The sequence below is a fragment of the Pygocentrus nattereri genome, chromosome 26 (assembly GCF_015220715.1).
Source record: "Pygocentrus nattereri isolate fPygNat1 chromosome 26, fPygNat1.pri, whole genome shotgun sequence".
NCBI lineage: Eukaryota > Metazoa > Chordata > Actinopteri > Characiformes > Serrasalmidae > Pygocentrus > Pygocentrus nattereri.
The window spans coordinates 17645836-17716576 of record NC_051236.1 but is presented as its reverse complement, the minus strand read 5'-3'; the positions used below and the strand labels follow the sequence as shown (position 1 = coordinate 17716576).

Sequence of the window (70741 nt, the reverse complement as noted above, 5' to 3'; positions counted from 1 at the left end):
TTTTTCTTAAATCTATGTGTGCTGCAATTATTGGCACCATGAGAAATACTTAAAAGTGAAATTTAACTGAAATATTTAATGTTTTTGCTCTTAGGTTCACCTGAGCACATAGGAGTACTTAAATGGTAAGCTATAACTTCCTGATTTTTTAGGGAATATTTATATGAGATGAAACACAGATTCCCTCAGTCATCTATCGCTATGAGAAAGAACCAGGATTACAGCGATGATGTGTTACATAAGGTTGATGAGCTGCACAAATCAGGAAATGGCTACAAGAAAAACCTAAACAGTTGGAAATACTCACTTCCACATTCAGGGCAATAATTAAGAAGCTTTAAACAACTAAAGATGTTAAAAATCTGGCAGGAACAGGATATATGTCTAGACTAACCCCTAATGCATGGTGAGGAGGATGGTTCAAGTAGATCTCTCAAGAATCTCTCAAGATCACAGATGGAAAACTGCAGACAGGTCTTGGGGTCAGAAGTCCATTAAGTGGACTCTGTAATGAGATTCTGTATTTAGGAATGGTCTTAGATCCTTTACAATGTGTTCTTCAGTCTCATTAAGCATTATAGGAGAAGACTTAGAGCTGTTGTCTTTGAAAAGGGAACCTGCACAAAGTACTAAATGAAGGGGTGCCAATCTGTGGCACACACAGATTTGAGAAAAGTACTGGTAAGATTTGTTTTTTCCAATCACTGTACTTAAAAAAGTTAGATTTTAATATTTATAATGATATTTGTGGGCACTGTATGTTAATGCTAAACTAATCCCATTTCTTATTTTTACCCCTACCCCTTGTTTTCAAGTGTCACCTTGCCCCTTGCAACTGAGTTACAAGTTGCAGTGATTTCAGCGATCTCCTATGAAATGGCTCTCAAACTCTCAAATAAAGAAGAACATTACTTCATTAATAGGCTACTGGGAGGAGACCACAGGAGAGACCTCTTAGCTTTATCTACCTAGGTAACACATAAAGAGTTTAAATACACCATGCTGCATGATTCAATAAAACAAAAATAATAATAATAATGAACTAAAAAATACCAACATTATTTTTTCAGAAATCGTTAGTCTATCTTTAGGCCTTTTCTGATGCCAAGATGGCCTTGAGGATTCCTTACTGTTTATTACAGCAACTTATAGGTAAAATAATTATGAATTGATTTATTTATTTTCATTGAAAGAACAATTTATAAATGGGTGTCAAGTTACATTTTCTTCTTTTATGGTGTAACCAAACATTAAAAGCCACCTGTCTTATTATAGAAACTATAGAGCATTCTTGAGCACTGCTTTTCTTTTGTAACCCTCAAATAATTGATGTTAATCAATAATTCATTCACTGAACAAAGTGAGCCAAGTAAAAGTATTGTACAACAATGTCTCAGACCACAGCCAATGTATTTGTGGCCACTTCATGTAATTGCTTTCTGTGAGGAAGTTTTTAGATGCATTAAATTCTTCAGACGACTGCTTCCCATCACTGCCACTGCCAATTCAGACTTGCTAAGTTTCTTGAGAACAAAGATTTTCTTATTTCTTAATGTTTTCACATCTGGACCATTTGATTATTCAGAAATTTGAAGAAAAAAAATGGTGGACCGTATTGATCAGGTACTACCTTGGCCTGAAGGTTCAGAGACCAGTGCCAGAGGGCCAACTCGGTCAGCTCTGCCTCTCTTCTCTTGCTCTGTAGCTGTGGGGTATAAAATACATATACACGTACTCCAAATTGCTCTGTGTACATACTTTACAGACAGAAACTCACAAGGTTAGACAACACTACAGCCAAACAAAGCAAACAACAAATAAATGTGCTGTGCTGATCCATAACCCACCTGGGCTTTCCAGCAGATAAAAAACCGTTGGCACACTCGGAGTCTGTGCAGCTCACTGCTTCTGTTTTTTAGAACCTAATATGGAAATATTTAATACATTTGTATTGTAACAGTTTATATTCAAACACACAAAGACACATTGAGAAACATAACTAAAAATACAATCTACACTCTCAAAGTAAATTGGGACTGTTGGCCACCTGGTAGCGTTTGTGCTGGTAAGTACTAACGATCCAGGCCCGGAGGGTTTTTCTCAGCAGGACAGAGTTGTGATATCTACAGGCTTTCTCCTGAGACAGCCTCTCTTGTCTCACTTCAATGTGTTGCTGTCTCCACCTCCTCAGAACTGCCCACTTCCGCACTTCAACAAAACATATATACACACAGTTCTGACACTGTCCACCACTGTTTTAGATGTGTAGAGACCACATAGAAAAATGCTATCAAAACATTATTAACCCTTAGTAGTAGCAGTTATCACCCGCGATGACAAAAACTGTATAATTTGAAATTGGATAGCTCACTGAAACGAGCAGAAAAATTATGTCAAAAATCAGAATTCTCAGAATTCTCTAATTTTTTTTCACAACAGTAATAACTCTAAATAAATTGGGCATTGGTACTATGATGATAATTTATGTCATTTATATCTGCTACTTGTGTCAAACATATAACCTCAGCAGGAGCAGTATAGTACCTTTGTGTATGTGAAGCTTAGCTTCTCTCAATGCTTCCTCCTGCTGGTGACGGCGAGACACTACAAGTGCTGTTCGCTCATGCCATGCAAACAGCACCTTTGTATAAAACAAAATCATTGCTTTAAATATGGACCGAAACCTCAGTTTCATTGACACAAATGAATAAGGTTCACAAAGAAAGGATGGAAAAGGGTGTCCATATGCTAAGGTCATGAATTTTACTTAATGCTGAAATTTACACACTCTGTATGATTACATACAAAGAGTCAAGTGCACCTTTGACAGCAGGCAGTGCCGGTAATGACACTTGGCTCTCCTGTCTTTCTCTCTTTCCTCAACTGCTACACAGACATTCCTCCTCCACAAACACAGCATCCTTCTGCAGAACACAAATTTTCAGAATGGACATGAATAATTATACATATAAAATAATCTCAACAAAAGCCAAGTCAATCAACAACAGAACAGCATAAGGCTAATACCTGACAAGTTGCTGCTGATGTTGTTGGTAGCAGCTTTCTGCACTTTGGTTGATGTGCTGGGTCTGCATATAATGCTGCTGTATGTATACAAACACACATACATACATACATGCATACAGGCCTTCATAGTTTTCAGATTAAGTACAGCTTGTGTGTGCATAAATTCACAGTAAACAATTAGGTAAACAGTACAAGACATGATAATATATAACGGGCATATGTGAATACATTATTATTCTTAATCTTCTTCTTACTATTATTATTAACAGGGACATGAAATGCTACCAAAGACATATAAGCATCAGCAGATATTTGCTTTCAAAAATATCAGCTCTGGACAGGTGTTCAGATTTGACCAATATTTTAAACTGATATATGATGATGCATTTATTGTACTCCAAAAGAGGTGCTTAGGCAATGCTGGGCTACTGAGTAAAGATGCTTTTTTTTTTTTTTCAGATCTCTGCATTTGTAACACTACTAACGCTATTATTGTTATTACATATACTCACAATGCATTTGTGATCTGTCCTGGAGGTTCAGCAGCAATCATTTTAGGTAAAAGATCTGTCACAGACCATCCAAATATTTTCTATGTATTTATCTATATATGAATACTCTACCTTCCATGCCTGTAGCGTGTTTCTGAGTAATCTCCTTTCATAGTGCTCGTCAATATGCGTCAATCGCCTGGTCTTCTGTCTTCTGTGTTCTAGATACTAACAACACAAAAATCAAAATTCACATTCAAACATAAACCCTCTGCACCTCCAAAACAACTGCAGTGTTTCAGTAATTGTCACAATAGTATTCTGTAATGAAATGGCAGTTCTCTATCAATCATACCTCCCGCCAACCACTCAGAGCTCCTCTCATGCACCGCTGGCCATCGTGAACCTCTGCCTGCTTAAAACGCCTCTGACTGAGGGAGCACACACACATAAACACACAAAAAAAAAATAACTCAACCAACATAAACTTTGTTTATGAAGGCACACCGAGCATGATTTCAGTCTCTCTGCTGTACCTGTTATGTATTGCATTGATATTGTGTCTCCACTGGTGCAGAGTCTTGTGCAGAAGGGTGCGTGAGTAAAGTGTTTGAGCTTGTGTTTGCTTGAGTCTGTCCTCTCTATGCTGCATAAACCTGCAGAGCCATTTAGACCAGGCACGGGACACACACTCTCGCTCTGCATGCAACACAGCCTGAGGAAAATATCAGGGAATCAGTTATCAGTTAGATTTTACAGTAGCAACATATAAATATAATATAAAATAGCAACATATGAAGTATGACTAATATAAGTATGAATAATTTACTACTTGCATGATGTGAGGCGTGGCCAGGCTTTTCCTTCATTTACATGTACCAGTGGCTATTCACAGCAAACACATAATGTCTAAACTATTCTGACTATTGAAACTGCTGTTGAAGGATTACACAAGGAGGAAGGGGATGTGCATGAGCAGGATTTCACTGGCATGTATTTAAAATAGCCTCCATTTCCTGCATCCAATTGGATGTTTCACAAATCCCCCTCCATTTCAAAGGCTTATTTTTTGAGGTTTATAGGAATTATGAAAATGTCTTAGTTCTGATTCTACAACTGTTTGAGTACTCTATTACTCATACAAGTGATAGTGACCACTCCAGTATGTATTGACATTTACCATCATCTCTGCCAGTCTCTGATCTCTGTGATCTATGTACCGTCCCCACAAGGTATAAAAAGCCCTGCTGTAAATCTGCTGTCTGCACACATAATAACGATAACAAAACACATATACATATACTTACACACAGAGTTCTTTTAGCCAAAAAATTTAAATAATAACAGATGTTAGACCACAATAGCTCATTTAATATCATAAACAGTGGTAATTGTGTCCACTTCCTTAATATGAGGTAAAATAAACATTACATACTAAATTATTCAACATATACAGCAGGTGAAATAAGTATTGAACACATCACCAATTTTCTAAGTAAACATATTTCAAAAGGTGCTATTGACATGAAATTCTGACCAGATGTCAGTAACAACCCAGCCAATCTACACATGCAAAGAAATCAAACCATAGATGTCCATAAATTATGTGTAATAATGAGAAATGACACAGGGAAAAAGTATTAAAGTCGCTTACTGAAATTTATTTAATACTTCGTACAAAAGCCTTTGTTGATGATGATAGCTTCAAGATGCCTCCTGTATGAAGAAACTAGTCGCATGCATTGCTCAGGTGTGATTTTGGCCCATTCTTCCACACAAACACTCTTCAAATCCTCAAGGTTCCATGGGCTCCTTCTATGAACTCTGAGCTTTAGTTCCTTCCACAGATTTTCAACTGGATTCAGGTCAAGTGATTGGCTGGGCCATTCTAGCAGCTTTATTTTCTTTCTCTGAAACCAGTTGAGAGTTTCCTTGGCAGTGTGTTTGGGATCACTGTCTTACTGAAATGTCCACCCTTGTTTCATCTTCATCATCCTGGTAGATGACAGCAGACTTTTATCAAGAATGTCTCGGTACATTTGTCCATTCATCCTTTCTTCAATTATATGAAGCGTGCCAGTGCACCTTTAGAAATACATTTACTTAGAAAATTGGTGATGTGTTCAATACTTATTTCACCCGCCGTAACCAGAACATCAGCATGTAGCAGTTGTACCTCCAGACATGATGTGCTCTATAGAGCAGATCCTCAAACACAAAGCTATACTGTAGTTTCACAGACTCACTGGTGAAATAGTTCAGCTGTTTCTCTTCTCTTCCTGTGCTCTATGCTTTGCGCTGTGAACTCAATCCAGGATACCATACAGTGTGGTAGAATGAGTCTTGCAAAACAAGAGTCAGCTCGCATCTCTAGATCCTACATACACATACACACACACACACACACACACACACACACACACACACAGTGTTTGATGTGAAATGGTACATTACAGAAAAGCTTACCAACTATCAATTGACTAGCAGTAAACCTACATGAGTTTTTATGTGTCATGTAGTATACCTTCATGTGTTTATGCTCTCTGCAGCGCTGTCTCCACCTCTGCAGATAAGTTCTCAAAACTGAGACCCTAAAAATGAACATGAACATTTTAAATTTCTCATGAAGCAAAGAATATTTCTACTATGGACGGATGATGACTATCCAACAAAAAACATTTCACTTTATAATTAAAAGAAAAGTGAACCAGATTTGTTTAGATTCTAACATCCCACAACACATAGTGCCACAGTCATATTATAAACACATGATATACATATTTTATCATCACAAAACTTTTAAATGCTTAACTGAGATTTAAATGAAAGGTCTTAGAAAGTTACACAGTCAAAGCATTTAACTTTCGGATTTGATGCATCTCAGGCATTGCATGTCTGTATGCATGTCTGTTAATGTGAGAATCCTAAACCATGAACAGTAAACCACTCATTACCTTAAGCTGAAACCAAAAGATAAAAAGTATTAAACAAATTTGCTTGAACTGCCTTGAAGTTCAAGATGTGTTAAAAATTAAAGACTGAAATCTGATATGATTAGATGTTTATCAACCTGTGATAGTTCAGTGCTGTAGTCATCTGAGACTGAAAATTCCGCTCTTCAGTCTGCTCCAAGCACTGCTGCCAAAGCTTCCAGTACCTCAACATCATCTAAAAAAGGACACCAAAGTCCATGGTTTTTAAAACTTTTTATACCGTGGAATTCCATGACTTTGAATTCCATGTTGTAAAATTACATTTCCATGCCAAACATTCAGAATGACATTGAAACTGAAATCTGACCCATGTACAGATAACTGCACCAGGTTTAACACTCCAATTTCAGGAAATAGATCTGTCATTTTGCTCAATAAATCAATGTTTCATCATTTCAGAGCCTACTGATTGTGTTTTTAGCCCTTAGTCACCCCATATTCTCATGTGCAAACATGTCAGCAGTGGTGTGTTTTCACTCTTACATTTGGCTTGTTAATTTGTCTTCTTCAGTGCTTGGGGAAAAAAAACTTCCACAACACACACGTCCTGAATGTTACACCTTAGCTAGCTGAGATTCATATTAACAACATGTTAGTAAAGTTATTCCATGTGCAGATACATTAGTCTTGGGTCTCTGTGCTTTTTGCAGTCTAGACTCTTCAGTGTTTCAAATGTGACAACAAACCAAATGGGTTGATTTTTCCAATATGTGTTATTTTCCATAACTTTTCCACACCAGGAAAAGCAAATTTCTATATTCCAAGATGTTCCCAGGATTTTCATGACCATATAAACCCTGAAGGTCAGTTAAGGAATGTACCTATGGGGTGTTTGGTATGGCAAATGACTCAAAAGTTCTATTTGTGTTTTTCTTTCTGATCAATATTGTGCTTGTGATGTGAATTGTGTTTAGTTTCTATGAATTGAGTATGGCATGGCATGGGTGTTTGCTGACAACAGACTGATCTACCTCATTTACAGGTAGTTCACAAATACCTTTCTATAAGGTTATATTACCCTGCTTAAAACCTGTTAGGACAACATGGTTAATAACATAGGCTATAATAAAAAATGTAGCTCCAGTTCAAATTGCATTTTAAAATGATTAATCTATTATTTTTATATCAGCCTTAACAAAGCATACTGCCTACTGCTAATGAACCAAATGTGTATCAAAGTATAAAGGTAACACTGATGGTAGATACTAAGGTCAGTAAAACGGAACACATCATAATTTGTTTTGATTTATTTATATGTGAAGTATATGGTTTAAAGTGTAGGAACATTACTCTTACTGTGTGCCGATGATGCTGTACACTAATGTTCTTGTTGATTCTATGAGTTTGGCAGTGAGTGACATTCAGGGCCAAGCCTTCAAATCCCATACGCTGGAAGTGGACACAGAAAGAGAGAGGAAAAACAGAACCAGAAGATGTCTCAATCAAGGTTTTCATGTTCGTGTTTCCTAGCTGTCTAATTAAAGAGCCATAATTACTGACCACTAGCTGAAGCTGCTGATGTTGAATGGCTGTCTGTTCTTTCTTAGTCTTTTCCAAGCACATCTCGACATCTGCAAATCTGGTCAGGATAGTGTGGTGTACATAGAAATGCTTAAAACAGACATTCAAATTACATGGAAAACAATTTTCCAATTTTATTATTAAACAATGCATTTTCTCTTAAGTGGTAGTATAATCCTAGGCTCTATATTTTGAACATTTATTAGGGCCTGGTGCCATCATCAATCAACAGCAAATTTATAAAAACAAAACTGCTGTTACAAGTGTAGCATCTTTATAACTGAATGTATGTAAGGATACAGTCTCTCCAGCATGAAAAGGCCTGCCGCTGAGTTGCACGCTGTGCTAGACTGTCTGCAATCTGTCCTTTATCTCTTTCACTCTGCCTGCACTGCAAAGCTCTGCGCCACACACACCAGTGTCTCCTGACGACAGAGCGGTGCCACACTGTTCCAGCTATGGCTGCAACACAAGAGAGAATTTGTGTTTAACATGACAAGAGTTTCTAGCAGCAATGTACCTTATGGTTCATTCAGACAGTCCTCATCAACTCCTAAGTTTAGAAAACAGTCACATTAGATCATAACTATGAGTTTTAGCATTTGGTTGGCCATTCAGCAAGTAATAAATCTATCACATGAAGAACGTCTATATTGATTGCGATGAACCAATGCCAGCTTTGTCAACAGTGTTCATGTGGTTTTGAAGAATATAGAGCCTGCATCAAGTCATAAACTTGGGTATCAAGAAACTTACTCAGATTTACCAACTGTACTTAGAACTGACAGCTGTTCAAGTGTAACATCCTTCAACACCTCACTGCCCCAGAATATGTAAATGGTTGGTTAAGAGTCTTTTCCAAAGCATCCATCGCTTCATGATAAAGTGTTTAATATGCATACAAATTCTAGGAGAGCAAATATGGCAAAAAAAAAAAAAAAACAGTAAAATCTCTTATTTTCCATCTGCCTGGGAAATCACAGAGATGTGTTCCCATACAAGACTAAAATTATGAGACTACCAACTGGTTTCCTAATTTTCCTAGGGGAAGAGGGAGAAAATCACCCCACCTGTACCACCTATAAAAGAGAAAATAACCTCTTGACCCCATGTTAATACTGTCCAAATGGAGCTTATGTCTAAAACAAAAGGAAAAATCGTCTACCTTTCGGCAGGTTTTTAGCTCGTTTGTGCTGTATGTGTCTGATCCAGCCATGCAAACAACACCTCTGGAGGAGCCGGCAGTAAAAAAGGTGAGCTCTAGCTTCTTTCTCTCTCAGCCCACAGGCCTGCATGCATTTGCTTTTCCACTGCATCCATGCCTGTAAGGAACACACATACATGATACTCTTTAAAACCTTGAATACAATGTTGCTTTATGCATAGCACATCAGGAAGGCGAAGTGATAGCAAGTCCCAGAAGTGCTAAGTCTCTCTCACTAACATAACTTAATACATTTTTGCTCTACTTGTGAAATATGTATACATGCACAAACACACACATACTCTGTTCTGCACAGTAGTAGCCCAGAGCTGCAGGGCTAGATCTTCTTGATTATGCTGTGCATAACGGTGCTGTATTGCAGCCTGCCATACCGTCCACACCCACCTAGTACAAGAGACACACAAATGAAGACATGTACATTACTCATACTAATCTGGTTTTGGCATTTACATAAAATGTGGCACATATCCATCTTTCTGCCAACACAAAACTCCAATCTTTTCATATCAGAGCTGAGTCATGTCCTAGATCCAATACATATTCAACATGTAACCATGCAACCATATTCAGAACAACCAGACTGAAATGTGTTTTTTTAATATCATTCTGCACTGCTCATGAGCAGATCACTGACATCATGCAGCATCACATGTGAACATGTGAATTGGTATCTTTCCTGAGATACCCACATTAATAACAGTTATTGCTTACCTACAAACATGAATGTGAACAGTCAAGAGAGGGAGACCAGATCTGAGTAAAAGATCTGAGTACTAAACATTGTAGCCATTAGGGCAGATGTAACCTCACCTAGCAAGAGAAAGCCTCTGATGTTTTATAGCTGCCTCACTCATCCTGAACTTTAAGCGTCTCATCTCCACATACAGTTCCCATCTGTCCCAGAAAACACGCAACCTACGCCGCTCCTCTGCAACACAGCACAAAACTTTAGCTATTACTAGAAATTCTGTTTCAATCATGCACTGTGGAATCTTCATTCACCATATTGAACGCAATACCAAATGCTTCACTGTTACTTAAAGAAGAATTTCACAGATTTTTCAAAATTGTCCAAATAATTAAATCATTAACACATAAACTGAGTGGTTATATGTGAAATGTACCATTCTATAGAAACTTCAGTCAGTCAGAATTGTTCACTGTGGTGGTGAAATAAACTAGATATCCAACACTGCCTGATGATTGAGATATTATTTTTCAATAATTTTGGCCTACTTTTTACTAAAAGGTTTGGCCAATTTATTATATTTATTATAAGCAATCACAAACACATATGTACATGCAGTGTGTTGTAAAGTTAAGTAGTGTAGAGGGGAAATAATTTTTCAGATTTACCAGCATTTTAGCATTATAAATTACAATTCCCTGGTTGTTGTTGATAGTAAACAAAATAGCTATATTTGTGACCCCTGGCTACCATTAGTACCATTGTACATAAATCTGTAAGTTTCTCTAAAGTGAACCAATTCACATCAAAACACTTTTAATACTTTGTTGACATCTCAATGCCTGAATTTGCCTTTAGGTTTTACATATCCTAATATTTTAATTGCAAGATAAAATTAGAAAAATATCTATAATCAACTACTATGTTGAACATGACTGTGGTACATTTTAAAAATATGTATATTTTCCATACCAAAGTTAATGGCAAGCTGTAGCCTCCTTTTCTCTTCTTTGTGGACTGATACATATGCGCACCAAGCTTTATACACTTTACTGTACAGGACATATCTGCAAAGGGCACAGCAAAGGAGTACCAGATTTTGAAAGAAAACATTTAGCATGATCTCACAAGAATAGTCACCTATTCGATTTATTTAATTATTAATAATGGTAGAATGCATTTGTGAATAAAACATTCTTCATGTTTACACTCACTTATAGTGACAGTCTGCTCTAATCATCAGGGTCCATTCTCTTCTAGCATGCCACCACTCATCTCTCCAGGCCCTTAGAACCTTCTTCAAAATCACCTTGTTATAATAAGACCTGGAGCGGACAAATGCACATCTAAACTATTTGCAAAAATAATTCTGTTGTAATAAATTGCCAATATGGTATAGGTTCAAATGTCACAATGCCCCAGTACTGAACTTGGCTCGTGACAGAGTGACCCTCCCAAAGATCTTCTCAATCCATAGGTGAAGAAATTTCCGTGCAAGATGCCTATAGAGAGCCCAAAGGAGTATTAGTTTTGCATTGGCACCCACAAAATGACCACTGCTGCAAAACATGCTTTACTAGTGATCTCTGACCGTATCCTGAGCTCTTTAAGTCGTCCACCTCTGTTCCATGTGTATCCGACCCGATAAGTGATCTTGCAGTTTGGAGTGGGCTGCATTCTCTTCTTCCCAGACGAACCTGGTTTTCCACATTGTGGCCTTGTTGTGTGCATAATCTTTGACTTTTTGGTTCGTTAAAAGAAAAACAAGGAAACATTATGAATTTAACATGCATTATTAAGACTGGTTTATTATATACACGAGATAATGTGCATTACTTGAATAACATAACGTTACGGTGTTGCAAAGATAAGTCGGAACTGTCAAAAACACCTCAGACACCACACTTTTCGAATAACACTACATTCCGTGTGAACCAAAATAAAGCTCAACTGAGCTGAAGCGCTTCCAAATAAAGCCAATATGAGACACTCACTGGCGGCGCTTATTATAAACCGTTAATTATGTATTTTTTATTTATTCTAAGCTTGGAAGGACACCGTGCAATCAATACTTTCTTCACTATTTGTCACTTGTTCAGCAGAGACTGTTAGTTAACCTAACCTAGTTACGTTAACTTCAGCTAGCCACAGAGATAGCTAGTTAACTTTTGACAGGAATGCAGCAAAGTGTTCTCGTCGACCTCTGCTGCTGGTTTTACACTTCAGAATATATCGTAAATAGGAAATTAGGCGTTCCACTGTTAACTCTTACCAACGGTAAGGTGTTTGCTGAGCACCGTCAACTAACATGTAGAATAACAGACGTTCATTTCCGCGACTGCAGCGCAACACCAACAACAAACCGTAACTGCCGCGTGCGAACAACTTCCTCTGGGGGAATTTCACGATAAAAGCGCGGCTGTTAGCTGCTGAAAAAGACCATTTACTCATCTCAAGTAACTAAACGTGAATTACGAAAATGTCATTGGGAGAAAAGTGTGTTCTTCTCCTCACACATTTACATGACCATAAGCAAAAATTTTATCTTTAAAAAAATCTATTTTGAAAGTACAAATCCACACAAAGTGCAAAATAAAGTGATGTATTTAAATCATGTAATTATAAATATATTAACTTCATATAATATAAAGTTTCAAATAAAAATATGAAATATGCAATGACAAGTATAAATTTGAAAAACAAAGTGAAATTGGTAATAAGAGGGCACAATAGTTTATATTAACATTAAAAAAATATTCAGAGCAATCTGCTATTATTTAAAGACCTTTTCTGTTTGAGGATGTATCTCAGCAAAACGCATCTATTCACATCTGTTTACAAATATTTCTGAGTATTATTTGACATCCTGCTTAAGGCCACAAGCTGCTCAATACCCAGAAATCTAGAACAAAATAATACATACGTGAAATACGTCACACCATACGTCACCATACTCACTCTTACGTGTTTCTGCAGAACTCAGTCTTTCTATTGACCGATCATTCACTATATATTTTATCTTGTCCTAAACAAAAACAAACATGTCAGTTGACAAGATAGACACTCAACAGATCCAAAGCCAAATGTAACACTGTTTCTGAATTATCCTGCTTTTTCAGAAATGTTTTGCATGTATGTTCTTCTAGAAGGTCCCTCATGTGAAATAAAATAGTAGAGCAGTAGATCAGAATAGTACGTAAATGATTACTACAATTTAAAAATGTTCATGTCCAGTAAGCTGGACTTTTGGACAGTGTGATAAACAACGCTTTGATTGTATAATAGACTCCTGCGTTATGAAAAGCAATAATTCAAGATTTGAATTCATTTTAAGAGGCAGCTAAAAGTAGAATTTAATGTGTGTTTAGGATTGACTGTGGCACGAATTTTGGGATAATATTCCTTTTTAGTGATTTCAGTGGTTTTCACTGTGTAGTGAACTGGATATTGGAATTCAGCACATGAAATCTGCCAGTCTTTAAAATTTGAACATAATTATTATCACCACCAGAAATGTTATTTATGTAGAAAAATAGAAACGTTAAAGCTGTGCTTGGCACTGGGCTAGCATATAAAATATATGTAATATGTGAAACATTACACATAAACCTACGTAAAATGTAACACTATGTAATGTTTCCTAAATTACTTGCTTAAACAATTTGTTTTAGATATAGTGATATAAATTATGCCCTGCGATGGACTGGCGATCTGTTCAGGGTGTATCCTGCCTTCCGCCCGAAGACTGCTGGGATAGGCTCCAGCCCCCCCCCCCCCGCGACCCTGAAGGAGAATCGGCTTAGAAAATGGATGGATGGATGATATAAATTAATAATGTACATCACTGTTGTCAGAACAAAGCCTCATATTTTCGGTTTTTGACATAATTTGAAAATGCCTGTTGCCCTTTACATTGCGTATAAATGTCATGATGAATGGACCAAAATTGAAAAATTGTCTAGTTCTACTGACTTTTTAAAATTATTATAAAATTATAAAAAAAAATAATAACTATTAAAAAGTAAAGTGTGGTTTTTTTCTTCATCTGTAAAGTTGTCATTTTGGAGATACAAGGTTTTGTTCCGACAGCAGCGATATGCTTTGTGTTAAAAAGCTTTTTGTGTATTATTATTATTATAACACAAAATTATTATGGAAATTATTTATTCTTTAGGATCCATTCCTGCAAAACTCCAGACACTTCCAGGAGTTCAGAAAGTTTTCATCCAGCTGTGACACAGTAAACACATGAAAATGTCGACGATAATATATACGGTCATTTTTGGGGGGGAAACCCCAAGTATCTACTATAATCGACACTGAAATTTAAACGTTTCCCATTAAACAAAGTAATACACGTATTATATCGTTTAGTAGCAGAGAACACGTTTAATTGTTTGCTTTTAGTGTCTCTTTATCGAAGAGAAAACGGTAAACGGCATCGCTGCTGTCTCTACCGTCCATCAGCAGGAACGTCTAAACACCGGCACGGCTTGACAATAGGAGGCCAATCTGTTGCCTGACGACTATTGACCTGGTCTACAATCGCACTTACTAGTAATTTCGGGGAAAGTGTATTACATTTTAGGTATTTTATATATTAAATTACGGATCACAATATAAATGAAAAAATGTGTATATATTTCCATTGTAACGAAGGCGGCAGTGGTCGCTATATAATCCTTGATTGGGCCTTCACTCAGAGCCTGTGGTGAGCTGGAGAATTTCGCCGCTGAGCGTCTGGAGACCCGACAGAGAGATAGTGAGAGAGTGTGTTCATTACAAAAGTAGCCCAAGGTACAGTTTTAGTTTTACGTGTAGTCGTAGTCAGTCTGCACCGCGGCTCTCAACTCATTATCCTGCGGGAAATTCACAGAACTCATTGTCTCTCTCCAGTCCTTTAGGGCGCTTTCTGAGTGAATTATGATCTGTAGTGAGTAATAGTCATTTAGCTAGCTAAGCTAGCCTCGTAGGTTAGCCGGCTAGCTTTGAGTTGTTTTTTCAATAGCTTACAAGCAGAGGTACAAACACTGTAGAAATATTGTGGTTAACTTCCTTTTGTTTACTCTGAATGATTGGTGTAGTGCTTTTTGCGAGGAGGAGAGGTGAAGAGTGGAATTACTTTGCTAACTACCTTTGCCAAAAAACTATAGCTATCCAGCTAACCGACGGCGTCGGTTTGTTAGCGTTTAGCTAGCTTGGCTGAAAGATCCATAGCCGGCTAACGTTAATGCTGGTTCCTAACCATAGACCGGGACTGTTACATCTGTTTAGGCATCTGAAATTAGACTAAAACAACGTTGCAGTGATATTTACAAATAATACTAGCCAATAAACGGATGTTGAATAGTCTGGACGCACTTGAGTTGTGCTCGATATCTCGTGCAAAAGTTGAGTAACCTGCTAGGTGGCTAGCTAACTGTAGCATCAGCGGAGGAAGGGAGAAGCCTGAGGTGTATTTTTATCTAAAAACAGGTAAGTTTATTTACAGGAGTAGAGACCATAACTACTGTAGTGCTTTATTGCTAGCTAACTATTGTAGGTAGTAATGCAGTTAGGTATCTTATAGCTAATCGGGTACGTTACTGCGCGGCTGCTAACTAGCTAACATTAGTTATTACTAACTGCGGATGGCTGGAAATTGGCGCTTGGATCTGTCCACCAAACGCATATCGCAGAGGCTTTTAAAAGCTTAAAGTTAAAGCATCGAATTAAACTCCATTAAATCGTCAAGCAAACGAGTTAGTGTCTTGGACTGGCTTGCATCCAGTCCTATGGCAACTTAAGTGGTGGTGTTGCTAGTTAAGTTGAATTCATCACGTAACCCATTTGAGTCTGGCTTCAGTAAAGTGCTTAACGAATGTTCTGAGCTGTTTAAAGCTCACTGTCAGAAAGCAGTAATACGTAGTTGGGTATACAAGTATTTTTCTTCGTGCAACGATCGCGATGTAGTCATTTAGATGTTACTTTATCTACAAAAGTCACCGAATTCACTTTCACTTTTCCTGTTCCTTATTACTGTAATTTACAATACAGTAAATTTGGCAATGCTTTCTCATTTAAGTTGTCAGTTTGCTCACATTCCAAATAGCTGTTCCTGAAAGACATTGTTTTGTCCTTTGGTTGTCACAATTTGTTAATGCTCAGGTTCTTTTCCAGCAGTTGCTTGGAGTGTCTAAAGAAGCTCTACTTTTGCCTCAGTCATGGAGAAAGATGCCTGTATAGATGATCAGGAAAATGGCGATGGCACAGGGCACACAGTGAAAGATTCTGTAATCACCTCTGCCTACCGATACACCAAGGTCAGAATTGTTGCATGATTGGCAAGGGAAGCCTAACCATATTGTGTGCTATTAAATGTAGTCTTAATAGACATGGTTTAACTCATGTTTGGTTTCTTTTCACAGGAAGAGCTTTTGGAAATCAAAGAGTTACCAATCTCTAATGAGAGACCAGAGTGTTTGTCGGAGAAATATGACAGGTGATTGTTTATGTAACATTTGTTAAAGTGGTATAATGTAGAATATGGTTTCTTTATCAGCTAATACTTGCTGACAGGTTAAATTTATCAATTGACCTTTATTATATTGTTGCCTTTGGTCCACAATGTGCTGATGTCTATAATTATTAGCTGCTAAGGCTTTTGAAGAGAGTTTGCCTGTCAATTCTTTAGTGATGGCGTGTGGGATCCTGAAAAATGGCATGCTTCATTGTACCCCTCGGAGCGCAATTCCCCAGTTGATGGATACAAGCGAGACTATGCCGAGGATAGAGTTCCTTTGAAACGCAGAATTGCAGGTAAATTCTTAATGGAACTGCTGCAACATTTGTAGGGAATTATTGTTGTATGTGAACTGTGTGTAAGAATTGCTGTTTCTCTTTTCACATACCTTTTGCAAGGGGATACCTTTTATTTTTATTACACCAATCTTTCACCTGTTCTACAAATACATTGCCTTGTAGACCCAAGGGAACGTCTAAAGGAGGATGATTTGGAGGTGGTTCTTAGTCCACAGCGTCGTAGTTTTGGAGGAGGCTGCCAAGTGGCACCCACCACCCTTGCTCGGCGTCCTATCAGCCCCCTGGAGAACAAGGAGAACGAGTCACTTCGTTTGACCAGCTCCCGTCGTATTGGAAGTGGCCGCATTATGGCAACACGTGGATTTGAGCGGGATGCTCGGGTGGACAAGGAACGAGAGAGAGAACGTGACTTTAAGGACAAGAGATTCAGGGTATTGAGAGAACTGCTGAAAGCAATGCGTTTTTTTGTTGTTAACATGCATAAGGCATCTGATCTGCATATACCCAGCAGACTGGTTTTATTAATGTACCACAGATGTTCCACAAAACCAGGGTCATTGGAAAAAATTTTGCTATTACCAGGCTCTGCTCCAATCACTAATGATCACTAATCATGGCACTGTGTTGACAGTTTCTCATTTTTTTAATGTGTTGGCTGTTTAAAGTTGCACATTATGTGCCAGTATAATCAAAGATTAGGAGTTGAACCAGCTTAGAAAGTGTCCTACTGCGTCATTCCAAAAAAAATTAACCGATTATTGGCAGGTGATTGCACAAAATAGTGTAAACATTAATTGCACAAACAGAGTAAAACTCATCTGTGATTTAAGACCACTGATTAGATTGATTTGTGCTAGAATCTGGTCTATGTAGGGTTAAAACACTTTTTCTAAATAGTACCTCTTTGTGTTACAGAGAGACTTTGGTGACAAAAGAGTGTTTAGTGAGAGGAGAAGAAATGACTCTTATGTTGAAGAGGAGCCAGAATGGTTTTCCGGTGGACCCACCAGTCAGTCAGAGACAATTGAACTCATTGGCTTTGATGACAAGATTCTAGAGGATGACAAGCGAAAGCCTAAGCGCTCCAGGAAGAGAACGGAATCTCTGAAAGAAGGCATGTGGTGATGGTGTTCCCATTTTTCTCTAGCTTTAGTTTGCACAAACTTTCAAATAATCTCTGTCTCTCTGTGGGTGTGGGTGTGTGTGTGTGTGTGTGTGTGTGTGTGTGTGTGTGTGTGTGTGTGTGTGTAGTTGAGTGTAATGGTGGTCTTCCTGAGGAGCCACAGGTGGTCCAAGAGAGAGGAGCTGATCAGGAGGTTCCACATGCAGTTCTACCAGAACAAATGGCTGGAGAGTTTGACTTCAATGAGTTCTTCAATCTTGAGAAGACTATGCCTGGCCTGGCTTCGGTAAGATATGGGGAGCACTGCATGCTTACCAGGGTGATGGGGAGGGGTCTAGTTGATGGTTGACATCATAAGCAGAAATGCTCATGAAACCATGTATATATGAGGCCTCTCAGCTGGGGATTTCTCATTCACAGTTCACTTTATTCTGTGGGACACTGTCTGCTTATGCAGCTGCTGTGCTTTTTTTTTTTTTGTTTTTTTGTTTTTTTTGTTTTTTTTTCCCCCCCCTTTTGCTTCGTACGTCATGTTGAATTGCTTCTCTATGAAGGGGGTGTTTAGAGGTTTCTTTGACTTGTGTTCTAGAATGGTTTGCCTGTGTTGGAAGGATGGAAGGATGCCTTGGTAGATAACTAGTTTGTGATACAAATTTGTGCCCATCACTGGTCCAGTTTAGGTTGAGTTTGAACATGTGCCTTATATGAATCCTTATTGGTCAAGAAAATGTAAAGGTGTTTTTTGCTTTCTAAAGCCTGCAATAAAAAAAAGATAATTCAAGCGAGTTTTTGTTTGGGTGATGTAAACATTTGTGTATGTGGTTTTGAATTACCATGTCCCAAAAGTCCACTCTCTGCATTTGCCCTCATTGCTCTTAACAGCCTGCAAGCTCATCACGTAAGTGCCATCCTCACCTCCGCCACCCCCACCCTTTTTCTTTGTTTAAGCTTACTAAACCGCCCGCCTCTTGTGCTTCTTTCAGATGATTGAAGACGTGCTTGGTGAAGGCCCAGTTACAGCCAGCCGATTTAGCCAGTGGTTCTCCAGTAATCAGAGTCCTTCTGGTAGCCGCTCCAGCAGCCTGCGTTCCACCCCACATGAAGAGTTGGAGAGACTAGCAGGTAAGTGGAGAACTCTGATATGACATCTGTGCTGGCTTTTGCAATTTCAATCTTCTCTAAATTTCTCTTCTGTGTGGATTGTTAGGTGCTGACCCTCGCAGTAGCTCTCCTAGTCAAGGTCCTACACCCTACTTCACTCCCATTCCTTCAGCAGAGCATAAAGAGAAAGTGGACATCTTAGAGCTGCTCCATAAAGCCAAGATTGACCTTAAACCCCTTCTGTCCAGTTTGAATGCCAACAAAGCCCGTCTGAAAGAGAGCAGTGAGTTATGCCCATCCATACTTTTAGTGTGCTTTCATGCTTGAGCTTTTTTCTGAACCTAAGGCTGTTTGCCCCAAGTGTTTGTTACATTTTAGTATGAAGCTGAAGTAACATGACTAGTTCTCCCTGTTTCAAGTGTTATGACAAAAAAAAGCTTAGTTGTTTTGAGGACTTTCAGTAAATTTTGTAAAACTCTCACATCTTCATGGCTAAACATCTTATTTCTGGTTATCATTGTTTGTAGTCTACCATAAAATGTAGTAATACAGTTGTCAGAGTAAAACAAAAACACAAATGAGCCTAGTTTTGTTTTAGACAAAAAAAAAGTATGAAAACTGCATTTTTCAAAATCTGTGCATACAGTGGTAAGGTAGGTTTTCAATTGCTCCATGTTTCACAGGAAATTCTCTTGTAATAAGTTACCTGCAGTGCCACCCTCCCCCAAACTAGTCTAGAACCTGTCCTTGATGCAGGCTCAAGCGTTCAAGTGGGACAGTACTATTTCAGCGTTCATTTAGCAAAACTCTAAAGCTGTTTTGTCACTGTTGTAGCTAACACTGGGGTGGTGTTGTCTCTGGAGGAAGTGGAGGTTGGCTTGAAGGGACTGAATGTTCAGTCTGAGCAGCCTCAGCCACCTCCCCGACAGCCACAGAGTCAAGGAGGAGGCACACCCTTCATGGCTGAACACCTGGAACAGGCTCTTACAGGAGGTTCTAGGGTCATGACGCGTCCTCGTGATGCAGATATGTCTGCCTTCAATAAGCTGGTCAGCAGCATGAAGGCAAGTGGAACGCTGCCCCCCCATCCCAAGGCCAGCGGGAACAGTGTAAGTCTGCCGGTTTGCTTGACTGTACATGTGAAAGCACTATCCGCATCTCTCATTCAGGTAAAACTGTTTAAGCCAAAAAAAAAATCAATGGCTCTAGGTAAGTGTATTTGAGACAGCATCCTTCATGTGTTTTGCAAAAATGTAACTTGTGTTCCTTGTTGCAGGCTTAACACGTGTGCTGATGTGTCTTGTGAAAGCTTTTCATGGTAGTTTTAATCACCCCTAGTATCTTTATTACCTTTTAGGTTGGATTAATGATGGGCATAAATTTGTACTGCAGTTGTGGATGGGCTGAATTGCTTGCATTGGACCAATTCATGTGCTTGGACATTTGGCCAGAGTTTGAGTCTAAGAAGGTTACAGTGTGTGTGGGGTTGGGGTGTGTTTTTTTTTTTTTTTTTTTTTTTTTTTTTTTTTTTTTTTTTTTTTTTTTTTTGTTTTGTTTTGTTTTGTTTTGTTTTTGTTTTTTGTTTTGTGATGACCAGAGCATTTTGAGAGAAATGAGAGAGTTTTTGTTATTAGTTGTCAAAGTGAGATGAAACTCTCATTGTTTATTATGTTTGACTAAGACATAAGTACAAATTACTTAATACCAGACTAAATCAATTGGGCAAAACCTTGCACTGTCTGCTAAGTAGTGTGAGAGAGCGTGAGTTACGGTGTTTTCAGTGTGTGATATACTGACAATGTTACACTACACTATTGTTCATTAAAACAACCAGGGGAACTTGTAGGCCTGGGCAGTATATTGCTGCATCATGCCACTGTACAGCAAAAGATGATCTATGGGATGAGCCTCTTTCTTATTGGCTTACTGGATGTTATCAGCTGATTTGCAGTTTTACGCATTGGCATTTGTCTTTGGGGAGAAGTGTTCTGTATGTCCAAGATGGGGTTTTCGTTGCTTCAGTAACATGGTGAACTGAACTGATTATTGGGTTTTATCCAAGAGTAGCAGAGCTTTATCCCATTAGCTTGAGTGGAATGCAACCAATGTAGGTTTTTCACAGCAGCTTTTTCAAGGGTGGCTCAAAAGTGAAGGAAAAATATCAAAGTAAGCAGGAAGTAAAGTGACATCTGCCTTTGTTAGTAACTGTGACGAACATCTTGCACCTCGTTTCCATTTTCTCCTTGTCAACCGCTGCATAAGCTTACGATGCACAGTGTTGAGGCATGCTTGTTCCGTCAGCTCTGATTGAAATAAGGGAAAGCAAGTTGTGTGTATTTTGGTTTAAGCAATAGTCACATTTGTGCTGAAAAGATTTTGTTTTGAAGGTGCTTCTGTCAAATTTGCATTCCCACTAATGAGGGATGGTTATCAAGTTGTCTTTTTAGGGCAGTGGTATTTATTCTCACTCTTTGCACTGTTGGTTTGGGTTCTGACTTTATGCCATGGTGTACTGATCTGTTCTTTTTCCCGCACAAGTGATGTGTTTCTCCCCCAGAAAAAAACGCAAATGATGCAAATCTGAAGCTTTCAAGATCAAATGATCAATTAATACCTGGCTTAGTTGCAAATCTGCCCCTTCTTCCTTTGTGCACAGCTGCAGCAGTCAGCAGATGCTGTGATCCTGAGCCCCATATCTGAGGCTCAGGTACCTGCTACACACCAGAAAAACATATTCCAGGTGACTAATCAATCTGACATCTAAAGCATGTTTTCTCAGTTCAGTAAACAATATTTACTCATGTAAAAAAATTCTTCAGTTTTAGGAACAATTTTTTTGGGGAATTATGACATGCCTGCAGCATGATGGTGCTGTTTTGAAATGCAAAGAATGTTTGACTTGATCATTCTGTTTATCTTGTAGGAGTTGTTGAATGTTCAGGGTGCTCCACGGGCAGGCTCTCCGCTCCTGAGTGGTCTGCTAGGGAATCCTGATGCCCCACCTGCTCCTGCCCCTGGCCTAATGCGTCATCGTGGACCCTCACCCCCTCTTTTCCCTCAGAGAGCTCCAATTCATGACTTCTACGCAGGCTGCATGCAACCAGGAGCAGGTATAACTACTTGGATTTCATTACAGTAAAAAGTTTGAAAATATTCAGCTCTTTTGATTTTAGTGTGGATTATTGTAGTAGGCAAAAATGTTGACCCTCCTTACAGGTTGCTGTGCTGCATAAAGCACTTTGAAAAAGAACTCTGTTCATAGTAACAGTAGTTTGCTCTTCTCACATGTTGTAATGATTTGACTGAAGCAGCAGAAGTTGAAATCAACTTCTGTTTTGAGACATCAAATGTGATGTTTTTTAGAAAGTTTCCTTAGGGCTGTATGCTTTAAATTATGGAAGCAGCAGTTGTTTACTGTTGACATGAACCAGGACTTACTTCTGTGTTTGCTAAAAACCCAGCATTAGCTGACTAATATTTCAGTGCACCTTTTTGACTTTAAATCTGAAGTTTTAATAATGTGTATAATTTTTGTAATCTTACACCCAGGGTTCCCTGGTGCTTCGCAGCAGATACTGGGGGATCAGATTCCAGAGATGCACAGAGCCATAAGTCCTGGGCCCACTCCACAGCAGGTTAGATTTTTACAAATATTGCCGTAGTAGTCTGCTGTAATATTTACATATACATTTATACATATAATACACTTTTGATAATGTTTGAAATGTCTTTCAGTTGAGAGCATTGTCGATGGGAGTAGACCAGGCAGAATTGGATGCCTTAATGTTCCAGCAGGATCTGGCAGTACATGCTCGCCATCAGTACCAACAAGGCTACAATAAACAAAGTCAAGCCTACCGAAACAACAGGTACAGTGTCTGTCTAATTGGTATTCCCAAACTTTATTCCTGGAGACGTACTGTCCTGTACTTTTTCCCTGCTCCCAGCACACCTGTTCCAACTAATCAGCTCATTAACAAACTTTACTGGGTTGAATTGGATGTTATTAAAGCAAGCAAAACATTAAAATGCACAGGACAGTGTTCCTTTAGGACCATGGTTGGGGAAACACTGGCCTAGAAGGTAAATGTCAAATACTGTACGTGTGTGTGTATATAGGGGCTTTGTTTTGTGTGTTGTAGACAGCCAAGGATGACACGATCCCCTGGTCCCCATCCACCAGGCAGGAATTCTCCTGTTGCTGTCACTAGCATGGTGAGACTAACCTTTTTATGTAGAAACTGCTTATGTTGTAGGTTTGACAAATCTTTGAAATGTACTGACATTTTATTCCTTTCTGCAGCTGTCCCCATCCTTTACTCCCACTTCAGTAATAAGAAAGATGTACGAGTCAAAGGAAAAGAGTAAAGATGAGCCAACGAGCAGGCCAGGAAGCAAAGAAGACATGGTTAACTCGCAGGATGGTAAGGTTTCATCCTTTACTTTAAATCTGATGTTCTAGGGTGGATGTGCCATCCATCCGTCTCTACATATGGTAACGTTTTTGTACTTGCTTTTATAGAAACTTCTTCCCCTAGTTCTTTCCTTGAGGGTGTGGACACCAGTGGGCCTCAGACAGGTGGGGTAAAAGCCTGCTCTACACCTGTGTCTGTCCAGAATCGCCACTCTAAAGAGCCAGAACGACCCAGGCCCAGCTCCACTACTGGGCACCACACTCCTGCCATGCTTTCCCCAGGCTCCTCTTCCACCTTCCCTCGAGTGATTTACCCAGCACCCCTTTTGTCTCATGTCCCTTTAGTGAGGCCTCCACCACCACAGCTGCATCCCAGTGTGGTACAGAGGATGCTTGCCCAAGGCATACAACCTCAGCAGCTTGGACCTGCACTGTTACAAACAGGTTTGTGAATTGATGTTTAATTGCACAAACATTTTTGTGTTTGTAGATTCCTTGGTGATGATTTTGCGTACACTTTTTAGGGTGTGTGCAGTTTAATTAGTTAACTATGAATTATACTAATCTATTGGGCTTGAGTACTTAAGTTGAGGTGTGTCTGTGTGTCTCTTAACAGGAATGTTCCCCCAGACTGTTGATCTGTCCCAGCTACAAGGTCTGCCCCCTGCTCTTTTAGGTCAGCCTCTGTATCCTCTAGGCACTACAGGGCATCCCCTCATCCCTCCAAGAGCTGCTGGGACACACATGCAGTTAGCAGTCATGCAGCAACAGAGACAGAGTAAGTACCTTAAATTCAGACAGCTTCTCAGTTCTATAAGTAGATAATCAAACCAGGAAGGCAAGCTGTGGTTAGGAAATGCATAGGTAATTATATAACTGAGGGTCTTGTACACTTTCTCTGTAGGTCTTCATACAGGGCCCACTGGAGCCCCTCAGTCGCAAAGTCATGGCACACATCGGACAAACCATTCCCAACGGAGAGGGGGGAGCCCACCTCTAGGCCTGGCCAAGTGGTTTGGATCTGATGTACTGCAGCAGCCCCTCCCTTCCATGCCTTCAACTAAAGTAATCAGTGTTGATGAACTGGAATTCCGCCAGTGATATCATTCTGCAACTCTGCAGAGTAAAGCAAGACTTCCCTTCCCCACTGACCTGTTTAGTTTGTAAAAAAAAAAAATGTGAACTTTAATTTCTATGATAATGTACAGATGACAGAGCCCTGTGTGTTTTGCATACTCTGTTATAAACCTTGCAGTTAATGGTAGTTGTAAAAAGGCCTAAAAGTTAAGAGAAAAGGGAAAAGGGTGAGTTGTGGACATTTTCCCCACCAGTCACCATTGTCCGATCAAGTAAAGTAGGGTTTTTTGTTTTTTTTTTTGTTTGGTTTGTTGTTGTTTTTTTTTGTCTTTGTTTTTTTTGTTCCCTTCAGCTTATTTGCAGTAAAGTAAATAATGTATAGGCCGGAATTGTACAGACTATGCGAGTGGAATATTTTTTTTTTTTCCTTCCTTCCTTTCTTTCTTTCTTTCTTTCTTTCTTTCTTTTTCTTCCCTCCTGTCTTGCTGTGGGGAAGGCTTTCGAGGCAAAGAATGGGGGTGCTGAAGTGTTTTGTTTTTGTTTTTTGTTTTTTTTGTTTTTTTTCCTCCATTTGGTTGACCCAGTTTTCTCAGGGTGTGGGATTCTACATTTCCCCACACCTGAGTTTGGACTGAGTGGAGAGAGGCTACACTGTGGATTACTGGTTTGTTGGACTGAGGATGCCTACAGGTTTGGAACAGTGCTTTCCTGATCCATAAGCCCACCCTCTCGCTGGACAAGAGTAGATGGAACATGCTAGAGCTGAGCCCAAGGAGGGCTGCGGTGTGTGTATGTGCCTTTTTTTTTTTTTTTTTTTTTTTGGTCTCCCCCTCCCCCTTTTCTTTTCCCTCCAGCCCTCCACCTTCATAGTCACTGAAAGAGAAGCACTGCTCTGAATCACATTGTTTTACGGTGGCAGGGGTTCGAGTCAAAGAGATGTGCTATTTAAGAAGCACAAATAGGATAAAAATGTTCAATAAAAATGATTCACACGGTTTTTGTTTTTTGTTAATCTGTGGGGAGGGATGGTGGATTCAGACATGGCTATTATGAGTTGGGAGGACTCATAAGGACGTGGCAAAACTGCATTGGGTTACAAGATGATTAGAAAGATAAATTAGACGTCACATTTTTGTGAAAACAGTATTATTAAAGACTCTGCCTTTTGTGCTAGTGATTTGATTTGATGCTTTATTTGTAGAAGTGCTGAAAACTGCCTGTTGAATTTTATATTCAAGTCCAAGTACTGCACTTTGTTTTAGCTGTGCTGAGCTGTTATCCAGGAGCCAGCATGCATTTTGTTAAATTGTTTTTCCTTGCCTTTGGTTCCTGTTCCTGGGTTTTCAATGCTATGACATCCTCGTGGCAAAAAAAAAAAAATTCGGTTCATAGTAGTGTGGTTCAGAAGACATGAACTTCACCCACAGGATTTGCTGCAAGCAAGGAATATTATTTAACATATTTTGGAGATTATCTGAGGGAATTTGTGCCCATTTTGTCAAAAATGCATTTGTGAGGTCAGGCACAAATGATGTTACAAGTTATCCCAAGGGTGTTTACTGGGGTTGAGTAGGGGCTTTGTAGAGGCCTATTGATCCTCCACACCAAGCTTGTCAAATAATCTGTTTTATGGGGCTTGCTTTGGGCACAGTGGCCTTTCCCAGACCGCTGCTACAAACTGATATTTATATAGTCTAAAATGTATTTGTATACTGTAGCACTAATCGTACCCTTCACTGGGATTAAGGGGGGCTGAGCCCTTCTTCTTCTTCTTCTTCTGGCTGCTCCCTTTAGGGTGTACCACAGCGGATCATCTGCATCCATCTTGCCCTATCCATTGCCTCCTCTACTTTCACACCAACCATCTCCATGTCCACCTTCACTACATCCATAAACCTTCTCTGAGGTCTACCTCTTCTCCTTCTACCCGGCAGCTCCATCTCCAACATTCTTTGTCCAATATATCCACTATTCCTCCAACACATGTCCAAACCATCTCAACCTGGCCTCTCTGGCTTTATCTCCATACTGCTCCACCTTCACTGTCCCTCTGATCTGCTCATTTCTAATCTTGTCCATCCTTGTCACTCCCACAAAAATCTCAGCATCTTCATCTCCACCACCTCCAGCTCAGCCTCCTGTCTTTTAGACAGAGCCACAGTCTCCAAACCAAACATTATAGCAGGACGCACTACTGTCTTGTAAACCTTCCCTTTCACTCTTGCTGCTATCCTTCTGTCACATATCAGCCCTGACACCCGTCTCCACCTACTCCATCCCTCCTGCACCCTCTTCCTCACCTCTTTTTTGCACTGTCCATTGCTCTGGATGTTTGACCAAAGATATTTGAAGTCATCCACCTTTACGACCTCTACTCTTTGCATCTTCACCTTTTCCACCAGCCTCCCTACCTTCACCTTGAAACCATTTGTCACTCCAACTGCACACTTCACCACGGTCTCGCTATCCTCATACATGTCCTGCACCACCCTAACATACTTTTCAGCTACACAGAGTTCCTCTCTTGGCACCCTATCATATTCCTTCTCTAGATCCACAAAGACACAATGTAGCTCCTTCTGACCTTCTCTGTACTTCTCTACTAACTCAACGCAAAAATTGCATCTGTGGTACTCTTTCCGGGCATGAAACCAAACTGCTGCTCACTGATCCGAACCTCTTGCCTTAGCCTTGCTTCAACAACTCTTTCCCATACCTTCATGGTGTGGCTCAACTTTATACCTTATACTATTAGTTACTGCAGCTCTGAACATCACCCTTGTTCTTAAAAATGGGGACCAATACACTGCTTCTCCACTCATCAGGCATTCTCTCTCCGGGATTTTGTTAAACAACCTGGTTAAAAAGTCCACTGCCTTCTCTCCTAAACATCTCCATACCTCCACAGGTATGTCATCTGGACCAACTGCCTTTCCATTCTTCATCCTTTTTAAAGCTGCCCTCACTTCCACCTTACTAATTCTCTGCACTTCCTGATCCACTACCCCCCCCCCCCCCCCCCCCCCGTTGTCCTCCTCTCTCTCGTTTTCCTCATTCATTAGTTCTTCAAAGTACTCCTTCCATCTACTCAACACTCTCTGTTCACTCACTAGTACATTTCCCTCTTTATCCTTTATCAGCCTAACCTGCTGTACATCCTTTCCAGCTCTATCTCTCTGTTTAGCCAAACGAAACAAGTCCTTTACTCCTTCTTTACTCTCCAGCCTCTCATACAGCTCATCATAGGCCTGAGCCTTTGCCTTTGCCACCATTCTTTTTGCTATGCGACTAGCCTCACAGTACTCCTGCCTACTTCCTTCAGCTCTCTGGTTACCCCACTTTTTCTTAGCTGCATTCTTCTTCTGAATACTCTCCTGGACTTCCTTATTCCACATTCCACCACCAACTTTCCTTGTCTTCTTTCCTCTGACCAGACGAAACACCCAACACATTCTTGCCAGTTTCTCTCACCACCTTAGCTGTAGTTTCTGCCCCCAAGGGCCTGTTGCAATTTTTACAATCTCCTTTAGGTGGCATCTCCTGCTAAGGATATAATCCACCTGTGTGCACCTCCCTCCACTCTTTTTTTTTTTTTTTTTTTTTTTTTAACTTTATTTTTATTGGTACATCGTGGGAACAGGCAGGCACAAATTATAATTAAAGCAAAAATGGGGGAAAAGAAAGGGGAAAAAAAAATCAATAACAATAATAAAGGAGGGAAGGGGGGGTGGTGGTTCTACATCTGGTCAGGGATTAGTCCTTATGTTGAGTCTTTTGTTTTACTATTAAGAAAATTGTCCCATTTACTCAAGTTTAGAAGACCTTTCCTTCTGTAGCCTCAAAGATAGGGTTATGCGTTCCATGTGCTGAATTTCTTTGACTACGTCCATCCATTGCTCAAGAGTTGGGGGTGATGTTTGCAGCCATTTCCTTGTAATAGCTTTTTTGCTGGCTGCTGTAAGGATTCGGAATAAATACTTGTCCTTCTCCCTCCAGTCTCCAGGCATGAGCCCCAAGTACAAAGTGGTACAGTTATATGGTATGTCCAGCTCTAAGATTACAGATATTGTATCTCTTACTTTTTCCCAGTAAAAAAGTAGTACAGGACAAGACCAGAAGATATGAGTATGATCTGCAACCTTTTCACCACAATTTCTCCAACAGCAGCTGCTTTGTTTTAGATGCTTTACACGTTGTTTGGGGGAGACAAAGAAGCGACTAATTGACTTCCAGCAAAATTCCCTCCAAGATCTGGCTAATGTGGTTCTGGGTTGGGAGCTACAGATTCTATCCCATTCCTCATCTGTGATAGTGACTTCAAGTTCCTTTTCCCATCTATTTTTAATATAGCTGGTTGAGATCTTCATAGAAAATGAGAGAGATTCGTATAATTTAGAAACTGTTCTATTAACTATTCCTTTTTTTATAGGCATCTACAAAAATCTCTACTATTGGTGAAATATCCTCATTTAGAACTTCTGCTCTAAAGTAATTTCTAATCTGGAGATACCTCCCTCCACTCTTGTATGTCACCCTGTGTTCTTCCCTCTTCTGAAAATACGGGTTCACCACATTTCCATTCTCTTTGCAAAATCTACAACCATCTGACCTTGCGCATTTCTGTCGTTCACACCATACATACCCAGCACCTCTTCATCCCCTCGGTTTCCTTCACCAACATGTCCATTGAAGTCTGCACCAATCACTAACCTCTCCTCTCTAGGGACACCATCTACCACTTCATCCATCTTACTCCAAAATTCCTCTTTCTCCTCTGACAACCAACCTGTGGTGCATATGAACCGACCACACACAAAATCACACCATCAACCTCCAACTTCAGGCTCATGATCCTGTCTGACACTCTCTTTACATCCAGAACACTTTTCCCAAGCTGTTCCTTTAGGATTATCCATACTCCTTTTCTCTTCCTCTCTACACCATGATAGAACCGTTTGAATCCACCTCCAATGTTCCTGGCCTTGCTTCCTTTCCATCTGGTCTCCTGGACACACAGAATATCTACCTTCCTTCTCTCCATCATGTCTGCAAGGTCTCTGCCTTTACCAGTTATTGTCCCTATGTACAGAGTCCCTACTCTAACCTCCACACTCCTGCCTTTCCTTCTCTCTCGCTGCCTTCTAACCCGCCTTCCTCCTCTCGTCTTTGATGGTCTTCAACCTACAGTAGTCCAATTTCCACTGGCACGCTGCTGGTCAACAGCACCGGAGGCGGTCGTTGTTAACCCGGGCCTCGACCGATCCGGTATGGCAATCATATTTGTGATCCGCATGATAGTTTTGGCACAAATTTTATGCCGGATGCCCATCCTGATGCCACCCTCACCATTTATCCGGGCTTGGGACCGGTACCGGAAGTACACAAAGTACACCCCCAAAGGCTGGTTTAAGGGGGGGCTGAGCCCAGTCTCTGAAAAACAGCCCCAGACCATTATTCCTCCTGCATCCAACCTTTACTGGTGGCACTATGCATTCTGGCAGGTAGCGTTCTCCTGGCCAAACCCAGATTAGTCCATCAGACAACCAGTTATAGGAGGGTCTTTTAGCACTTGAGAGAACACATTTCCAGTTCCTTGGAGTCCAGTGGTGATGTGCTTTACACTACTCCAGCTGAGGCTTGGCTTAAGCATAGTGCTCTTGTATAGAGCTGCTAGGCAATTGAAACCGATTTCACTACTGATGCACAATTCTTGAAGAACCCTTATTGTGTACTGCCCTGAACCGCTACACAGCCCCTCACTGAGATAATGGCACAGAGACTTCTTGGTGATTAGCACCACTTTATATGCCTGTAAAACATCCATAACATTTGTCTCAGTGTAAAACCTTTTAAACGTCAGAATGGTGCAGGTAATGCTAGGAGTAATTTTGAGTGGTTTTAGGGGTTTATGTAACCTAAAACAAGTCTCCTCTCTTTTATCTACTGCCGTTTACAGCCTGCAGTCATGAGGCTTTCTGGCCTAGGCCTGTTGTGCAGTCTTTCAGGTTTGAAGAGCAGGAGGTCATCTTCCCCTGGTGTTAAGCATTAAAATAATCCAAAGTAACAAAGAGTTGAAATCCATTTAATTTCACTGTGTCTGTTTTGATTGTAACATTATTTAATACAAAACCATACGCCTACCGGGACATGAAAACACAGAACATGATACACTGAGGAAAGAAAGTGACTTTGAAAATGTGGTAAAGGACAATGATCTGTACTGTATCGATTTTGAGAGTTTACCGTTAGGAATTGTGGGATGCCAAGAGATGACACAATAAATGTATGATGCCACAATCAAATCCTCAGACTTGTGTAACCTTGGTGGCAAACTGAAAAAGGAATGCAATGACTTCACTTGATTTTAATGGTTACATAATTTTGCTCTTCAATACAGTATATTAATATATTTTCTTCACGTTGAAATGAAGTTTACATTTGAATCATATTAGATTCAATGCATTGACTTTTATCTAACTATGAGTGTGTATTATGAGTTCTGTGGCATTTGTAACTATTTTTAGACGCGTAAAAGAAAGAAGATGTAAAGTCGATTTAGCCTTATCAGGGCTGGATGTAAACATTTGAGCAGGTGGCACTGGTCCTAGAAAAATTGCAAGTGTTGTAGCACAAATTACAAAACACTGTCACATTAAGTGACATGATAAATAGACGTCATTTAAGGGTTCAGTTGAGCCAGTGTCAAAAACTCTGTAATTCTGTTTCTTTTATTCAATGTTGATATTTTGTTGTTTTCTCAGTCCTTGACAGGGAACATCAAGCATAACCACCCTGTCACACAAATCAGATAGAGAAAACATTTTTAGGTTTTGCCATGTTCACAGAAAAGTTGTCACTGTTAGAAGGCTTAAGCTTGACAGCAGGGAGCATAGCAGCATGTTTTCCATGAAATATTCCACCCAGTGACAAATTCAATGCAGTTGTACTTCTCAGTGTTATTTGACACACAAACATACAAAAGAAAATGGTTACTAAGGGGAAATCTGTTTTTGGTAAGAGCAATATGTAATTAAAACTAGAGGACAGAATTAGAATTATTATTGGTTAGAATTAGGACATGTTTCCTCTTCATGTGACCCTTTTCACAAATGTCTTGAAAATTAGGCAATGAGGTTAAAATTTGTTAGAGAAAAGTAGCAGAGAATTTCTAATCTTTTCTGTTCATTTAATGGTATATCCTCATTAGAAATCTGCAATCAGACTTACATTGAGGGGAAATAAGTTTGCAGACACTTTTTTGTTATTTAATATACTTTGCATATATCCACTTCATATTAACATGCACAATGACTTTTGTACTTAGAAATATGAACAATAAATATATATTCATAAGTATACATTAATATATACTCATATTCATAAGCATATATGTGTACATATAATAATAATACTATATTCATTGTAAAAATTAAAGGAAAAAATGAATGTTGCAAAAATAAAAATGTTCTCATGCAAATTGCACCTGGTGTCATTTAAAAATGCTGCCATTTGTTGGGAAGTTTTCAGGAACAACATTATTAAACAACAATGAAATGGAAAAAGCTACATAGTCCTAAGATCTTAAACTTCCTTGTCAGTCTGGTTTGTTTGATAATATGCAAGTAGAATATTTATGAAACTGTAAGTAAGGGTTGCAAGTATGTCCCCAAGAACACCATTCAGATTCAGATTCCTTTATTGATCCCAGGGGGAAATCGCAGTTGTTACAGTTGCAGCCATTTATGTAAAAATAAACACTTTACTAATAATTTAAGACAATATAGAGAATTTACAGTATGTACACCAGATTTAAGTACTCAAGAATATAGTAAGGTGGCGGTGATTTTGATAGTAATATTTCCCACAGAAAAGTACAGAGGTGGGAGCATCATATGGAACTGCTCCTCTGCCAATAATTCTGGGGCACTACCTGTCACTGAAAAAATATGAATGAAGTGATGTACTAGATGTTGGAGGAGAATTTAATGTCACACATTGTATTGTCTTTCTGCCTGATGTTTAATAAAGAACATTTCCTAATGGTGGAAATCATGGCCCCCTTTGTCCTGTTCTACATTGATGCCACAGTGGTGTCAGAGGTAGAATAACACCCTGACTTAACACATTCTCTGTGTTAAAATGTGTCATCCATAAGTGGGCACAGAAATATTGCAACATATATTGTGTTTAAAGTAAATCAAAATGTGTTGTCTTCAACTGAACACACTGATGTGTTTAGTCAGAGACAGAATGTGTTGATTTTTAACACATCTGTTTTTAGAGTGACCCACTGACCTCATCATCTCATTAGGCATCCACATGCAGAGCCCTTGTCCTAGAATTTTAAAGAAAGCCACAAAAACCCTAAAAGAAACTTGTGACCACGTTAGATAAATGTTACAACCTGATTTCGTCAGGTGTCGCTTTATTACTCTGATGTAGAATGAATATACGGGACGTACACGCGAACTGTCCGTAGAGAGGATTTAGTCGGCTTTGGCTGGGAGTCTGAAGACCCGAAACAGGAGGGGAGGGGGTCGGTTTGTTTTCCCCTCGCAGAGATCACAGTGGGCGGAGCCTGGGTCTATCAGCTCCGGTGAACAGTTTAATTTCCCACGTTTCACAAACTGTATCTGTACTACAACAGCGTAACCCGACGATGTGTAAAGTCGGAAGCATGGTGCGTGTCGCGCGCTTTAAGTGCCCTGACTGCAATGGTGTATACTTTTTGGGGGGGAGGGGTGTGAAAGGGGGAGGGGGCTCACTGGAAAACAAGGATGTGAATTCATAACGGCCTAGCGGGGGGGTTAGAAACCAGGAAGATGAACAATGTGCAAAATGCATAAAGTCTAAACGTCCATTCTAGCAGTGCGAGCGAGCTGCTGAGACAGGTGGCGTGTGCTCGGTCTGTCTGTCGCTGACAAGAAGCGAATCCATTCATTTTTTTTCAACGGGAGAAAAAACAAAACAAGGACGGATACCCCCTCCCCTCCAAATAAAGGGTAAAGTTCACAGGAAGCTGGGGGGCTGCCATTTTTTTGCCTGCTAACATGTTAGATGCTAAAGCGGAGAGGGGTGCTCGCCGTTAAAAAGAGCTTTTTGTTTGATTTTTTCTTTACGTCGAGCGCCGGGTTTCTCTTTGCGTTTTGTCCTATGCATTTAGTCGTCTCTGTTTGAACGCGGGCGGTATGGAGAGGACCGAGCAGCCGTGGAATTCCTCCTACACGTACCAGGTGAGCAAGCACAGCGCCGAGATGCTCCACAACCTCAACAGCCAGAGAAAAGATGGAGGCAGGTTCTGCGACGTGATCCTGCGCGTCGGCGAGGAGAGCTTCCCCGCGCACAAGGCCGTGCTGGCGGCGTGCAGCGAGTACTTCGAGTCGGTGTTTAGCTGTCCGGCGGAGGGCGACGGCGAGGGCAAGGAGCTGGAGATGCACACCATAAGCCCCAAAGTTTTCCGCGACATCCTGGACTTCGCGTACACCTCGCGGATCGTGGTGCGCCTCGAGTGTTTCCCGGAGCTCATGACGGCCGCCAAGTTCCTGCTCATGCGTTCGGTCATCGAGATCTGCCAGGAGGTGATCAAGCAGTCCAACGTGCAGATCCTCGTCCCTCCTTCGCGGGGAGGAGGAGGGGAGCACAGTTTTCCCCGCGCCGCTGCCAGCGACCTGTCAAGCCCACCGCATTTGGACGTCGCCAACGGCGCCGTGTTCACTGGTCATGGGCCGCCGCAGTGTGCTGTTGACCGGGACGATGGTGGTCCGGCGCCGACTAGCGACGGATCCCTCGCGGCCATACCGACTAACAGGTTGTCTGTGTCCCCGTCACACCTCACAGGAAATCCCGTAAACGGCGAGGGTTCTCCGGGCTCCAAACGAGGCAGGGGAAGACCGAAGAAAGAAGGTGGAGCTGGGGGAGCCGTGGTCTCTTCCTACAACAGCAGCAGCCAGCACGGTCCTGCTAACGACAGCGAAGGCCTGCTAGCATGCGCCGTCTGCGGGAAGATGTTTACAGACGCCGCGCAGCTGAGGACTCACGAGGCGGAGCATGGAGCTTTCGGTGGCAGCGGAGGAAGAGAGCTGATCCCTGCGGACATGGCCCAGGCGGTGGTCATCCCGCAGGTCCAGGGCCAGGCGGGGCCGCACGAAAACGGGCTGCCCCCACATAGCGCCGCCGACGGCCACCGCAAGCGAGAGAGGACGCGGAGGCATGTGGGCTGCGAGCTCTGCGGGAAGGTCTTCAGAGACGTGTACCATCTGAACCGACACAAGCTGTCGCACTCCGGAGAAAAGCCGTACGCCTGCCCCGTGTGTGGCCTGCGCTTCAAGCGAAAGGACAGGATGTCTTACCACGTCCGCTCTCATGACGGCTCGGTGGGCAAACCGTACGTGTGTCAGAGCTGCGGGAAAGGCTTCTCGAGGTGAGTCTCATTTACCAACGTTGCTTGGCTGGGTTGTTAGATTAAGGCTGGAAGAAGCGTCAGACAATAGAGCATTTTATTGGGGCTTAGAAACGCACATTCACAAGAGCTGCTAGGACTTCAACATCAAATCTCTGATGGTCGAATCAGTCTTTATACTCCAGAAGTGTAACTTTACTGTCTGTGAAGCTGTCAGATAGGGCTGGGTAATTTGGTCAAAATAGCTATAGTATCCCGATACTTCCAAGATATTTTAAGGTATCGCAATAATTAGTTCTTGACGTCGAGAAGTTGGAACAGACAAAAAAGAAAACAGTAGTGCCAGCACTAATTATGCTGTTTATGTAATGAAATGTGCAGTTGGAGCTTTAGGAATGGATGATGTCCACAGTATGTTCAGAAAAGTCCATGATGATTCCTTTATAAGATGTGCAAATGGAAGTAGAGGCAGGCAATATGATGATAGATAGTGATAAATTGCATAACATGACATCACAGTAGGCTTTCCTGAGCATATTGTGGCAATACGCAGTAGCTGATTACTGTATTTAATACTTATTATTAGTTTACTTATAACATTGGGGCAACTGGATTTTTCATTACAAAGAGAGCATAATAAGTCCGGTTTAATTGGTTTAGTGCAGTATGTGAAGCATTGAAAAGTCACTGCATTCATAGGGTTTTCAGTTTTTTTTTTTTAAATATCTGAACACTGTTAGAACATATCAAACCTTAGAAAAACGATCATGTAAGCATATTGTGTATTATGAAGAGATAGTGATGTTTTAGTTACCTAATTATACAACTCTAAATTGAAGCATCACTTTTGTAATAATTTCTCTTTTGAAGTGCATCTCTTGCACAAACCAGTTTAATGTGTTTGTTCTTGTAGGCCAGATCATCTAAAATGGACATATAAAACAGGTACACACCACAGAAAGGAACTCATAAATGTCAGGTGAGAGAACCTGGACATTGCTCATTGGAGTTTTGTAAAATGAAAATGCTGTTAAATTAAACATTTTCAACATATTCATGGACTGTTTTATATTATTTTCACGATTTGTATGCATCATTTGCAACCACGGGATCGTCTGCGGTCACACCTGGCCTGCCATGAGGGATAAAATACCATGCCAGTGTGTGGAAAGTTCTTACGGGGCTGCCTATTGACAGACCATTTGAAAAAACCAGCGAGGACCTCACAACGTACTGCACATATGCAATAAAGGTAAACCTTATACACACAACTAACTGCGTTTTCTTAGGTGTTTCTTACAAATAGCCGTTTGCATCTGTGTAATTGACAAAGAAAAACGAAAAATGATTTTAGGGCACTTGTGAGAGAAATCTTGCATGTGTGCCAGAAAGATGACTTGTCTACCGTAATGACAACGTTAAGCTGAAGGTATTTGATGAAATTTGATTCACTAGACTACTTTAGTTAACAAGTAAAACAACTCTTTTAGAATTGAGTGATGGCTTTCACGGTCTAGGACCTTTTATGGACGATTTTTCTTTAAGACCACAGTTGAGGATTGCTGATTCCTTTGGTGATTATCATACTTGAAGCCAGTGTAAGTGGATTCATTAATAGTGAAAAGTAGAGAGTGAAGGTCCTTATCATAATCTCCAAGAGAATAACAGATTCTCCTCTTGATGTAAAAACCAAATCTGTGCTTGTTCCATTTTTTTTTCTTCTCTTTCTTTTGTTTTGCTTTTTTGCTCCTCCAATGGTTTCAGGTTTTTCCACTGCGTCCTACCTAAAGGTACATGTAAAAACGCACCACGGCTCGTCCATGCTCCCTCCCTCCACAGCTCTCCAGTTCCTCGAGCCGCGTGCCAACGGGCCGCAGACACACAACGGCGCCCCCTACCACTCAGGACGCCAGTGCGCAGTGGAATGCAGCAAGCCTCTCCCCACAGCGTCCCATTGTTGCTCGCGTCGCTTCACTTCGCTCTTCTCACCCTGCTGCTAAATACTGCATCTGCTTGCGCAAACACTTCACAAACATTCATACATGCATATTGCGCTAATTTTTCACCAAAGCTGATTTCCATCATTCTTTTTTTTCATAAAATTAATGAATGTATAAGTCATGTTTCTAGGACTTGGAAATTTAGACTCTGCATTAACTTATTAAAAGGTTTAATTACACTTAGGGCACTTTACACTATAAATTCTATAGAATGATGGAAACATTGTTATAAACAGAAGTGAAGGTCACACTTTGAGTGGTATTTTTGATATATCAAATCTTTTGATTTGATGAAAATATCATGACATCACAGTATTGTATCAGATTTAGAGAAAATCTGTGAAGCAGCATTTGATTTCCTGTGTATATCAAGCTACTTGCACTTGAGGCTGATGACTGTTCTGGCTTAGCTTGAATATCTGATACATATTCTAGCACAGTGGAATGTGATCATTTTGGTTTGGATTTAGAATGCTTGGTTTGCTATTGCAGTAAAAGACTCCACAAAAGACTCCAGTCAGTTTTCCAGTGGGATTATGAAAACATGATAAGCATGTGAAAAGCCTTCTGTAGAATATTGATATATATTCTTGATGAATATTCAGGAACCCCTGATAAAAGCTGACTGAGCGGTCTGCTGGCTACTACACTGCATGTATCCACATATACCACTGCAGTTGACTTGTGCTGTATAAAGTCAAGGTGCACATTCAAGTAAGGCTGCAATGTTCTGTTTGAAAGCACGGTTAATCTTTCTTATAAATAAAAAAACTGAAACATAGGTGCAGAAACGCTAATCCCTTTCCCTAATATTTCTTCTCTTAAAGTCAGAATATGTCATTGGTCATTTGGTCGATTTGCCATAGTGTGATGAAAGAATCATAGTTGCAGCCCTACCAGTTTTGTCCTTTGTGAAGCTGGTCCCCTCCTATATTGCTATTCACGTTAGCATGGCGATATATTTCTGTCTGTTGCTTTCCATCATTTCCATCTCATGCTGGCTAAACAAATGTTTTCTCAGCAACTTCCGTGAATGCATGTGCAGAAATCTATTGTAATTCTTTTAAAATTCAATGGACCTTTTTTCAAACAATTATTGCCATTGAAACCGGCAGCCTGTTGTTGGGGTATGCTGAGAGGATATTAGAGAAGAAGTTGGACTTCTGGTTCTTGTGATAATGTGGTTAAATATTTTACATGGTTAAGAAAATCTGTTGGGATAAAATAATTTCCTATATATTTGGTGCTTGATATGTTTAATTTTTAGTTGTGGGAAAAAGTTAGAGCCAGAAGTACATTTAGTCACCCAACAGACTTTTATTCAAGTCTTGGTTACAATAAACATATTATTTTAAGTTGCCAGTTGATTATTATGTGCACCCCACACCTTCACACAAATTATACAACACTTAGTTGAAAGTACTGTTGTAGGCAATGTGTATCGGTGTGGTTATTTTCATCATTTTATACATTTTTTCACAAAGATTAATTTTAGGGATTTATTTGACGAATGAGGAATGGTAAAAGTAGGAAAACATCAGAATTGAATCATTAACTTTACATCAGTACAGAAATCATCACTTCAGTAACTTAAACTCCAACAATAAGTCTGCAGGCTTGGCAAGTAATGAAGGAAAAAGATTCATTCACCTGTGCTGATATTGCTCAGACTGTGTGAATTATAAAGGGTGCATCATTCAGCACATAAACTGATGTGAAGTTAATCATCATTCTGACTCTACTGACTGTAAATCCCCCTCCATGGCCTCTCTGTCTCTCCTTTGTCTCAACTCCTCAACTCCTCTCTCTTTTGTTGGGGTGGTTTATGATGGTGTAGACCTATGTACCAGTCGCCGGCTCCTGGTTACCTTTCCTGAGACAGAGGGGTCATTTCGGGGGCTTTCTGGGCCTCCAGTTCTCCCCCAGCCAGGCCCTCCTGCTCTTGGTTTGCAGCCTGAGCTGCTCCTGGGCAAGCCAGGGACGACTCCCTATTTCTGGGAGTGCCGCTCTGCTGGAGCACCAGGCTTCCCGCTGCATGGGCCTCTCGCAGGTCAGTATGGGCCGGCTGGAGGGTGGGCATGGGACAAGGTAAATGCTGCTTATACAACAGAGGATGTAAGCAGTTACAGGTGTTCTGGATTGTTACAACAAACATTATGTTGAGTTGCCAGTTTAATAGGTACCCTATACACCTTCACACAAATTACACCTTGTGTACGTCCATAGGACTGCAGTGTCTGATATAAATGCAGCATTCATAGTATCAGTTTTCAGTTGTGTTAAAATGGAGGTGACATTGAGCACAGCTTAATGAGTGGTGCTAGTCCTGGCTAGTATGAACTGAAGGGCGGTCATTCTGGGGTTATCACAGACATCTGTTTCAGAGGTTTACTGAGCGTGGTGTGAAAATTGTGTGTGAATGGTGATTGGTGGTTCTGTGGACGAAAATGAGAGAGGTCAAAGTAGAATTATGAAAGCAAATAGGTAGACTACAACCATTCAGACTACATAATTCAACACTGGTGTGCAGAACAATGCACCACTTTAACCGTGTTTACACCTTGCATTAACATACATTTTGGATGCTTTGATCATAAGTGGATGGCACTTTGTGAACTTATCATTCAAACCACTGGAGGTGACACATGACCTATAGTGTCTTTTAATCAACTGTATCATCATAGCAGAGTTCTTTCTTTGTCTAGTTTCTTGTTTGTTTATAAGTTGCATTTGCAGTCCATGTGATCAAAATGTACACTAACAAGAACCTGTGGAACTTGCAGTATGATAAGTACACAAGGCATGCATCATAACTGAATGGTTCCAGTAGTATGACAGTGAGTCTTTACTGCTTCAGAGTCCTGAACATTCCCTGAATATCAATCCTATCAAGCATCTTTGGAATGAGGTGGAAAACTGTGCAGCTGTCCAGTCTGCAACAACTGTGCAACACATTTCCTTATGAATCAGCATTGTTGCAGAATGGATCTAGAGTATTGCAGAATCCATTCCATGGAGAATTCATGCATTTATAAAGGCCAATAAAGGCACATCATGCTGTTGTTTTAAAGTTTTAACAGAGGCATAAGTCTTGGGCAAGATCCAGAAGCTTGTATGTATCATCGCTGTCCAGTGAAAAACAAGTATCTCTCAAATAGTAACTTTACAGGAGAAGGCAAAAACACGCTTCCCTTTCAGTGTAAGTCATTGTAAAGAGATTTTGTTCAAAATGATTTTAAAGCATTTCTGTTGGTCCATTCATCATGAAATTTTTACACAATGTAAAGGACGGTAATGTAAATCAACAGAAATGGAGATGCATGGTTTCCATTGGACAGCGACGATATATAGAAGTACATGCTTGGGGGGTCACTTTCTGACCTTACCAGTATCCTGCTTGATCCATGCTATTTCTTGCTATTGTCACATAAGTTCCTGCTGAAAATGATGAAATGCAACAAAATCCCCTTTTATTCATGGCATCCTTGAAATTTTGATGAAATGCTCCATGATTAAGAAGCTGAACTAGATGTGAATCTGCGTAATAACTGCGTATTCAGTGAATAATGCAAGTCTTACTCATGTTGTGGATTAGTGTATACAAAATATGGTGATCCTATATTTATTTTGTATTTATAAGGATAATAATGCATGAAACTGTCTAGGCTATAAGACCCAGCTGATTGACCAGTAACATTGGTCTGTTTTGACAACTTATGGTTTCAACAGTGGCATATTTGCTAATTACTCACTTTTTTGTTTTTTGGATTCCAATTCATGAACTCTTAACCACAGCCTTAGATGCTTGTGCCACTGTGGAGCCAAATATTTCATTACATGTTTAAATATATTGTGGCAATGCAGGCTGAACTGATGAATTTGAATACAGAACACCATCTTGGTTAGTATGACACAAAACATTTTTCATGAGAATAACCTAACACAACTTAATTTTGAAAACCTTCACTACCTGGCCTCTATCTGCTCGGCAACATATCTAACAAAAATTGGTCTATAATAGAAGACTATTCGAAGATTTCTGATGGTTGTAAAGAGCCTTCTATCCCTTGATGTATTGTCTAGTCTCACCATTTCTGAAAACTTTTCAGTAAGTTATCTGTGCTATGGTCTTATTATACGTGCAGGTGTCTGATCTGAGTTGGTGTGTATATCTTGCCTAATGTGAGGTTTTTCCTCTTTCCCTCTCTTTCCCTTTCCTCTTCTGCCTTTTCTCATTTATCCTGACCCACCCTCCCCCTTCCCACTCTGTGTTTACCTCAGACGGGCAGGAGAATGCTGGGAAATGCCCCCATCAGGATTCTGATGGTTCAGACACTGCATTCGGGGACCTTTCTAATGGAACCGAACTGAAGCCTGAGCACAAGGCTGAAGGCGAGGAGCTAGAAGTCACCTCTCTGGTTTTCAACGGGGAAGCCGACGGACCAGCGGCTGTGCCATGCGGCTCCAAGCAAAAATCAGACCCAGAAAAAAAGTTTGCTTGTGGCGAATGTGGTCAGACCTTCCGCACAAAGTCTTACCTCAACAAGCACCACCAGCGGGTGCATAAAAAACATAGTGGGACAGGATCCAGCCTGGGGGATCTGGGATCACCCTTTTCACCCCAGCAAAACATGTCGCTGCTTGAATCATTTGGATTTCAGATCGTCCAGTCGGCTTTTGCCTCCTCACTGGTGGACTCTGAAGTGGCGAGCAGTGCTATGGGCTTAGGAGACAAGTGACTGCCTAGTGAGGGAGATGAGTTTGTTCCTATTGAACAGCCACAGCTTTCAGAATAACTGCAATTCTACCTTTTATCATCAGTGTCCTTGTAGACTACTCTGTCTTTTATGTTGCTTACTGTCGATGTGTTTGTCAGTTTGCCAAGATGTATTCCATTTTTTGTGTGTGTGAAGCAGCTAATCAGCTTTTCTATTTCATACATTTTTTTCCCCATGTTTTATAGTTGCATACCAGAAAAAAATCAGGCCTCTTGCAGTTTGGGCTATTACACAAAGTTATTACACAAATGAAATGGGAAATTTGCCCATGAAGCACCCAGCAGTTGTTTATTTATTTTTTTAAAACCATCAAAACAAAGCTTGCCTAACAAACCTTTAAGCTTCTGAGGCAATCTAAATGTTTAGGTGTATGAAGATTACTGGGGCAAGCCTCTTGTAATGTTTGGGACACATTTTAAGTCCAATACTGATTATGAATCACTTAAATCTTGCCCTGACACATGGTTGTTAATGTTACTTCATTTGAATTTTATTTTGCATCTTAGATATTGTCAAAATGGATTGTTTTGGGTTACACAACAGTGCATGTGAGTTTTGAATATTCAGCAGGGACCAACTTCAGGTATGACTGTAAGATATTGCAAGAAATGAAGAGTATATTTTATTAACTTATTGATATTAGTGTCCCAGTCTCCTTTATGAAATGGTTTATATAAAGTTGTTTAAATTTAGATCTGTGCTGTGCTATTTTGTCTTTGAATTATGTGTCTGACAAGAGGCCAGCAAGAGAGCTTCTGTGTGTGTGTGTGTGTGTGTGTGTGTGTGTGTGTGTGCGCGCATGCTTGGGACAACCTGATTGTTGTGTGTATGTGTGCCAGGTCTCTATCTTCAGAATGTAATATAATCAGAGGGCTTTTTTAATATATCAGATTTTTTTTTCTATGAGGTTCAATACATTCCTGCTTAACTTAAGAGTTCCTATCATGATATGTGTATAATGTTCACATATGTAAGAAATGTGTATATATATCTATCTGTGGCCAACGTTGTTAGTTTGATTAATCTATGTGAATGAGGTCCTTGTGTATATAATCTTTTCCTTGGCCCTTGTGGATGAATGGAAGTTTGTATGGAGAAACATGTTTTGAGACAAATACCAAGTTCTATTAAGTTGGTACCGACAAATCCCCACTTATGTTTGTTATTTCTGTAGCGTGTGCGATCATATTAATTGTATGTTTAAGTATGTTGAAAAAGTATGTTTAAGTACGCCACCACTGTTTCATATCTAAATTCTCTTTACTCTTAGATCTTGACAGTATAAACTACTGTGAGCATATGTAATTAAGTGTTAATTACAAAGTCACAGGTGTTTTAAGAGGGCTTGAGAGGATGGAAAAACCTTTAACTGCGTCACGCTGATAAGTGCTCTCTAATGCAAAAGGCCTGCTTTTTTGTGCGTTTGGCAGATTATGGGTGCGCTCAGATTTTGCTGTGATGTGCAAGTTTAAAAGCCCTTTGGTAACAGACTTTTGTTATTCTTTCAGGCTGAGCTTAGTCACCATTATGTTCTGTGTGGCAGATTCTTTCCACAGTAGCCAGGAAGGTTGTAACAAATACAGTTATTATATTGCTACGAATCTGAGAAGGTTGATGGTCATTAATTTGCATTTTATTTTTGTATAGAATGCGTACTGACTGGCATTTCTAAGGTAAAATGAGGAGATTTCTTTCATGGCAGTCTTGCAGCAGATTGATCTCACTGGTCTAGAGAACATATGTAATTCATTGTCAGCCCGTGTCGTCTTTTTTACTTACCATCAGCCTTCCTAAGCTGATTTCAGTACTTATAACCTTTTTTTTTTTAAACCACAAAGTGGCTCTTGGGGAAGATGCGGCACTCAATGATTTCATATGCTGATCTGTTGTCTATTGTTTAGTGTGGCACATTGTATCACTGGAAATGTTTTTCTTTCCTCAATCACTATGATTTTGTTTGTTTGTTTGTTTGTTTGTTTGTGTGTGTGTGTGTGTGTGTGTGTGTGTGTGTGTGTGTGTGTGTGTGTGTGTGTGTGTGTGTGTGTTCTGCTTACATTTTTGTATATTCGTATGTTGCAAAGTGCCTTCCCAGTACTGATTGTGAACTGCGATGGGTAGGAAAATCTGTTATCATAAAGACCATCTTAAGAACAACCATGTACACAGACAAAGTGACTTGCATTGACACTTTTGTATAAAGACATGCACATAGAACAAAATGTACATTTGTATGTATGTTTGGTATTCTATCTTTGTTCTCTGACAAAAAAAAGCTGTTTCTTTGCATTTTATGTCAAGAATTTCATTGATTTTTGGACGTTTGGATATAGGCATACTTTTCTATTGATGTTTGTTTTTGTACACTGTTTTGTGTCTCTGTTTATTTGCTACAGAGATGAGTATAAAATAAAAAATTGTATTTGAGAAAGTTTTGCTATTTAATCCTTTTTTAGTGTTCAATCACGTTTGGGTGGTATTATCAGACTTTGTATTGGTGCTGAAGTGCTTTGGAACCTCTAACATTCATCTGCAGCATAAAAAACCTTTCTGCGTGAACATTAGGAGGTTCTGGGTGAACATTTGGTGTCTATTGACCTGCTGTTCTAGTACCACCATCATGCCAATAGTTCCAGTTTTAAAAAAAGGAACAACTCTGTGACATGGGATTAAACTGAAGCTAATCAAATAAATAAAAATACAGGCTTTGGGTAGTTGAGGGGTTCCAGAAACAAAAGCTGATTAAAAATAGGGCCAAAAAAATGCATGTAACTTGAAAATGAGCGGTCATTTGATAGAATCAACTGCTATTTCATAACTAGAGTGTTGATCAAATATGAGCCACAATGTGGTCAATATATTCATTTATAATAATTTTTGTTTTTTGCATTTTTTTTAAACAGTCATTTTTGTTACATGCTTGATTTAATGCTTAATGTTATTTTTGTGTATTTTGGAAATGTTTCTTACTTTATCTCCCAAAGCTAAAGGTCAGTCTGAAAACTCTGCCATGGACGACGGCAGCTGTGTAGCATCGAGTGACGAGTCACAGTTGATTATTCTGAGGATTTTTTTGAGGATTTCACTGCAAGCTTTGTCATGTGGCTTGTGACTCCCATTTAGCTGCCTGAAGGAGCTACGAGCCCTTTAGCCTAGCTAGCTAACCAGCCTTAGCTTCAGTCGTCTGCACAGCTAGCTAGCAGCTAGCAGCTAATGTTTTAGCTTTTTTTCCTGCTAATACAGCTTGACAAAACATTTATAAAGCAACATTATAAAAGGAATTCAAGGACTTTAGATAAACTCCCCTTGTATTTTTTAGAAAAGCAGGCATACTTTGACTGTGTATCTTTTTGTATTTTAAGAATTTGATCTTTGTTTTTTTTACCATAATTTTTCTGACTTGCACTCCCAACCCTGCTGAGAGGGAAAAAAACAGCACAGACCAGCAAGCGTTTCATGCTGGTCTTTACTGGCCTATGCTGATTTAGGTGATCACACCAGCATGGTTATGCTGATTTACCAGCACCAAAACATAACCCATGTTGGTTCTGTGGTTATCAGCATATCAACTTCCATTCCTGCTGACCAGAATACCAGCAGCCCAAGCACACCATGTGCTGGATTTGCTGGTGATCAGCCTTGCAGGCCTGTGTTTTTTCTTGCAGGGAAGTATCTGTTAAACATGCATTTGTTTATTCATTTATTTAAGAAGTGAGGGGATTCATGAATCAGAAAAATTAAAATGATTTCTGGAACACTGCACGATTTAGGGCTTTGTAATGTTAATTTCAATTTTGAATTATTATATTGTGCTTTGTATTATCTACATAATTCATGCATTTGACTGGATTTTTGTGGGCCTCTATAATCATTAACAATTCACTGATAACTGTGTAACAATCTGTGAACAATGAAAAATGTAAAAATATAGCAGAATGTTTATTTATTTGTGTCTTGCTGCTCACAAAAATAAAATAATGAGAATTTGGCTTCTGTAGGACTGAAGGAATGTAATACTACCAAATTGGCTTTGGGTCACTAAGACTTCTAATCTTAGATTTCTGCTAATGCCTGTGCACTAATTAAGGCACATTTTGCAATATTTGGGCAATATGTTAAGCCTGTCTTTGAGGACAGATTAGCCCTCATGTTCTTTATCACATTTCATTATGACTATTAGGCAGCTCTTGGATGTGCACTACCAGTCAATAGGTTTCAGAGCTGTAGGCAAATTTCACAGTCAGTTTTACAGCACTACTGTAGTATGATAAGAACATTAAACAAAGCTTTCTTTGGTCATAGAAAATCACACAGGCTAGCTGGGTACCTCTGACTTGGTTATTTTCCTGAAAACAAGAAGCTTATGAGAGTAAATCATAGAAACTATAAAACATACCTTAAAATTCCTTCAGACAGAAACTTTGCCAACATTTTTTATTCTTCATCCATGTACCTTCACAGCAGAACATTGAAGTTGTTTGATTCAAAATTATGCCTTTTTGAACTGTTGTGTAGTTAAATGTACAAAACAATCAATTTAAATACAAGTACCTAAAAGTAATCTTCACGTTTCAAATTACATTTAAAGGCCGTGCACATTTTTTTAATCTGTGAAACAACAACAAAAAAAATCAGCAAACAATTCCATATATTTCAATTACCTTCTATTTTTTCTCCAAAAATAACATTTAAAAGATTGTTTTGCATTTTCTTTTTTCTCTGTGGTGGGCGTGGACCCCGGCAGATTGATTGACAGCCTCCGCATCAAACGTAACCGTCTAGATGGGTGGGCACAGGCAGACTAACTGCTGCAGCATTTAAGATGAATGGGAAAATTCAGAGAAAGTGAAAATGATCTGAATTCGAGCTGGATGAACATTTTACAACGGAAGAAAGGCCGTTAGGGCTCTTAATGAGTGGCGGCCGTGATTAAACACACACAAACATTTTCTAAGCCGCTTCTCCCTCAGGGTAGCGGGGAAGGGGGTGCTGGAGCCTATCCCCGCGGTCATCGGGCGGAAGGCAGGACACACCCTGGACAGGTCGCCAGTCCATCGCAGGGCTGATTAAACATAGACATATACACATAGACGCCTCAGTACGGGCTGGAGCGTAATCCAGCGTCGCTGCCATATTGGATGGGTCACCTCACTGAAGGCTCGCACCAGACCTAACGCAGAGAGAGCAATTATGCCGGTATTTTGTGCAGCTGTTGCTATAACTGTTGCTATAATCGGCACAGTATCGAAATACTTACCCTCAGAAGATATGTCTTTGATGACTATGACTGTCCTCATTAAATATCTCTGTAATCTAAGTGTGCAAATGTTTTTGATTTTTTTAGGAGGCTGGAATAACAATCCCACTGCAGGGCAGTTCCAGAATTTTCCAGCATTTTCCGTCGTCTGATGGTCCGCTATGGTGTCTCACCAAGTGCGTCAGGCAACGTGGCAGCACAAGATGAGACTGTATCACCATCAGCTGCAGACATGAACTCTGCTTTAAAGACCTCCCGTCCCCATTTGCAAACATTTCTGCAGTCATATGTGACCACAGTTACCTGCCCACCCGCTTTGGTGGTCTTGTGGACAATGCCCTGGTCTACATTTCAGGGTTTGTTGTCCGAAAAATTCTGAAAAACTGTCCTGTGAGGTGTGCCGTGCAAGCCTTGTCAAAACTGCTGTACCCTCATCCTTTGACCAGAGCTACCACCTGCTTCAACTTAAAAACAGTGGTGGTCTGATGATCCCCTCAGATGGAACAGTGAAGGTGGTCAGAGCAGCAGAGCGTGTGATTCACCAAAAATCAACAGGTGTCAACCAGTTCGTTCGGGCTGCGATTGGTTCTGAAGATGTGTTTTTACTCGGGGAGCACATTGCAGAAACCCAATTCGGAATCGAGAACCATCATTTCATGCTCCTGTCATTTGTTGTCTCTGTATTTCACAAACTAAGGCTGCACCACATCGCAAAATTAACTACCCTGGAGTTACAGAGTGCCAGCACACGCAAGAAACTGTGCAAAACAGTTATTTTTCAAGGGTTTTAGACCCTCAGCCCCATATATGAGTATATAATACACGTGTGTGTGTGAAATCATTTCAAATGAACAATAAAACGTTATTCATTAAAATATAAAATGAATTAATGTATACACTTATTAATATACCATATCATATGTCTTTGTTAAAGAGCATAATATTTCAGTATATTTCAGCAGTATTTCAGCATGAAAGCACATATTTAATGTGTATGTAATGTGTGACAGCGTCCTGTGTTATAACTACATCTCTGCTGTTTGTAACAAACCAAACTGTGAAAATGGGGTAAAAATTCGCGGGGTTGTGATTATTATAGTTATATTATACTTCCTTCCTCAGTACAAACAAATGCACTTGGAGCGCCGGGGAGACCCATCCAATATGCCGGCCGCCTGTTAGGTCGGTCCAATAGGCGGTGTCAGTCCATGAGGGGTCTATGTGATTAAATACAGGCTAACCAAATTCTCTGGTTAAATTAAAGGACCCCAGTTCATATTTTAAGAGTGTAAGAACATTCGTGTCTTACCTATCGATCACATTTACATTCATTTATCGAGAGAATTACATTAAGTACTTTAAATCGCGGTGGGGATTTCGCCGTTGACCGTGGCTTGGCTCTTAGATAATGTTAGCCAGCCAGCTAGCTTTTATCCGACTGGTTAACCTAGCTAACAGACTTTAACTATACACGGCGGGAGCTAAAAATGCCAGTGTATCGTGTCATGTAACGTAATAAAAATAAGTTTGTAGCTTTCTTGCATCTTAGATGTTAAATATTCGATGGCACATAGCAAATGTTAATGTAATTTGAGCAAGTTCAATTGGATAGCTAACATCGTTAGCTAGCTAACGTTAGCGTGCACATTTTGCTACATGCTAGCTACATTATCAAATAAGCTGTCAAATGAAAATTTTGACTGTTATTTTAATATAAAGATTTACAGTCTTATCATTCACACTGCCTCCAGTACGTGTCGGGAAAGCTTTCGGTTTGAGTTGGAGGGTAAATACGGAGTTGTATGGAACCCAATTATCTAATGATAGGGCAAAGCATTTGTGCTGGGGGTCGCTTCAGCCGCAGAAAGGAAACTAAGCCATATAAGTGATATATAGGATGACACCAAATAAAGTATAATTCCTAAACTGTGGTTAGGGGCAGTATACAAAAATACAAAAAGTGCAAATAACTACAAAAAGTGCTTAATAAATATTGGACAGAATTGTGTAGATGAAGTGTGATGATAATCCCATACTTCCTGCTAATATAACTTTTAGATTTTTTTTTTTAAATACTGTGCTGGGCCTTTAGGTAAATGTACTTTTTTTGCATACTCACAATTAAGTGTGTCAAAATGTGTACTTTACTGCAGGTCTGACCACCTGTAGCTTAAAAAAGGATTGTAAGTTTGCCAGGTGACTTTTTCAAAGAAAGTAACTCAGAACAGGATCCAATAAAACACCTCCTAGCTCTTGTTCATCCCTTTTCAACCTCACTGCAAAGACATTTGGCCTTACATGTAGGTATACCTTAAAGCCATTGTTTTTAGGGATCCCCTCCCCCCAGACTTTACACACAGATTCATGTAATACTATCCTAACAATAAAAAATTTGTGCTCTTTAGTTCTCCAGTAGAGAAATCCAAAAGTGTATGTGTGTAGGAATTCTTAAATGTATAAACGTGTAGTTCCTAAAGGGCAGTAGAGTGACAGATTTCGCCTAGTTGGTACTGAGCCTGTTTTCTCTTTCCTGTTGCCTCCTGTTCATGGAAGTTAAGCTTGTTGAACTCGTTTGTAATCGCAGATAGCGTCTTTCCTTTGGTCTCTGGTAGAAAAAACCCAATATACAGCGCAGTGAGCAGGCAGACAGCACCGAATGGCACAAAGCAGTACTGGCCCAGACCTTGCTGTTAGTGATACACACAAATAGGAAATGGATTAGAGTTGACAGAAATACCAGATTCTCAAAGAAAATTTAGTATGTTCATAAAAGGTCAATAATATGCAGGTGTGTTTATGTTTTCATGTTATGTGTATATTTCATGTATGTGACATATCACTGTTGTCAGAACAAAACCTTGTATCTCCATTTCTGTCAATTTTCAATTTTTGACATAATTTGAAAACGCATGTTGGCCTTTATATTGTATGTTCATGAAGGATGGACTAAAGTAAATGACCAAAAATGACTTGAAAAAACTCTGGTTCAGTTGACTTACATTAAAAGTAATGCATGTTTTTTCCTTCTCCTGTAAAGTTACCATTTTGGAGATCTGAGGCTTTGTTCCGACAGCAGCGATATATTGCTTAGATTTGTATGATGTTTTCTCACCACAAGGAAAGGGAATATCATTCCAATAATAAAGAGATTAAGCCACATTAGAGAGCCAGCAATCATGTAGGCAGCTGGTCGGGCTGTCTGGTTAAAAATCTCTGTAGGAAGAATTCCAGTCACCCCAGCTATAGAGAAAATGAAACCCATTATTATAACATAGCCCTTTTGGATGATAATACTGTGACTTTCCTCTGTTGGCTAGCACGTTTACAGTCTCAGTGAATGCCTTTAATACTCTTCCTGACAGGTTGTTCAGGACAAGAACCTATTTTGTTTCATTAAATATTGTCATCACATCTAACAGTCTTACTTTCCAATACATGTTTTTACAAGTAGCCTATTAAGGTGTAATTCACTGCTGTGTTAGTACTCACCTGGCCCCATCCCAAAGCTGAGGATATAAGTGAAGATACAACCCATGCTCAGGTAGGGCATCCAGTGCACCACTTTCTAGAAGAAATACATCAGAAATGCAGATTATCTACTAATCTTTACTTTGACAACCTTTTTGTGATAACACATCTGTTGGCTGTTGGTTCATATAAATGATTAAATTAGCACAAGTACACAGACATCACAAACTACAGAGGGATTCAAAAGCTTGAGTCCACTATTGAAAATGCTTTTTGTATTCTTTTCCACTTTATTTTAACATTTTAACATTAATTTCAGAATTTCTTAATATTTGGTATGTCCCCCCTTTTGCACACTCTCCACAAGTGTGTGCAAAAGCCTCTGATAATCAAATCCACCTCAGTGTTGCCTAAACACAAGCTTGAATTGGAAGATGGACTTCAGTGGAGATGAGACTAAATTTTTTTTGTACACAGCCATTAATATGGTCACAAATTTGCTTGAATTTCAATAATGACCTAGAAATAGTACATAATCTTGATTTTTTTTTGTTTGTTTTACTGTCATCAACTTTTTCTTTTTTCTTTCAGGTTTTTCTATGTTCAAATGAAAATGATCCCAGATTTTAAACGGAGTCTCAGGCTTTGGGATTTTATTGCACTTCTTTGAAGCCCTCTCATAGTCCATACCAGTCAGAGGTTTGGGCACAGCTAATAATGGAAAGGTTTCTGTTGACTTTCTCAGTTTCCTACGTTATAGAATAATAGTGAAGCCATAGAAACTGTTAAATAATACAGAGTGTATTAGTGAATACTGGCTTTCTACCAACTAGAAATTTGTCCAACCCTTTATCAAGGATATGCATTCCACAGATTATTTTCTAAAAAGGCACATTAGGATCATACAAAGATCGGAAATGTAGTCTTCAAACTGCACTCAATCTTTAAAAAAAAAACTACTTGCTTGGGGGATAGACATGTTAAAATATATTTTAAAATCAATATTTCTGATTTTGTAAATACATTTATGCATGGATATAATTTTTTTACTTATATTTGTCTTAGATCTTATATGTTTAGATCCTCTGCTCAAAATGAAAAATAGAACCATCTGTTGTAAACATGCCGGCTCGGCTCTTACAGCAGGACATAGCAGTCTCTAGAGAGAAATTTTCCAATTTACAGATTAAAACCCCTTTATGATGATAAACCCTACAACTGCTTACAGACTGGTTGAGCGCTGCAGGGATTTGCAATGGGTGTATGACATATTTGTGTAATGCATGCTATGTTTTGTAGTGAAAGAAAACTAATAATAACATGACAACCTAAAATCGTGAATTTTGATTTTGCTAAGTTAGGTTGAGAATGGCTTGGTATAATAGCATGTTCATGATACAATGGCACTGCGATATTCTGCCAAAAAACTAGTATCCTTCACCTGTGTATCTGTATAAGCATGTTTGTGTGTGCATTTGTGCATGAATGTGTGTGTGTGTAAAGGTGCATGCTGGCACAGGTAAAGAGTAGATCCTGCTTACAGTGTGGTGTATCTATCCAACTTAATAATACATACCTGAAATGACAGAGCCACAGTGAAGACCACAGCCCAGCCTGTCATGAGTGCATAACCTCCCATCAAAAGCAGCCTTCTGCCCTGCTGTTCAATCAGCAGGTTCTGTCCACACACACACACACACACACACACACACACACACACACACACACACACACACACACACACACACACACACACACACACACACACACACACACACACATGTCTTTAGCAGGAAGATTTTCATATGAGTGCTGTAATCTTTTACTACACATGCGTCATCTACTCGCTGATCTGAAATTCAACATTACAGTAAGCTTACTCATTGCTAACTTTAAACTTTGGTAGCCTGGAACCCACAAAAATGTTGTCTTGGCACTGAAAACAACAAAATCTGTCTAGCTCTGATTAATCAGTTTAACATTTAGGATTAATGAAATTACACATGCCAGAAATCAAGTCTCTTTAGGAGCTGCCTTTTTCCAACAAGGGACAGTTACATAACATGAGAGCAGATTAGCTTGGGTTAAACACTCACACACAGAATGCAGGCGGTGAATTCACAGGTGCCAGTGCCAATGGTCACATACTGAGTGTGCTCAGCAGAAATACCTGCTTCTTGAAATATGTAAGATGCATAGAAGTAAATCTGTAAAATGACAGAAGAAATGTTCGTCATTTTGTAGAATTACATACACACTGTAATGGAAATCCTCTATAACCATTTTCACAAAACTCAATTCCATAAAAATTGGGACAATAGGAAAAATTTAAATAAACATTGGCAGTAATGATTTTACCTGTTGAAAAAAAGTAAAAGTGAATTCCCCCCCCCCTTCTTGCTTGATATAAAACTTTCAGCCAGTCTGGGGTCTCCATTATCGTATATTGTACGTCATAATATCCCCGTTTTTTTAAATGTGTTACAGGTATCAAGTTTGGAATTATTATGTATGTACAAACATCAATTAATTTAATATCAGTTGAAATATCTGTAAAAAGCAGTTCACTAATTACAGCACAGCTAACTGAGTGACTTATTGTTTCTCCTGTGGCCTGTGTGTAGTTAATTATCAGTCACATGTCCTTTTACTTATTTGATTCCTCTCCTCTAACAGGTCAGTGGTGCTTTGAATTACTCAGCATTTCAGAAGATGCACTGAATAGAAAAGTATCACTGAATGTTTTGAGCATCAAGTTTCACATTAAATGAAATTCACTATATTTCAGTCACAATTCTAAAAATATGAATAGTTTATATACTCTTAAAAATTTATGCCAGATCTCAAAATTCTCTGCCTCCTAATGGGACAGTGAACTTTTGTAATAAAATACTTGTTCAGTTCCTGTTAACCTTCACTGTACCCTGCAGGGCTGATCACTGTTACATTGAATTGAATAACACCATCAATAATTCAAATGAGTTCATATTACACCAAGTCAAAGACATGAAATTACAGTTAACAGAAATTGTGTATGAATCTTCTTTACAAAGTACAGTGTTTCCTTTTTTTGTTCTCATCGGTAAAGACCTGTGAAAAGTTAAGACCTGTTATGCAATAGAAGTGTTTACTGCAGTGTCTGTTTTCTTATGAATAGTGTCAGTTTACAATTCAAACAAACAGAAAAATGTTTTGGTCAGTATGATAATGACATGCTACAAAGAATGATCCATGTCTGTGACTCCAGACTACAATATATGGTTGTAGTGAGGAGAGGAAAGATTGTGTAGACTCTGCAAGAAATTTATGGTAAATAGAGAGTTTCTGAGGTCTTAAATTGTGATGTAATTGTGGAATTTTTCTAAAGAACCGGAAGGTAGAGATGTACACTTACATGCTGTCGGTATAGTATCAAAACTGTGTTTTTCTTTTTTAGTTTTGAAAATGCAAGCAAATGGATCCATAGAAATAGTCTAAAGTTGCTTGGAATGTAAAAGCCTCTAGTCTTCTGAGAAGGCTTTATTCTAGATGTTGGTACTTTGCTGTGAAGATGTGATGGCATTCAGACACAAGAGCTTTGGTGAGGTCAGGTACTGATGTTGGATCACACACATCACTTTAACTCATTCCAAAGGTACTGGACGGATCACTCCAGAGAACATAGTTCCACTGCCCCACAGCCCAGTTCCACTGCTCCACAGCCTCTGGCCGATGCTTAGCAAGGTCTATGTGAATGGTGGGTGCACGTTAAAGTGAATTCACTAATTAGGGGTTTCTGGACACTTTTGGACATAATAGTAAAAGACAGAGGTGTTTCTAACAACTGTTTAGTTGTAAAAAAGAGCCTTCCTCTTGTACTCAACTCATTTGAGAAGGGAGAACTAGGCTTCAGACTGGCCTCACTCACCGAGTCATTACCACACAGCTGCATGGCGCTGCTCAGCACGGTGACAGAAATGAGTTGCCAGCGAATACTGTGATCAGTGAAGAGCTCCCAGGGCTGCTGAGCTCTCCTGCCCTCAGCCTCAGCCTGCTCCTGTAGGATCTCATCTAGCTCCGCTCTCTGCACCTCAGAACCCCGCAGCTGCCGCAGTGCTGCCCAACATAGTATGGTCACAGACAGAAACACAGCTTCAGTGTTTGGTCAGAACTCTGAAATGTCTCAAGGGTGTGATGATCTATGATTATAAGCTTTATGGGACAAATACATATACAGCGCATGGAAAGAGTTTCATTTAAGATTATTGTGTTATAGATGATTATTACACTATTTGACTTTCTGAAACTAAAATAATTTCCAACCTATGGAACATGAACTAAAATTACCACACCTCAAAAATACATACATAACAACAGAACTATTCAAATGAATGGGCTGTCATATAAAAGGTGTTTTAAAAATGTAAACTACTCATTCTCTAAGCTAGCTTCATAAGGAGCACAGATGTTTTTATTTTGAGGGGTTAAATTCATAGATCAGCTTCAAACTACTTCTGAAAAAAAAAAACACTATCAGGTGTGGCCCAAACTTTTGACAGCTATTTTTAAAAAAAGTGTAAACAGAACTCTTGTGTTACTTAGATAAAAATTATATATGACAAGAATCAAAAGTTTGGAGTCCTTTACCCTTTAAACAGGCATCCTTGTCTCCACGGTCGATGAGAAGGTACCGTGGACTCTCAGGAAACCAGGGCAGTGTAAGGAGCTGGAAAAAACCTGGGACAGCATTACTGGCTAACAGGTATGGCCAGCATGACTCACAACCCAGCAGCTCCCTAAAGAGAGATACCATTGTTACCTACATTTTACCAAATTCTAAAAATGTTTATGTGAAATGGCAATAAAAAGAGAAAGCAGCAATTAATACATTTTGTTTGATGTGTATTAAACTGAAAACATGATATTTGAAGTTTTACTTTATAAAGTTTATTGTTTTTTGTAAATATATGCTCATCCCAAATATGATGCCTGCAACACACTCCAGAAATGTTGAGAGAAGAGCATATCTACCACAGAGTTACATCACCTTTCCTTATAACACCATTGAACAAATCCTGCATTTTTGGATGTTGCTTACATGGCTTCCACTATACACAGGACATTTGTAGATGCAGCAACAAGCATTGTTTATTGACAGCAGTTTGTCAAAGTATTCCCAAGCCCATGCAGTGATACCCTTCACAGAAATATACCGGCTTTCAATGCAGTGCGGTCTAAGGGATCAAAGATTTTTTTCAAATTCAAATTATTTTGATTGCATTATGCACAGAAAAGGGTGAAATATCTGGAATCCTGACAAAGACCTGTCAAAGAATATTGGGCCTCATTCACTATTATCTTCCTAAGTTTTTTTTTTGTTCTTCACAAGGGCCTTAACAAAAAGCCTACATCAGATTCATGATGTGTTCTTTAACCACAGAACTATTTGCACCTTTGAACTCTTGAGGGTGTGTAGATTCTGTTCTTACCTAAGAACAAATCCCAAATGAGAAAATACTTAAGACTATTTGCTGATGCTTTTTTTTTTGGCAAAGTGGCCTTGACTGATCCTTGCTTATAAGGGATTAAGTCATTCCTGGATGTTCTTTTTATATCCAAGCATGATTATATCATCTCTTAAATGTTTTCTGAACATTTAATAATGTTTCCAGTCTTAGATGTATGTATGTATAACAATGTTGATAGGTCGATAATATACAACGTTAAATATCTTTTTCTGCTTTTGTTTAAATACAGGTCAAAGTGTATTTTTTTTATTGGCATTTAACATACTGATCCAACGTTTTTGGAATTGGGTTGTAATAGGACAGTTAACAGTGTAACTGTAAACTTGAACTTTAGCTTTAAAGAACAGTAAGATAACCCTGAGTAAATTTATTACAGTGCTGTCACTGATTGCTGACATCAGTGTTATATTCTTTGAGAATTAACTTTTGAGCTTTGCCTCAATATTTGAAATGCTTCTGTTTGGCAATAAGGTTATATTACAAATGTTATACTGTTTCCTGGACCCACCTCAGACCCACCACTTGTCCCACCACCAGCCCAAAAGAGGTGAATACAGCAGAGGACAGGGACACAGCCCCTCGTAAGTGTTTTGGTGCACTCTCACCAAAGTACATTGGTTGCACATTCATACTGACACCTGCAATCAAACAGAGCAGCAAATTCCTATGTATTATGTACAAGAAGTCTCACAATGGCATGTGATTCAGAATTCAACAGAAAACAGCAATAAACGGAGATAAATACAGAATAAGTTCTGAGATTTAAGAGCTAAGCACCTGCATTGATGCCAACCAGAAATCTGGAAATGATGATCATCTCAAAAGACCGAGCTTTTTGACTTGTTATAGCCAACAGTGCACTTGACATTAGAAAAATATTGTTCAGCAACAAAGTCTTCTTCCTTTGGGACAAGACATTGATATGTATTCATTAGAGGAATACATTTAAATTTAGTTACACATTTCTTCTTATAAAAACAGGATTAGATGTGGGCTAATCAATTATCAATAATCAATCTGTTAATTATGGCATTTTAATGTAGCACAAAGACAAAAAGGCATGATCCTTCATCATGGCAAATACATATGTAGGATAACTTCATAATGTATTGTTTCTTAATCATTAGCATTTCCTTGAACTTTGCTATACTGCAGATGGCTGATCTAAAAATGATGAGTAAATTATTTTAGTCAAACTTTTTTGGTGATTTTTGTTTACTCTAGAGTATCTCTTATTCTTATTCTAGACTCTAACTCTTATTCTACGTAGAGTATCCTCTAAGGCTTTTTTATTTTTGTTTTCAGGTAGTGTTTCTTGATTTTTTTTCCTCTCTCTCAAAGCTGCCCAAAAGCACTCTAGGAATTCTAGGGATTTCTCTAGTTTTAAGGGGAAAACACATTTCTGTAGCTCACATGACTGTGGAAAAATTGCTGTTTTAAATGTTGCATGGTATTTCGTCCATTTCGTAATTTCGTATTTCGTGGCAAGACAGCCAGTTCTTAAAGGTTAACCAGAATTTATTTACCAATACATTTTATTGCAGTGCATAGCAAGGCATATCACAATCACGCTATTCAACAATATAATCACAGTACTGGTATTTTGTCCATACTATGCAGTCCTAATTTAAAATGTTATGAATTCTGAAAGAGTGAACAAAGCCATACCTTCCAAAATGAATGGACATGGGCCCAGCCACCAAAGCCCCAGTAAGGCCACCCAGTGAGAAAATGGAAACTATGAAGGTCCATATAAGTGTGACCTCATACACCTCTAACTGTATCCCCCATCGCTCCTGAAACGTCTCATTAACGAAGTTCTGAATGTACTTCAAGAACAATGAAACATACTAATGAAATGTACAGTAAATAAATACAGTCAGACACATTTTCAGATTTAGAAATATATGATCCCACATGACAGATTCATGCACATATAGCACTGTGCAAAAGCCAGAAACTACTTCTTGTCATGATTGGCTCCTCCCACGCCATGTGCTTTTTGTTTTGATCTTCCATGTGTGTTTGTTTTGGTCCAGCCCCCTCGTTTCATGACTCCACCCCTGATTGTCTCCACCTGTTTCCTGCCTGTCCCTCGTTTACCTTGTGTATTTAAGCCCTGTGTTTGCTGGTCTTTGAATTGTTATCTGCTGTGTTGGATGTATTGGTCTTTGTACTGTTGTTTGATTCTGGTTTCTGTCATGTCTGTCCCCCGATCAATCCGTGTTGGCTCTATGACCCTGGACTGTCTCGACCCTGACATTGGATTTGCCCATAATAAATGTTGCTCCGCATATGTGTCCGCCTCCTCGCTCCCCATTACACTTGTCAACAATTTCCAGTCAAGATGGTTATTTTTCAGTATTCAGTGTGTCAATCTTTATGCTGTATTACAGCTTCCATTCTTTTTGAGAGACTTGTTTTTAGTTTTTGAAAGAAATCTGCAGGAATATTTTTTACTTTTTGTTTTTTTTCTTTTGTCCAAAATGTCTTCTTGACATCTACACATCCTTTCAAACCCATTGCATTGGGTTGTCACAGTTCTGATGGTCTATCAGGTCTTGCACAGTTGTTAGGAATCCTATTTTCTCTGTATCATTAAGTATATATGTTTAATTGTACAACCCCAATTTCAATGAAGTTGGGACGTTGTGTAAAACATAAATAAAAACAGAATATGATGATTTGCAAATCCTTTTCAACCTATATTCAATTGAATACACTACAAAGACAAGATATTTAATGTTCAAGCTGATAAACTTTATTGTTCTTTGCAAATATTCACTCATTTTGAATTTGATGCCTGCAACACATTCCAAAGAAGTTGGGACAGGGGCATGTTTACCACTGTGTTACATCACCTTTCCTTTTAACAACACTCAATAAGCATTTGGGAACTGAGGACACTAATTGTTGAAGCTTTGTAGGTATAATTTGTCCCATTCTTGCTTGACGTACAACTTCAGTTGCTAACAGTTGTCTTTGTTGTCGTATTTTGCGCTTCATAATGCTCCACACATTTTTAAGGGGAGACAGGTCTGGACTGCAGGCAGGCCAGTCTAGTACCTGTACTCTTTTACTATGAAGCCACGCTGTTGTAACACGTGCAGAATGTGGCTTGGCATTGTCTTGCTGAAATAAGCAGGGACTTGCCTGAAAAATATGTTGCTTGTATGGCAGCATATGTTGCTCCAAAACCTGGATGTACCTTTCAGCATTAATGGTGCCTTCACAGATGTGCAAGTTACCCAAGCCATGGGCAATAACACACCCCCATACAGTCAGAGATGCTAGCTTTTGAACTTTGCGCTGATAACAATCCGGACAGTCTTTTTGCTCTCTGGCCCGGAGGACACAGCGTCCATGATTTCCAAAAACAATTTGAAATGTGGACTCATCAGACCACAGGACACTTTTCCACTTTGTGTCAGTCCATCTCAGATGAGCTTGGGCCCAGAGAAGCTGGCGGTGTTTCTGGGTGTTGTTGATATATGGCTTTTGCTTTGCATGGCAGAGTTTTAACTTGAACTTGTAGATGGAGCAACGAACTGTGTTCACTGACAGTGGTTTTCTCAAGTGTTCCTGAGCCCATGTGGTAATATCCGTTACAGAATGATGTCGGTTTTTAATGCAGTGCCGTCTGAGGGATCGAAGGTCACGGGCATTCAATGTGGGTTTTCTGCCTTGCTGCTTACTTGCAGAGATTTCTCCAGATTCTCTGAATCTTTTGATGATATTATGGGCTGTAGATGATGAAATCCCTAAATTCCTTGCAATTGCACATTGAGAAACATTGTTCTTAAACTGTTCGACTATTTGCTCATGCAGTTGTTCACAAAGTGGATGCTCCCTTTCAGGGATGCTCACTTTATACCCAATCATGACACTCACCTGTTTCTATTTAACCTGTTCACCTGTGGAATGTTCTAAACAGGGGTTTTTTGAGCATTCCTCAACTTTTTCAGTCTTTTGTTACCAGTGTCCCAACTTCATTGGGCATCACAGGCATCAAATTCAAAATATTTGCAAAAATAATAAAGTTTGTAGCGTATTCAATTGAATATAGGTTGAAAAGGATTTGCAAATCATTGTATTCTGTTTTTATTTATGTTTTACACAACGTCCCAACTTCATTGGAATTGGGGTTGTACTTTTGGACACCCACTTTCACTTTTTTTCAACTGTACTCTAACTTTCCCCTTATGCAAGTGGATTCCATCTAATCTCTGAAATATCTTCTGAAAAATTAATAACTTGTATTTAACCCCTTAAAATCACAGGCTTATTACATACTACAGCTTATTATTCAGTAATTATAGGAACATTAATGAAACTGACTGAGTTTTTGTTAGATTATAGAGGTGTGTATTGAAACTTTGGGCCTGCCTGTGGCCCCTGGCCATTTAAGAAGTTGAGTTGACTGGAAGCTGAATGAAATGAAATGAAAGCTGACTTTTGCACAGTATTGTATCAATCATAGAACAGACATGCACACTGGGAAGAAAATAAACACCAACAACACCACAAAAATACATGAAAACACAGTATGTCTTTTACTTACAACAGTAGGTGCATTCATAATGGCGAGGTTATATCCATATTGTACTGTTCCCCCAACTGCAGCAGAAGCTACCATTAAAGCCAGAGTGCCAACATTGCCCTGCACATACAAGAGTGACATTAATCTAATTAAAATATAGGCCAGAAAATCACACACCATAACATACATAATATATAGTGCATTGCAAAAAGATGGCACACATAGCAAAGCTTGGTTTGCTAAATTCTTGTTTTCCTGAAGCACTATTGGTTGGTCATGTAGCAGTCCTAATACTGAACACTGTGTGCTACCCGAGAGGAGCTTACAAAGTAAGAACACGTGAATAGTTCTCCCTCTATGACCTTATTAACAGATTGATGGGTATTAAAAACTCCTGCAATGTAATAATCCCAAAGTGTGACTTAGGTAGGCAGCCTAGGATTAAGCAGCTGTCTTATTTTCAGAAAGTGTAAGACTTGAAAAAGTAAGACAGCAAAGTATATAACATATAACTTGTTATATGCATATAACTTCTTCGAATATGACAGTTTTCCTTGACAATTATTTCAAAACAATATTCTTTTATTTTAATCAACTCACCTTCTCTTCCTTGGTGCTTTCCTGCTGATGTGAACTCATGGCTGAGTGATTATCACGTTTTGAAACAAGAAACCACCAAGAACAAGCTGTGTGCAGGTCCAGTACTGTGATTGGACACTATAAGAGAGGCTGAGTAAGTAAGAGAGAGAGGGAGAGAGAGAGAGAGAGAGAGAGAGAGAGAGAGAGAGAGAGACCCTGCAGAGTTGTGTATGTGTGTGTGTTTGAGAGAGCGTAATAAGTATCTGACCTGTCGATCATCAACCTCTCCAACAAGTCAAAAATTACATTTAAACGTCGTCATTACTCCAGATTTCACTACTTTCCAGAAGTCCAGCATAGATTTACAGTAACAGTTCTGTCACACTGACATCATAACATTTCTCAATTCCATGCTCCATGCTCTGTGGGGTTGGTCTTGGTGTCCTAATGGATAAAATATAGTAACTTAAGTACAGGTAACAGGTACTTCCAAAAACTGACTTCAGTGGGAGTAAAAAAACATCTGAAAATTCCTTTTTTGTCAAGTCCTCTAAAGACCACAAGCACAGCTTCTACCTGCACAGAAAAAGAAGTGTGTTAGACTCTGTTCTTCTATAGGATAGTTTTGGTCTGAAATAAAGTGCTAAACATTGAAAATAAGCCTCAGCAATTCAGTCCACATGGTGATCCAATAGAACAGAATAATATTAAACACGCACACACTCACACACACTAGAGGAAAAAAAAAAACACACCCACAATGAAAGAAGAAAACACACACATATTGAGAGAATGTCATTTTATAGGCACAGTGTTGTACTTTTATCCCAGCTAACAATGCTCCGGAAGGTAACGTTACTGTGGCTTTAAAGAAGATGAAAGATGTTGCTGAGTCAGTGGTCAAGGACAAAGTTATGAGTTCTGTGTGGGGTAGTTGGTATGACTTGTTTGGGTCTTTAACTCTTTACTTGTCTTTAATTGTACCTATTGTTGTGGTTTTGATTCTGTTCATTTGTGTTCCTTGTCTACTTTCTTTTATGCTCTTTTATCATGCAAATTGTAAATCGTAGCTTTAACTATTCCTTTGCTGTCATAGCTGATCCTGCTATGTACACTGATGTTGCTTGATCTGTACTTTATCATATGCACTGACTCTATGATTCCTTTGGAATCAAAGGGGGGACTGTTAGATCCTATTGTCAGTGCATACTGATCAATGCGCAATCATGACTATATCCTGACCTATAGGGTTCAGGCCTATGGTACGCATAAGGCCTTAGGGCTTGCGTCATACAGTTGTAACTCATAGTGACAATGATATCCGATTAGCAATGTTCTAACACTATCTGTTGTTTAGGCTCCATGTACCTGGACGTCATAAATGTCCTCGGGGCCCCTGTCTCGTGACTACTTTCTCTCTCTATTGTCTTGTCGCATGATTACGTTATGCCCGTGCCATTTTTATGTAACATACTCTAACAGAAATAACACACACATACCCACACAGAAACACATGCACACACATCAACAGAAGAAACAACACAGACACACACACACACAAAAACACAGAAGCATCAACAAAAACATTTAAAAAGGGCATCAATAAAGCATTATTTATCACCAAAAATGGTTCTTCTATTGTTAAGATGTCAAGCTTGCAACAATAGAAGAACCTTTTTTGTGCTTTATAGAACCCTTTTCAAAAAAGGTTATATATAAAAACACAACACATACTCCATCAATCTGAAGAACCATTTCACAATGGCCGAACTGCACCCTTAAAGCACACAAATGGTTCTTTGAGTGTTCATGGTTCCATGTAGAACCACTGTCTTTACTAAAGAACCCTTGAACAACCATCTTTTAAGAGTGCAGTGCTGGCTTCTATCACTCCTTTCCCCCTTGCTGGTCCTACTCCGTCCCCTCTGTTGACTTCTCTGCTGGACTGCCCTGCCCTTTGGACTTTCTGCCTGTTTTGGTGATGCTGAATTCAGAACTGAATGTGTGATGAGGGTAAACAGTAACCTCCGCAGCTCTTTGGACCAGAAGCCCCAGTTTAACATGGTTATGTTATTGGACTGTCCCAGAATGGAATGTCTCTTTTTAGTTCCTGCTGATCCCTGGCTCAAATCTTTCTTTAAGCATACATATACTCCTTCATTTGGCCTTGGGTCTGGCAAAGTCTCTGTTCATTATACCACATTTTAAGTGTATTATGATTGTTGGAAAGCCCCAAATAAAACTACTCTTCAGATGAAACCTGCTTGTGAACCCCTGTGGTTACAAAGATAACTTCACTGCATAAAATTACTTAAGAAATAAGTTAAACAATGATATAAATATCTTACAACAATCTCAAAATAAGGAATATTAGTTATTTGACAAGATTTAATGATGATTTTACTTCCTATGATATAATAGGCAAGCTGTGTTTTGTAAGAAAGTGTAAGATTTATTGTGAGTGTATAAAAAGTGTATTTAATATTTAAAAGTGGTTGATACAGATATAAATACCCTCATGTTAGTCCCAATGACAGGTGACAAAATAGTAAACATTTAATTTCAGATATAATATGCTGGAGTGCAGAGGCAAAACAATAAAAAATTGCAATGCTGTCCTGTTACTGTATATTCAGTTAAAGGTCATGAAATTTTATCTCAGTGTATTTGACCCAGTTTCTTTGTTAATATCTATCGTTATCTATCTATCGATATGCCGGTTTCACCTCTTAGCTGCTGAAGTGAAATGTTCAGTTCTATGTACATATAAACAACTGAAATATTAGACCTACATTTTCACCCTGCTTGATACTTTTTCCTCCAGTGTGCAATGTCCCAGTACAGCCAGCAGGCGGCAGGAGAAGTTTAGTATATCAAATCTGCAGCTGTAGATGTTCACAATCAATGAACCAGTATGTTCCTTTTTTTGGATTTAGGAACTAACTTTGAAGCCAGAAAGTTTAAAGTTGGTTCTTGACCAGTTTCCCATGTCACAGAAATTAGGATCTAAGATACATAAATAACAACTACAACGCTCCATTAAGACATTTCAGAAAATACATCACATTCTTATACCGCAGGCTATTATATGTTGTCCTGTAAGACACACTACAATATTCATCTTCATCGTTGTTAACCACTCAGTCCAGATAGGGTCGTGGTAGCAGAGCAGAGAATCCCAGGTGACCCTGTCCCTGCAACTTCCTCCAGCTTATTCCCAGGGACCCCAAGCCACACCCATGCAAACTGGGAGATATAATCCCTCCAGCAGGTCCTAGGACGACCCCGGAGTCCCGGTAGGCTGTGCCTGGTACCTGGTCCAAGGGGCATCTGGATCAGATGCCTGAACCACCTCAGCTGGCTCCTCTCAATGCGGAGGAGTAGCAGCTCTACTCCGAGCTCCTCACTCTGTCAAATAGAGCGTAGCCCGCCACCCTACAAAGAAAGCTCATTTCCGTCACTTGTATTCAGGATCTTGTTCTTTTGGTCATTACCCACAGCTCATGACCATAGGTGAGGGTCGGGATGTAGACCGACTGGTAAACCTTATGGCTCAGCTTCCTCTTCACCACTACAGTCCGGTACAGCCACCGCATTACTGCTGCCACCTGTCCCAGCCTGTGGCCGATCTCACAATCCCTATTCCCATCACTCGTGAACAAGACCCCAAGATTAAACTTAAACTCCTCCACCTGGGGCAAGTCCTTTTCCAGTACCTGGAGTGTGCATGCCATCCTTTTCCGGGCTAAGACCATGGACTCAGACTTGGAGGTGCTGATCTGCATACCAACTGCTTCACACTCAACTGCAAACCACTCCACTGAGTGCTGGAGGCATCCATGTGATTCAGCCAAAAGAACAACATCATCTGCAAATAGCAGAGATGCCACCCTCTGGCCTACACACATAATGCCTTCCTGACCCCAGCTACGCCCTAACACTCTGTCCATGAATATCACGAACAGGAGTGAAGACAGGGCACAACCCAACGCCAACATTAAAAGAGTCTGACTTAATGCCAAGTATACGAACACAGCTCTCACTCTGAGAGTACATAGATTGCATGGCCCAGAGTAGTAGCCCTGGCACCCCATACTCCCGGAGCACCTCCCCCAAGATATCTCAGGGAACACAGTCAAAAGCCTTCTCAAAGTCCACAAAACACATGTAGACTGAGTTGGTAAACTCCCATGCCCCCTCAATCTGCCAAGATGGAATTCAACTATCGGTCGAAGTCTCCTTTCCAGCACCTTGGCGTAGACTTTCCCAGGGAGGTTGAGCAATGTGATACCCCGATAGTTGGCACACACCCTCCGGTCCCCCTTTTTTTAAAAATAGGGACCACCACCCTGGTCTACCAGTCCAAGGGTACCCACAAGCTTTTGGCAACAGCTATGCCTGGCAGCTTCCACAATGAAGGTTTTGAACAGGGTCCATTCAGATACCATGTCTTCTACCTCCTCGGGACATGAAAAAAGCTTTCCTGGAGGTGAGAGTTGAAATCATTCTGAACAGGGGCCTCCGACAGTCGTTCCCAGCACACCTTCACTATTCACTTGGGCCTACCAGGTCTGACCAGTCTTCCCTGCCATCTGATCCAATTCACCACCAAATGGTGATCAGTTGACAGTTCAGCACCTCTCTTCACCCGAGTGTCCAGAACATCTGGTCCCAAGTCAGATGAAATGACAATAAAGTTGATCATTGACCTTTGAGCCAAGGAGCTCTGGTACCATGTACACTTATGAACATCTTTGTGTTCATGCCTGGCACAGAAGTCCAATAACAATTCATCATTCGGGTTTAGATCAGCCAGGCCGTTCTTCCCAATCATGCCTCTCCAAGTCTCCCAGTCATTGCCAATGTGAGCACTGAAGTCTCCCAGTAAGACTATGGAGGCTGTAGGCATGACCCTTTCCAGAACCCCACCCACTTGCTCCAAGAATGCTGAATACTCAGACCTGTTGTTTGGTGCATAAGCACAGACAACAGTCAGAGTTTTCCTCTCTGCTGTTTTAATTCGCATTTAGGCAACCCTCTCGTCCACGAGGACAAACTCCAACTGCATCGTTGCCAGTCGGGGACTCGTGTGTATCCCCACACCCACCCCGGTGCCTCTCACCCTGCGCAACCCCTAAAGTAGGAGAGGTACCCTTAACCTATTTTTTTTATTATATTTGGCTAATTGGTATAGTTTATTTGCATGTTTTTTTGGCATTTACATTTTAGTCAGATAAATGAAAAAAATATGCTTACTAACTTACTAAAATGTTTGTAATATTTTCTTTCAGTTTTAATCTATAGATAATGTATTAAAAGTCTAGTATGGACCACACCAAGTTCTGATTTACATCACCACCATTTCCAGTTCAAACCTGTAAATACAGACAAAAGATATTATACTAGTTGGCACATGTTCTGTATTTCAAGAAGGGGCTTTAGAGGTGTGGTATGCAAAGCTCCACCATGCACTCTGTCCCCCTCACTGAAAAGAACACTTGTGGCTCTGACTGTTGCTGTTGTGTTTGTTTGTTTGTTTGTGTTATTTCATGTTGGCTTGCGGAGAGGTTGGGGGGGGCACTTCTCACTAAAGAAATAATGCTCCTGCATCACCTTCTACAGCGACACCACAGCGATGTCAGAAGTGGGATAGCACCACCAAGTGGCCAGAAACTTAAAGGCAGAGGGTCAAGAGGAAAAGGCAGCAATAGAATAGCAATAGAAGCCCAATGTCAAATTTAGATGAGACATGCCTTACTCTTCTTTTTTCAGTTTAACACAATCTGTAGCACATGATGTATGGCTCAATAGATGATGAAGTGATAAAAATTCAAATCAATCAATCAAATTCGACAGGCTGGCGGTCCATGTCAGGCTGAGAGTAAAGGTATGCAGCATAACCCTTAGATGGAAATCTCGTTCTAATCTGCAGTTGGCCAATGCACAATGTAATTGACGGCCAAGAGTAGTTATTTAATTGGTTGATGCAAAAATGATTGACAGTTCCCTCCCCTTTAGGTCTGCAGCATTCCCCTTCTCGCAAGGTTGAGTATTGCTGACTATCAAGCAGCCATGTGCTTATTTTCCACAAGTTTTAAGGTCGCAGTAAAATGTTCCTGTAACAATAAACTTACCGACATCATAATCTATAATGAAAGCGTTCGCACGGTGTTTTAGGGCCACTAATAAAATTAAAAATAGTAGACTTTGAGAATAAAGTCGTAATATTTTGAGACAAAAGTCGCATTTATAGAATAAAATCGTAATATTTTGAGAAGAAAGTCATAATATTTCGATGATAATATATTACGATAATAATAAAGTGGGATATTACCAGAAAAGGTCGCAATATTGTGGCAAAAGGCTTTGAAAAGGGAAGCAGCGCCTCGTGTTAAATGAGGGGCGTTGAGTTGGTGGAGCTATGCTTTCATATCGATCCACCCATAACACTCAGTCTCCCTGTCTCTTCTGCACATCAGCACCAGTCTGTTATTAGTACAAGAAATGGCTAAGCAGGAAACAAAGAAATAAAGAGCCAGACAAACTCGGAGGAAACTGTCTGTCTGTGTTGCTGAAGGAGAATCGAAGGCAGGGTCGTCTATATGGCTATCGGGGCAACATCTCCGCGTCATTCAAAGAGATCGTAAAGTTTCACAAACAACGAGTCGCCAGTACAGCAACCGAGACCCCATGGCAGCCCCCCTACATACATACACACACACACACACGTATTTCTAAGCCGCTTCTCCCTCAGGGTCGCGGGAGCCCTAGAGTTAGCACTTAATCCTCGAAATTTACTTTACTCTCGTAAGTTTACGACTTTATTCTCAAAGTCTACTATTTTTTATTTTTATTAACAGCGGCCCTAAAACGCCGTCGTAGTTGTTTACTCAGCAACGTTACTGTGGCTTTTACTCCAAAGCCCACCTGCCCCTGACGTCACACGAGGGGCGTTCCTGAAGGCGTGTCTGCATCACGGAAACGCCCTCATATGGTTCTGCATTTCGACCCTCCTCCTGCCATGGGCAGTTTAAAGGGTGTGGCCATGCAGAGAGGCTCTCGGGTGGCACTACATAGAAAAGGATATTCTTTGTAGCTTTGGTTGTTGTTGTGTGTTAATGTGTTGAATCTGGATCTTTACGTTGTGTCCTTGGAAGGTGGGCTTTGTGTGCGTTTTGTCCTCCTGCATTACCCCCTCCCTGGCTTCGTGTTGGGCCTTTGTAAAGACTTGCTGTTGAAGTGCCTGTTGAAAATAAAAGAGCATTTTGTCTGTACATGCAATGCTTTTCGTGTCTTCTTCTGCACTGACACTATAATACACACCACCTCCTAATTTTCACTCCTGATCAAATGAGGAGAGGGCCAATCTTGGCACGTTTCTGAATAGATATGGTACAGTTAATTCTGAAATTTCATCTTCTTGATGACCACATTGCAAGTATCATTAACAGTAATCTGTGTGTTTATTTAAGTTGTACAAGAAAATTAGTTAAAAATTATTAGTGCTGGGGCTGACAATGATCAGCTAACAATACATTTGGTTTTGAGAGTAAAAAAGTGAGGTTAGACTTTTGGGACCAGAAAAAGACCCCCAACCCCCCAACCCCCCACGCCCTTAGCACATTGCCACAAATATAAATAATTATTTAATCAGTTTTGTCATAAAGGTTGAATGGAGTGCATAGTATTGGACAAAGTACAAAACAGAACTTGCTCATAAAAAACAATTTTACTTTTACTTTTTAAACTTAAGTACAATTAAAAGCATGTACCTTTACACTTGTCATGAAGACATTTAGGTAGAATACTTCTACCTGTACTCAAGTAATAATTCACCAGGAGCACTTCTGCTTTTATTCAAGTACAGATGTTTTGTAGCCTAGTTTACACCCATGTCTGTGCACTGAACCCAGCAAAGCAACAAATCAAAGCAACATCTGAGAGGAAATATGAAAAATATGGAAGCAATATTGGATTACTATAATGAGATCCTTGTGATGGGATAATGTCGCACTTAAAAGACGTTATTTTTAGGGATGCAGAGGGATGTGACAGACAACCAACACTGGGCCTCATTCATCAACTGTTTGTATGAGGATATTTCTTCTTAAAACCCACTTACAAAGTTTTCAGGAAGACTGACATTTTCTTCTTAGAGATTTGTACTTAGGTAAGTACAGAAACTACACACACTCAAGAGCACAAAGATGTGAATAACTGGTCTAATAACAAACATGCATATGAAACTGACGTAGACGTTTTCTTAAAACCTTAGAACAAATTTAAGAAAAGACTTAGGAAGATATTGGTGAATAAGGCTCTCTCTCTCTCTCTCTCTCTCTCTCTCTCTCTCTCTCTCTCTCTCTCTCTCTCTCTCTCTCTCTCTCTCTCTCTCTCTCTCTCTCTCTCTCTCTCTCTCTCTCTCTCGCACTCTGGGAAATGTAGTGCATGATGGTGCGGATGATGCACCCTGTGTAAGTGGGTAACAGCGTTGTGCTGCTGGTTGTCTCTTCTTCAGCGTTTCAGTGATTTCAGTGGTTGAGTCTGCTCGCCTGTCTGTTATGCGGTGAATAATCGAGGAGAGAGGGAACATACTCGCATACTTACGTTAAGCTTGACGTCAACTTTAATAGACCTCAGTGGACACATGGCTTTTTGTGAGCACGCCAAAAAGCACGCGTTAAGATCCTCTCCACTGTTATGGAAATCAGCTTCGGGAACAGCAGAACTCTCTTAGCCTTTCTTTCTGTTTCCTTCAAGCATACGCGCGTGCCTTCCCTCATATTGGCGGGCAAACGTACTTAAACTGGATATATAACATTTACACTTTATATACTTTTCAGACGCCACGGACCCTTGAATAAAGGGTCCAACTGAAACCTCATAAAGATGTATCGTGCTTTTTGGGATGCGATATTCCTCCTAATTGGTGAGTGAACACTTCCAGTTTGTCTAATAATCCAGGTTTCAGGTGCATGCGTTTAAAACACAACTCAAATGTGGAGCTAACGTGCTAAGCACTGGTATCATCCAACTGAAGTAAAATTTAAGCAAAGGAAAAATGTATACTACTTAACTTTAAAGTCTGGTACAAGTCTGGTTCAGTGTAATATGAACATTTTTCAGTTAAAAGCTTTTATTAACAGAACTCTCTTGTGTGAAAATCTTCCTTTATTGGTTATGTTCTAATCTAGCATTACTGCATGCATATATGATGAAAGAAGATTGAAGAATTTACTGGAATAGCTTACATGCTAATAGACGTAAATGGCTGTATGTGTCTTTATCCTATGCGTGATATACAGAAGGTTGAATCTAAGTTGTGACTGTTTTTTTGGGACGCAAGGTTTTCCAAATCTGAATTTAAATGACACCACAAGACGATCCATTCCAGTCTGATCCCTGCCTCTGTCCACATCCATCAGTTTTGTGTCCTCAGTGTATCATCAGATAGGATAGCTGTCGTGTTGGCAAGGAGGTGTTGCAGCCAGAGCTGTGAGCTTTTAGAAAACTTCACAGGTGGATGGTCCTGCTCCTTTGTCATTAAACAGGTTTAAGGAGCTTAGTTTAAATATAGAGCCATTCCTCTGCTGCTGTCCCTTATCCTTTTTTTCAGCAGTGATGGGAAGTTTTTTTTTTTTTGCCTCAGCAAGTTGTTGTGTCATCAGAAGACTCACTGGATGGTTAAGAAAAAGAATCCATCATGCAAATGTTCAGGCACTTTTGGCTTCAGAAGGTGTTTCTTGTAATTTTGT

At 39.8% G+C, this 70741-nt stretch overlaps 5 protein-coding genes across 11 annotated transcripts in view; 3 read left to right on the top strand and 2 right to left on the bottom strand.

The window, feature by feature from the left end:
* The window catches only part of sfi1 (SFI1 centrin binding protein), a 19245-nt gene extending 6937 nt beyond the window's left edge, over positions 1-12308 (bottom strand). The window contains exons 1-24 of one of the 2 annotated variants that reach the window (XM_017719198.1): positions 12218-12308; positions 11537-11685; positions 11376-11447; positions 11160-11270; positions 10918-11012; positions 10068-10185; positions 9539-9641; positions 9198-9354; positions 8333-8494; positions 8012-8082; positions 7808-7900; positions 6589-6686; positions 6043-6109; positions 5765-5895; positions 4699-4780; positions 4055-4233; positions 3874-3949; positions 3651-3746; positions 3028-3104; positions 2822-2924; positions 2545-2641; positions 2048-2208; positions 1848-1922; positions 1631-1705 (exon numbers count right to left, since the gene is read on the bottom strand). In XM_017719198.1, the coding sequence (XP_017574687.1) occupies positions 1631-1705; positions 1848-1922; positions 2048-2208; positions 2545-2641; positions 2822-2924; positions 3028-3104; positions 3651-3746; positions 3874-3949; positions 4055-4233; positions 4699-4780; positions 5765-5895; positions 6043-6109; positions 6589-6686; positions 7808-7900; positions 8012-8082; positions 8333-8494; positions 9198-9354; positions 9539-9641; positions 10068-10185; positions 10918-11012; positions 11160-11270; positions 11376-11447; positions 11537-11676 (2439 nt within the window). In that variant the 5' untranslated portion in view covers positions 11677-11685; positions 12218-12308. The remainder of the gene's footprint in view (positions 1-1630; positions 1706-1847; positions 1923-2047; positions 2209-2544; positions 2642-2821; positions 2925-3027; positions 3105-3650; positions 3747-3873; positions 3950-4054; positions 4234-4698; positions 4781-5764; positions 5896-6042; positions 6110-6588; positions 6687-7807; positions 7901-8011; positions 8083-8332; positions 8495-9197; positions 9355-9538; positions 9642-10067; positions 10186-10917; positions 11013-11159; positions 11271-11375; positions 11448-11536; positions 11686-12217) is intronic. The other variant, XM_017719206.1, reaches the window with a different exon arrangement.
* Positions 12309-14661: 2353 nt separating this feature from the next.
* eif4enif1 (eukaryotic translation initiation factor 4E nuclear import factor 1) lies at positions 14662-25456 on the top strand. 4 transcript variants are annotated; one of them, XM_017719176.2, is made up of 19 exons: positions 14662-14742; positions 16108-16247; positions 16353-16426; positions 16619-16743; positions 16909-17177; positions 17662-17860; positions 17998-18155; positions 18853-18991; positions 19077-19253; positions 19805-20079; positions 21627-21710; positions 21894-22080; positions 22520-22605; positions 22706-22839; positions 23113-23185; positions 23274-23394; positions 23493-23828; positions 24001-24162; positions 24289-25456. In XM_017719176.2, the coding sequence occupies exons 2-19, from the start codon at positions 16149-16151 to the stop codon at positions 24483-24485; spliced, it is 2895 nt and encodes a 964-aa protein (XP_017574665.1). In that variant the 5' UTR covers positions 14662-14742; positions 16108-16148; the 3' UTR covers positions 24486-25456. The 4 variants fall into 4 exon arrangements, with proteins under 4 accessions (XP_017574665.1, XP_017574657.1, XP_017574673.1 ...); XM_017719168.2 differs by having other exon boundaries at positions 14664-14742; positions 16105-16247; XM_017719184.2 differs by having other exon boundaries at positions 14682-15420.
* A 7846-nt stretch (positions 25457-33302) lies between these two features.
* Positions 33303-44057, top strand: patz1 (POZ/BTB and AT hook containing zinc finger 1). The gene is given in 9 exon segments (XM_037534966.1): positions 33303-34881; positions 35774-35786; positions 35788-35823; positions 35825-35876; positions 35965-36076; positions 36078-36112; positions 36625-36786; positions 38698-38910; positions 41142-44057. Coding segments are annotated over 9 exon segments (2313 nt in total). The 5' UTR covers positions 33303-33649; the 3' UTR covers positions 41600-44057.
* Positions 44058-46050: 1993 nt separating this feature from the next.
* Positions 46051-61117, bottom strand: slc2a11a (solute carrier family 2 member 11a). 2 transcript variants are annotated; one of them, XR_001858833.2, is made up of 13 exons: positions 61008-61117; positions 60429-60527; positions 57536-57696; positions 56645-56769; positions 56376-56505; positions 54987-55135; positions 54268-54455; positions 52457-52567; positions 51937-52038; positions 50382-50457; positions 50005-50132; positions 46893-49579; positions 46051-46805 (listed from the first exon to the last, which is right to left on the bottom strand). XR_001858833.2 is itself a non-coding variant. In XM_017719122.2 (12 exons), exons 1-12 carry the CDS (start codon positions 61044-61046, stop codon positions 49364-49366), a joined length of 1524 nt encoding a protein of 507 aa, XP_017574611.1. In that variant the 5' UTR covers positions 61047-61117; the 3' UTR covers positions 46051-49363. The 2 variants fall into 2 exon arrangements, 1 of the variants encoding a protein (XP_017574611.1); XM_017719122.2 differs by having other exon boundaries at positions 46051-49579.
* Positions 61118-69469: 8352 nt separating this feature from the next.
* The window catches only part of tgfa (transforming growth factor, alpha), a 15328-nt gene continuing 14056 nt past the window's right edge, over positions 69470-70741 (top strand). For both annotated transcript variants that reach the window (XM_017719104.2, XM_017719096.2), the window contains exon 1: positions 69470-69915. In XM_017719104.2, the coding sequence (XP_017574593.1) occupies positions 69876-69915 (40 nt within the window). In that variant the 5' untranslated portion in view covers positions 69470-69875. The remainder of the gene's footprint in view (positions 69916-70741) is intronic.

Bases quoted from the DNA above. Each gene is read 5' to 3' on its own strand.
- eif4enif1 (XM_017719176.2), top strand. From the start codon at position 16,149: ATGGAGAAAGATGCCTGTATAGATGATCAGGAAAATGGCGATGGCACA. The intron at 16,248-16,352 runs GTCAGAATTGTT...TTCTTTTCACAG, and splicing joins CTGCCTACCGATACACCAAG to GAAGAGCTTTTGGAAATCAA. The intron at 22,606-22,705 runs GTTAGATTTTTA...AATGTCTTTCAG, and splicing joins CTGGGCCCACTCCACAGCAG to TTGAGAGCATTGTCGATGGG.
- slc2a11a (XM_017719122.2), bottom strand. From the start codon at position 61,046: ATGAGTTCACATCAGCAGGAAAGCACCAAGGAAGAGAAG. The intron at 56,770-57,535 runs GTATGGCTTTGT...CTTGTCCCAAAG, and splicing joins ATGTCCATTCATTTTGGAAG to GAAGAAGACTTTGTTGCTGA. The intron at 52,039-52,456 runs GTGAGTGTTTAA...GTGTGTGGACAG, and splicing joins TCACCGCCTGCATTCTGTGT to AACCTGCTGATTGAACAGCA.